Genomic DNA, 72,089 nt, shown 5'->3' on the forward strand with positions numbered 1-72,089 from the left:
AATTTAAAATACCCCCTTACCTTACCCCCAAACTTAAGTTGCACATTGTCTTCAATGTGGGAGAACAAAAGAGAGATAGAAAGATATTACCAAATAAGTAAACCAGCAAAGATAGGAAAAAATAATGAACAGGTGAGTAAAATTGAATTTTCAGCTTCTTCTCCTTCGACATAGTGGTTCCTCAAAACCAGCCAATGGTGCTTTAAGTCAAATCACCCCCAAACTTAATCTGTAGTATCTAGCAAAATTAATAAACTCCAACATACATCAGAGTATCAAGCATATGGAGTAAGAATAGAGCAATATCATAATGCACAAAAACATCAACGCAAGGCTACTATAAGCAAAAAACATGTGTATATATCTGAAATCAGTTCAATACTTTTAAATAAAAAGGCTTAGGGTAGCTATACATCATATAGAAAATAAATACAGCTAAAAAGAACTGCCTTAGTCAACAAAAATACAGAAAAGTCCTAAGAACTAATCCGTAGGTGGTGGTGGTGGTGGAACATAAGAAATAGAAGTATCAGATGGAGTGCAACGCAATAACTCCTCAAGAATACTCTATTGTGCAGCCAGCATCTACCTCAGCACTGTCTATCCATCGTACAGCTCAGCCACCCGGCCTGTAAATCTCTAATCTCAGCCTGAGAATAACTCTCAGGCTGGGCTGCAGGAACGGGTCTCTTCCTAACCTGAGGCCTAGAAACGGAGAGATACACCTCCTCATCCGTAGCGTCCTTATCATCATTGTCGACCTCATCCTCATCTGCTGCTGCCATCACCATGTCAGCAAGGTCGGTAGAAAGAATAGTAGGTAGGGGTGGATAAGGTGGAAAGTACAGCACATACTGCACACCCCTCGCCTAGGAGTCTTTACGTCGTCGATCCTCTTAGATCTCATCGTCAACACCTCACTCTAGCTTCCTCCCCCTGGCATATGCTCCAAGACGTTGTTCCACTGCGTGAAACGGTACTGGGGGAAAATAGTCACAGTAGCCTCGTTCGGGGGTATTGGAACCCCCGCCTTCTCTATCAGGCATGTGACTAGCCTGGGAAAGTGAATATGATGAATAGGAGGGTGTTTGGCCTCTCCCATCTAGTCGTATAGCCGATAGAGCTGTAGCAGAACTAACTAGGGGATAGACACCCAGTAGTCGGAGTGGAATGCGTATATCGCATCCACCAACTCAAGACATCGGACTATCTTGTGTCCGAGAGGGCGAGTGTTGGCCACTAGGACCGTGTCGAGAAACCAGAAACATCACGGAAGTTGTGACTTCCTGATCGTCTCAATGGTGGTAAACCGACGCCCCTGGCCTAAAGCACGAACCATATTCTCCCGGGCCATGCCTGGGGAAATCGGTGGAAGTCTGTCCATAAGAGCAGCTGGGCACCTGTGATGGCAACCCATAGCTGCAGCAATAGTATCACAGCTCACTATCAGCTGAACACCCTTGACAGTGGCTGTGAAGTGGTCCTCCTCATCATCCTCATCATCTCTTGCATGGAACTACAAAGAGTGGTAAAAAGCTTACACCAACCTGGAGTAGGAAATCTGTGCTAGATGGCTCAAAAACCCAGAAAGCTGGCGAGCCTACAGGGCCTCTACTACCCAGAAGGTATCCTAATGGCGCTAAAAATCCTCTATAACAAAATCTATCTCATTACAGATCTTGTTATACCACCATGAATCATCTAACGCCATCGCCGGTATCCTAACAACTATTTCCCTCAACTGTCTCGGCATTTCTATAATCCAATAAAAATATCCCAGCTAAACCTCCAACTCTGTGCTCTAATGCTTGAGCCTAAGGTACTGATGCTCGAGCTTGGTACTAGCTAATGCTCAAGCTTTATGTCCTGATGCTCGAGCATGGTACTAACTAATGCTCGAGCTTTATGTCCTAATGGTCGAGCCTGCTGCAAGCAAATGCTCGAGCCTCAATCTAGAGGCTCGAGCTTCTGGGTTTCCAACCGAAGCCAAATCACCTCAAATCCTCCCAAAAATAACTCCAAATCTTCCCCAAATGACCCTCAACCTCCTGTGTGATTGCTCACAAACCCCCAAACTTCTCAAAATTGCTCAGAACACCTCAAAACACCCCCAAAATAGTGTTCTCCAAACCTTAGTTGGATTCAAAATTTCTGCGAATTTGGGGAAAGATGATGATTAGATAAGATTTATAAAGGATCAAGGATGAGTTTGTGAAGAGATTTGGGCATGAAATCAGTTTATATATAAACTATATACATATATATACATATATATATACCTATATATAAAACGAAAAACCCGAGAGGAATGGAGAAATTCATACCTTTTTGGATGTAGATTCGAAGCCTAGAATGGTGTTGATGTTGAATATAGAGAGATTAGGGAGATTGGGAATGAATAGAGGCAAAGAGAATCAAATGCATGAGGGTGTGCATCTATGGCTCGAGGGTTTCTTTTATTTTAAAGTACAGATGTTCGAGCATCAAGTGGGATGCTCGAGTATGGCCGTTGAAAACCCTAGATCTTACAATGAGGAAAGGCTCGAGCTTAAGGTACAGATCTTCAAGCCTATAACCACTGATGCTCAAGCCGTAACTTACATGCTCGAGCATTGTTACAAATTTTTTTATTTTTAGAATTTTTCAATTTCTATTTTATTTTTCCTATTTTATTCAAACCTAACTAACCTAAAATCTAGAAAAATAAAGAAATAAATTAAAAATTAAAAATAATGAAATAGCAATCAAAATAAACTATGATACAATATACAAATGCTAAGTTTAACGTTGATAGCTCGACAGCATGCTAAGTTTAACATTGATAGCTCGATGAAAACTTGACCTCTTTAGTCCAAATAAATAGGATCGCGAAGTTCTACTGCCTCAACTATGCCTCTCTGCACACTACCCTCTATGTAAGGTTTAAGTCTCTGTCCATTGACCTTGGACAGTTGTCCAGTCTTGCAATCTTGTATTCCTATTGCACCATAAGATGTAACAGAAATAACCATGTATGGACCTTCCCAACGTGACTTTAACTTTCCAGGAAAAAGTTTCAGTCATGTATTAAACAACCAAACCTTCGTCCCAAGCTCAAAAGTGTTACGCAAGACATGCTTGTCATGAAATGCCTTAGTCTTTGCTTTGTAAACTTTAGCACTTTCATAAGCATCATTACGCAATTCCTCAAGCTCAATTAATTGAAGCTTCCTGTTAGAACCATCAGATGTCATATCAAAGTTAAGCTTTTTAATAGCCCAGAAATCTCTATGTTCTAACTCTAAAGAAAGATGGCATCATTTACCATAAACAAGACGGTAAGGTGACATACCAATTAGAGTCTTATATGTAGTCTGGTAAGCCCACAAAACATCGTTCATCCTATAAGACCAATCTTTACAATCTGGCTTAACCGTTTTCTCAAGAATTCTCTTAATTTCATGATTAGATATTTCTACTTGGCCACTTGTTTGGGGATGATAGGTAGAAGCGACTTTATGGGTGACACAGTATCTTTGCATTAAGGTACGAAAATACCTATTACAGAAATGAGCACCTCCATCACTGATGATAGCTCGTGGCATACTAAACCGACTAAAAATATTCGTTTGAATGAACTCAACCACAACTGCATGATCAGCGGTTTTGGTAGTTACTACTTCAACCCATTTAGATACATAATCAACAGCCACAATAATGTACTCATATTTATTAGACAGAACAAAAAGACCCATGAAATCAATACCCCAAACATCAAAAACCTCTATAATTGGGATTGGAGTCAAGGGCATCATGTTTCTTCTGGAGATTGATCCTAGTTGCTGACATCTAAGGTATGACTTATAGAATAAGTAAGCATCCCGAAAGAGTGAAGGCCAAAAGAAACTGCACTGAAGAATTTTAGCTATAGTTTTCTTTGCACTAAAATGACCTCCACATGCCAAACTGTGACAAAAGGTCAGAATACTATGAAACTCACTCTCAAGAACACATCTACGAATTATTTAATCAGCACAGTATTTTAATAGCTGAGGGTCTTCCCAATAATACATCCTAATTTGGGAGAAAAATCGATCATTTTCCTGCGTTGACCAAGACAAAGGAATTTTGCCTATTGCGAGGCAAATCCTTATAAGAAACCTCAAATAGTTGTTCATCGAGGAAGGAATCACAAACTAGAAGTAAAGTTGAGGTATCCTTAATCAAAATTCTAGAAAGATAGTAGCTACAACATTCTCTGACCCTTTCTTATCCCAGATTTCATAATTAAACTCTTAAAGCAAGAAGATCCATCGAATCAAATGTGGTTTCCTTTTTTGAAATAAGATGTTTCAAAGCAGAATGATCAGAATAGACTACGAATTTGGAACCTAATAGATATGATCTGAATTTTTCCAAAGCAAAGACAACTGCAAGCAACTCTTTTTCAGTAGTGGTGTAATTCAACTATGCATCTGAAAGAGTTTTTCTAGCATAGCAGATAATATGAGGAAGCTTTTCCACTCATTATCCCAAGACAACACCCATAGCATAGTCAGATGCATTACACATAATCTTAATGGAAGAGATCAATTCGGAGGATTCATAATAGGAGCTAAATAAAGAAGAGAGTGAAGCTTTAGAAAAGCTTCAAGGCATGAGTCATCAAAAACAAACGGAACATCCTTTGCAAGTAGATTACACAAAAGACGAAAAATTTTGCTAAAATCTTTAATGAAGCGTTAATAGAAGCTGGCGTACCCAAGAAATGATCGCACTTCCCTTACGAAGGTAGGAGGAGGCAATTTGGAAATCAAATCAACTTTTGCTTTATCAACTTCAATACCTCTCTCTGAAATGATATCTCCTAACACAATACCCTCTTGAACCATAAAATAGCTCTTCTCCCAACTAAGAATAAGATTCGTTTCCCTACAACACTGAAGCACTAGGGAAAGATTTTAAAAACAGTTTTCAAATGTGGACCCGAAAACAAAGAAGTCATCCATAAAGACTTCGAGAAATTTTTTAACCATGTCCGAAAACATAAACATCATACAACTCTGGAATGTTGCTGGTGCATTACATAATCCAAAAGGCATCCGTCTATATGCAAATGTACCAAATGGACAAGTGAATGTAGTTTTCTTTTGATCCTTAGGATCAATGGCCATTTGATTATAACTGGAATATCCATCTAAAAAGCTATAATAGCTCTGGCCAGCCAATCGCTCTAGAATCTGATCAATGAATGGAAGTGGAAAATGATCTTTTCTAGTAGCAGAGTTAAGTTTCCGATAACCAATACACGCACGCCATCCAGTACTGGTGTACTGTGGAACTAATTCTCCCTCAGAATTCTCAACTATTGTAATACCTGTCTTTTTAGGTACTACTTGAGTAGGACTCACCCACTTACTATCTGAGATGGGGTAGATTATTCCCGCATCTAGCAACTTCACAACTTCCTTCAACACCACCTCCTTCATATTTGGATTCAATCTTCATTGGAGTTCCCAAGATGTTCGAGAATCCTCCTCCAAATGAATCTGATGCATGCAAACTATGGGGCTAATTCCTTTCAAATCAGCCACACTCTACCCAATAGCCTCTTTATTTTGCTCAAGAACTATTAAGAGACTTCTTTCTTAGGAACTTGTAAGATTGGAAGCAATGATCACCGGAAGGGTATCATTTAAACCCAAGAAGGCACACTTGAGCTTTTCAGGTAATGGCTTAAGCTCAAGCTTAGGTGGAGACTCTAAAGAAGGAATTGGCGGAGTACTAGAAAGTAGTGGAAGCGGCTCTAACCTAGATTTCTATGGAGGAAAATCTGTGATAGCAGTAGAATCTAGCAAAGAATTCACTTCTCTATTGAAGCATCGATATCAAAATCTTCATAGTTGAAATGATTCAGACAAGCTTCTAAAAGATCCTTGGATAAAATAGTTGGGAGTGATTCCTCAACCAACTCATCAATAACATCAAGGAAGAAGCAGTCACTATCATCGTGGAGATAATGAATAGCATTGAAGATGTTTAGCTTGACTTTCATATTTCCAAAAGATAGATCCATAGCTCCAGTCCTACAGTTAATGCAAGCATTTGCTATGGCTAAAAAAAGTTGCCCAAGAATGACTGGAATATACTTTTTGAAATCATAGACCTGTTCTATATCAAGAACTAGAAAATCGACCGAAAAATAGAACTTTTCCAGTTTTATGAGTACATCTTCAACAATACCTCATGGTTGTCTAATAGAACGGTCAGCAAGTGGTGTTGATTAAGCCGCGGTTCACCCAAAGTTTGCAAAGAGATAGACTAAGATGAGTGTGGCCAAGTTTTACATTTATAATTTGCTACTACTACCTTTCACGAAAAATATAGTTAGGGCGAGTAGGGATCGTCCCAAGGGATTAGTGGGTCGTATTAGGTTGTGGAATCGAGATTAGGGTTAGTAGGTTGAGTGATCAAAAGATTGGCTGGTGATTGAATTATACTAAGTTACAATTTAAACTAAAGAAAACAATTAAATGCAATAGAGAGAAAATAATATAGAGAGAGATCTTAGGGTTTAGAGATCACCACTTAGCATAGCTTTTCTACACCCTTAATGAATGATTAATGAGGGGGAAAACATGTATTGCAACAATAGTGTTATGTGTGTGGTTGTTTCAAGAAGCATGGATGACTAATTAAGTATATATTGTCTAAGCAACATAGTGGATAGTACAATATATCAAACTAAGCCATTAATCCTTTCTTTAAGCTTACAATCCAAACACATCACAAGGTTAGAGACATATGCTAATTGTTTTCATAAGTATGGAACATTTAACAAGTAGCTTGGATTGTCCTCCCATTTAACATCTAAACTACAACTACACTACAATTAAGCTAATGATATAAAATTAAACTAATTAAACTAAGGGAGAGGCACAATCCATCAAGAAATAAGTATGAACCATTAAATAAGCCACAAGAGCATTCTATTAAGCACTATGTCTTGACAATCTCTAGATTTATAGCATCAATACACATAGACATGCATCAATAACACAAAATCTAAAGACAAACACATGAACATCTATTCTAGCATACATAGGCATATTGATAGAATGAAATAATCAATTGGAAGCATTAAACCACACAACTCATTGAATAAACAAGATCTATGTATATAAAAATGTTAAAACATATATCACAATACAAATCCCCTCAAAAATACATAAATCAAGATGTAGAAAGCATGCTTAGAGCTAACTTTAGCCCCAAGAGGATGTCTAGCCACTCATGAATGGTGTCCTCCAACCCTCAAGGGCTAACTCCATGGTAGAAATTGCTCCTCTTCTTAGTTGATGGAAGAACTCCAAGTTTGTGTCTCTAGCTTCCTCTCTTCTTTTCTTCCTCACTAAAAATATGATATGGAAATTGTGTCAAAAGTATTTTTTCAAGTATGCTGTCAAGAATGGCTCATATTCCTTATATAGGTAGGTTAAAATGTCCCCCCCAATAACCTGGGCTCGTACACCAATATTCTTTTAAGCTCTAATTTGGCTGAATTAGCTTATTTTGGGGATAAGTACCTAAAAAGGGTAATAACACGAAATTAGTTTAAAATGGGAAAGTAAGATAGATAAAGGTCCTAGAATACCTAAGCTGAAGGGGTTTAAATGCGTACTTTTCAACGCTCATCAGTAAGCTGTAAAACAACCGACGTAGGTTTTAACTCTCCCAAGCCTAACTTCTCATACACCGAGTAAGGAATAAGATTAACACTTACTCCAAGGTCAAGAAGTGCTTGCTCTATCAAATTGTTTCCAATGGTGCAAGAAATTATAAGGGAACCAGGATCTTTAACCTTTAGAGGAGTGTTATACTTAAGAATAACACTAACATGCTCAGTGAGACAAACTTTCTTAGGAATTTGGCTTTTGGATTTTCTTTTAAGAGTGCACAAGTCCTTTAGAAATTTGGAATAGGCTGGAATTTGCTATATAGCATCAAGCAGAGGAAGATTGAGTTTGACCTGTTTAAAGACCTCCATCATATCTTGAATTTTCTCCCCTTGTTTACCAAAGTGGGAGGGTTCCTTGAGATATTCAGCATAAGGCGTTTTTGGCTCATAAGCTGTCTCACGGTTAGGAGTAGATGAAGAAGTGACTCCATCTTCAACTCCTCTTATAGATTGTGGAATAGCACTTGAGGAAACATCCTTGGGATGTGGATTTTGAATGATAAGAATAAGTAGAATCTTAAGCCTTTCTTTTTCCTCCTATCCTTTCTCAACTTGGTTATCAACCACTCTACCACTCCTCAATGTAGTGATAGCCTGAACTTGCTCATAATGAATACCTGAGGAATTGGTTTCATTAATCATGTAAGTCTGCCCTTTCGGGTTGGCTATTAGCTGACTAGGCAACTTTCCATCCACTCTTCGAGAGAGTACTCGCTATTTGCCCAACTTGTGCCTCTAGCTTTGCTATGGCTTGAGAATGAGAATTCAAGAGTTATGTATTGGCTTTAATTTCACTTAGAGTATTGAGTACTTATTCCTCAAAAGTAGAATTTCTAGGAGGAGGCGGAAGATTTGAAGCTTAAGTGGATTGATTCCTAAACTGTGGTGGACGGTAAATACCAGACTAGTTGAAAGAATTATTTTGTGGCATAGGATTAGATGAATTTTGGTACTGCCCCTGAGATTGGGGAGCAGTATTTCCTTGGTTTGGATTACGCCATGACAGATTGGGATGATCTCTCCAGCCAGAATTATATGTAGCAGAATATCAATTATAAGCTGGTCTAGAGAATACAGCATTCACTTGCTCCTGTGGGATCTCAGATGATTGTCCCAACATAGGGCAAGTGTCAGCAAAATGGTTAGGATTAACACAAATTGAACAAACTTCTTTTGGCAAGGCAGTTTGTGGATTAACAACAGGAGCAAAGCCAAATGATAAAATTTGATCAAACCTACGGTTCAAGGCTTCTGTTTAAGCGACTAACTCATTAGATTTATCTACCTCAAAAACTTTTTCAAGTTTATGCATTTTAGGTGAAGACCTAGACCTAGAGGAAGAAGCATGTTGCACAGAGTTTTCACTTAGGGCCTCGAACAGTTCCCAAGCATCGGCCGGACTCTTACGCAGAAAAGCTCCATTGCTAGAAGTATCAACCATGTTTCTATATGAATCAGTAAGACCATCATAGAAAATCTGTATTAAGTGCCACTGAGCAATATCATGGTGTGGACACTTTCTCAGAAGGTCATTATATCTCTTTCATGCACCATGAAGCTGTTCTCCCAGGATTTGAGAAAATGCCATGATTTCTCTCCTCATTTGTGTGGTTTTACCCACAATATAGTATTTCTTCAAGAACTCCTGTTGCAGCATGTCCCATGTAGATATGGAATTTGTTAGAAGGGATTGCAACCAGGTTCTTGCTTTATCCTTAAGAGAAATTTGGAAAAGACGCATCCTAAATGAATCGTTGGATAGAGTTTTCAACTTGGTAGTCAAACTCAATTCCAAAAACACATCCAAGTGCTTATAAGGATCATTTATTGCATACCCATAAAAAGTAGGAAGCATTTGGATCATAGCAGGCTTGATCTCAAAATAGGTTGCCTCAGCATCCGGAAAAACAAAGCACGAAGGGGAAGTGTATGTGGTTGGTATGAAATGGTCCCACAATTATTGTTGTGGAGGAACAGGTGGAACCCATTCTCCATTACCATTACCATTATTACCAGGTGCATTATGTTGCTCAGCCTTACTTTCTGAGGAAATATCAATATTATTCAAGTGTTTTTTAAGCTTTCTTAACTGACTCAAAGTTCTCTCTATTTCAAGATCATGCACTAAAGGTTTAGACTTAGTTTGGCGAGTTAACATGCACTGGTTCCACTAAACCTAATAGTAATAAAAAGAAAATATTCCAAGTAACAAGAAAAATGATAAGAACTCATAAAAGGTTTAATAAATCGAAGGTTTTCTCCCTTAAGCGTCTTTATCCTCACTGCTAATTTGTACAAAAGGTTTAATAAACCAAAGCTTTTCTCCCTTAAGTGTTTTTATTCTCACTACTAATTTGTACCTGGAAAGAAAAATAATTAAGATGAGATATCAGAAAGTTCAAAAACTGGTAAACCAAAATAACTAATTGAAAACTAAAACAAAAACAATCTCCCCAGTAACGGCGCCAAAAATTGATGTGCCTCTCGCAATCGTACGATACCGTGTAGATATAACTCTATGCAAAGAAGATGTCGAACCCACAGGGAGAAGAGATTTGTAGTCTAGTTTTTAACTTTGTTCTATGGTTTACAAGTAACTCAATTGGGAAGTTTATTGGTTGTCATGATTTAACAAACTTAAACTATAAAATAATCAACTAAAACAAATTAAAATAAATTAAACGATCAGAGAGGGAAAGTCTTAGGGCTTTGACTTCACCACAATCATTATACTATGGTCAATTGAATCAACTCTAGGACTTTAACCAATTTTGTTTCAAATGAACTGAACTTAATAACATTCATTCAATTCGGAGTTTAAAGAAAGATGCTTTACAAAATTAGCTAACTATAACCTATCTGCGGTTAGCGTGGACTATTCGCCTACTTATTCTTCCTACTTTAACTACTTTGCGAATGAACCACCTTTCCTAAGCATAGATTATGAAAACATTCTTCTGTAAAATATGTTGGAACACTATTATATGACCTCTACTCTCGTGTCCAGCAGGGCTTCGCCGGATACCATACAACGAGTTAGGTTAAGAATATAACATAAATTATTATATCTAAAACAAAGTAATAACAATTTATATTCTACTACAGCATGAAAAACCACTTGAGTTGTCTTAAGTGCTCCTAGTCATATAATCAAGAAAACATCATATATTAAAATAAATCCAGAATCAAAAAAATCAAACCATAATATAACGTTGGGTTACATCAGTGCCCTAAGAAAGGGTTTAGCTACTCATGACAAGGTTGGATATCATCTGTGTTAAGTTCATCTCCATCGTCACAGACGACACCTCTTTTCTCAGGATCTTCACTTTCAAGGTTGTAGGAACCCTAAAAGTCACCACACCTTCAGCCTTCTAAATAACACAGTAAACGAGATTGAAATTCTGGACCTCTTCTCTCAGGGCTTACGCCTTCTTGTATAAAAGAAAATATATATATTGTTGGCTTTTAGGTTTCCTAGCCCAACTGGGATGAGATACGGCTAAAAAGATAACAATCCCGCAGCTTTTAATCTGATATGTTATGCAATCCTTGAGCTTCAGGAATGGATGCTCGAGGTTTAGGTTTCATGCTCGAGCTCAAGAACAATTGCTCAAGCTTCTCTAGATAGATGCTCGAGCATCAATGAATAGTGCTCTATCATTACATTGACACTTAGCCAATTTTCTTGAACTATTTTCCGAAGCGTCTTTTTCTTTAACACTTAGAATATTTTATGGGGCTGAACTCCTTTAACATTGCTCGATCCAAGCTTCATGGGTTCGAGCACTAGGTACCATGCTTGAGTAACAGGGGCTCAATGCTTGAGCATCAATAGATGATGCTCGATCCCCTGTGGATAGTGCTCGATCATGGATGTGATGCACGAGACCTGGGAGCGTAGCCTTCTATTAAAATCAACTCATTAATTTTCGACACCTCATGTTCGAGCTTGAGGGTCAAGTCTCGAGTACCCTTATGGTAAGGCTCGAGCATTAAGGTACTGATGTTCGAGCATTTGGGCCTTGTTGACTTTTCTTCTTTTCTTTGCTGTAATACTCGAACCGCAACTCGGGCTCTAAGGCTTCAATTGCTTCAAACTTCACCTGTTTAGCTCCCGGTTTGCTTTAAATGACCGGTAACGACTCTGTAAGCTTCGATATCATCATAAATTCCCGATTTAAACCATCTTTCTGGGAAAGTACCTACAAACACACATTAATCATAAATTAGTCTAACTATGGATAGAAGTATCACTTTAGGCCTTAACAGATATGTATTTAGGGGCTCGAATATGCATATATTCAGCGCTCATCATATATACGGGTCTAATTTAACATACATCATATGTCATGCTTAATACTTTAAAATTGAAAAATGCGAGACAATTAGCATACGCATAGAGCACATGCAAGCTACAACTAGTATGCTCTTTTACAAAATACACTTAATAATGCATGATGACCAAAATCCAACCTAATACAACCCCATTAAATGAAATGATGAATGAAATATGAAAATGCACACAAGGGCGCATAAATCATACAATATCACATAATCAATGCTTTAAACACATAAGCATTCTAAACAAGTTAGCACATAAGCACTTAAATCATATTAAGTTATGCAGGCTTTAAACACTTAAGCAAATAAGCACGTAAACATGTGAACACATCAAAGTATGTCAATAAGAAGTATGAAATGAACCTAAACCCATCGTCCTAAGGTTTTCGAACCTCAAGCTCTAATACCACTTGTGACGGTCCGAATTTCGAAGAACCTAGTGTGCAAATGAGTAACTTGAAAACTATTTCAATAATGAATCCCAAATGCGGAAGTAATGAAGAGAAGAAGTCTCTAGACACGAAGACCATCTCTAAGATGCCAAAGTGACTTCCCTAGAAGTTATGAGACTCTAAAGGAAACAAATGCAGAAGCTAAGGTTTAAAACGGTCAAAGATGCCACTTGGGGTAAAATGGTTATTTCAAATAGAAATGGATGCAACCGTGCATACCATGGATAGACAAAGAAAATCACTTGATTTGGAGTTAGAACAAAAAAGATATGAATTTCTGAAATTTTACCAAAAGGTTGCCAAAATGTGCCAAGTAAGATCGATATGTTGTGACCAGTTTTATTTTCTAAAACATGTGATTTTCAAGGCTAAAACAGGGGTTTTTTGGAAAAATTTTGTGAAGAAACCCACCTAAAAATGATCCTTCTGATCAACCATGGACCAAACCAAGAATAAAAAGTAACATAAAATGACCAAAATGCCCTCGAGTACAAGGAATGTCAAGAAGAAAAAACAATTTGCTGCGAGCAGGCATTTTCGAAAACACTTCATTTTCAGGGCTAAAACGGGGTTTTTTGTAAAAAGTTTGTGAAGAATCCCCACCTAAAAATGAGTCGTCTTATCAACCATGGTCCAAACCAAATATGAAATGAAATAAAAAAATGACCAAAATGCCCCCAAGATTAAACTACGTCAAGAGATAGAAACATGCTAAAAATTGACATACATTCCACACATCAAAAGAGTTTGGCCCTTGGCCTCATTACATATAAGCTAAAGTAACATCAAAATGAAATACTTAAGTTCATATTACACAACTAAAAGGAAGCAAATCATGCTTCTAAACAAGTTATAGATTAACAACATCAAAAGAGCAAAATCATTCCAACACTTGCACGTCAAAAATACTAAATGCTACACAGGCCAAGCTAGGGATGTTGAGCATCCAAAAAGAGAGTATCATTGCCTAAAAAAAATATATCAACTAGGGTAAGTAAACGAGTTACTCCATAGGATAATGTGTATGCGTATAACCTAAAGTTTTAACGGTTTTTGAAAGTGTAATATAAATGGATACACATGGATCATGCCACCTAATGTCTAAGTTCAATGTGGGGCTAAGGGATCATCCTAAAGCTACCTTTGAAACAATTTAAACACAATCCACAATAAGTGATACACTTAAACTACATTGGAATATCTAATATAAAACAACAAGTTACAACTACTTAATGTTATGAACTTGGAAAGAAAATGCGAAATCGAACAATATGGATATACTTGGACATCACGCCGGATGTAAACCATCGAAATTAGTTACTTTTGGGTTACTCACCTATGGATAACTTCCTTAAGTACACACTAAATTGGGGAGGACTCGTACCTCCTGCATTAGAGCCATACTCTAGCCATATCACAACAACGACACCCCAAGAATCCAAAATCTACAAATTATGGACAGCGTATACTAAGTAGACAATGCACTTAACCACCTTCCATGCACAACCAAGTTAAAAACCACATAAATCATGCCCTAAGTCCTCAACTACAATGGCATTTTCAACAACAAGTTCATAATATGATTATCATTAAGCTACTACAATATTGTCAACATATGATATCCTTTCATACAAGTACACAAAGAGTTTAAAATCCATGATTTAAACATTAATACAATGTCAAATACAAAATTAAATCATTGGCAACAATAATATAGAATTTCTATAGTTACACAAATTAAAATCTCTAGATTTCAAATCATCATCAAATGAGAGAAGATTAATACAAGTTTCCACATGACTTAAACAATATAAAGCCCTAAGTTGATTTTATGCAACATACATCTATATCCAACCCTAGAATTTGAAAAACATGCATACAATGTATATTAACCTCAAGAACACATTAAATCACTAAGGGTATAAATATAAAGCATTCTCTACCTCACTAGAGAATTGAATCTCTAGAATCCTCAAGAAATGAAAGAAAAAGGGGAAACTGAGCAAAGGTGTGGTAGAGATGGATGTGAGGAAGCTTTTGTTTTCAAGGTGGAAGACCAAAAGCTAAAGGGAAGGGGCTTGAAAGTGAGCAATGGAGGCTAGGGCTTTGATATCAACAATGGTGGTTAAGGTGAGGAAGACAACAATTCTCTAACTTTTCCACTAACCAAATGCAATTGATAGTCACATAAACTATTCCAATACTACCTCTCTCATACACACATCCACCATCCACTTGTCATGATCCTTGGCCTCCTCACAAGGTTAAATCACAACCTTATACTTGTCAAAATCCTAGGCTAACAAGTGTTCCAATGGAAAGTCAACAAATGGGCCTATGAAAGTGTGACACTTGTCACTCTTTCTCAAAATTCCCTCTTCTAAATATCTAGCAAAAATAATTACAAAATGGTCCTTAAGCAAAAATATTTCAAAAACTTAATTACACAAATAACCCCAAAAAATGAAAATGTTTCCAAAGCAACTATGCATCCATACCCCCAGAAAATAAAATTTAACAAGCTTGCTTTTCTATGAAATTAAATCATGCTTTGATAGTAAAAGATAAAATAATGCAATGCGAGTGGTGCCGGAAATCGGTTTCGGGCACGGAACCCCACCTCGGCCTCAACAAAACCCTGAGGCAACACAGAAAAAGAATAAAACAAATTAAATAAATAAAATAAAATAAAATAATAAATAATAAAAAAAATGAATGCTGGAAAACTAAAAAAGGAAAAAGAAGACTCGATTTTTACAAGTTACTGATGAGGCAATTTTATAGCATAAAAGACTTGGACATATGAATTTTAATGATTTGGTGAATTTGTCTAATAATGATCTTGTTCAAGGTTTGCCTAAATTAACAATGCCTAAGAATGAAATATGTGGTCCATGTCAATTAGGGAAACAAACTAGAGTGTCACGCAAGAGACTTATTCATAAAGCCACTTTTTAACCTTTAAAATTGATTCATATGGATTTGATGGGTCACATAACACCTAATAGCATTAGAGGAAAAAGATATTTATTGGCTATGGTTGATGATTTTTTAAATTTACTATGGTTACATTTTGCATAAAAAATCTTATCCTTTTATAAATTTTAGGTCTATTTGCCAACTTATTCAAAATGAGAAAGGATATCAAATTACTCAGATTATGAGTGACAAATGGAGGTGAATTTGAACCTAAAGAGCTTATTGAATATTATGATAAGTTTGGCATTAAACATGAATTTTTAACAGCTAAAATACCACAACAAAATGGTGTGCTAGAAAGGAAAAATAGGACAATAGCAGGTATGGCTCGTACTATGCTTCATGAGAATAAAATGGCCACTCATTTTTTGGCTTAATCAGTATGTATTGCTTGTCATATCCCAAATAGAGTTTATATTAGGCCTAAAACTAAAAGGACTTCATGTGAATTGTGGTATGATAGAAAGCCCATGGTTAATTGCTTTAGAGTCTTTGGAAGTAAATGTTATATTCTTAGAGATAGGGAACACTTGGGAAAATTTGACTCTAGAAGTGATGAAGGTGTCTTTTTGGGGTATTCACAAACAAGTCGGGCTTATAGGGTTTTAATCTAAGAACCAGAGTTGTTATGGGGTCTATTAATGTTGTGTTTGATGATACAAAATCTAAGATAACCTCTTCCGAACTTGATGAAGAAGAAATTAATTTTGAAATTACAGGAGAAAGAAAAAAACATACAATTCATGAGTAAGAAAGAGTTAAGAGTTTAGGTAGAGAAGGTGAAGCGATTGAAGAGAATGATAATGAGGAATTAGAGGTCACCACTGATGAACCTATTGGGATTCTTACCCCTTCTTTACACATTCCCACATTTAGTAGTTCTAGGATTCGATCGAGTCATCCAGTTGACAATGTGATAGATCTATGTGATAAACTAGGTACTAGGAGTATAGTCTATAATCATTTAGGACACTCATGCATAGGACATTCAGCTCAATTAGAACTAAAGAATGTTGATGAAGCTTTTTAAAGCTCTGATTGGCTTATGGTATGAAAGAATAATTGCTTCAATTTGTCAAAAATGATGTTTGAGAATTAATATTTTGACCTAGTGATGTTAATATCATAGGACCAAATGGATCTTTAAAAATAATTTTGATGAACATAGTCTTGTGAAGAGAAATAAAGGTAGGTTGGTTGCACAAGGATATACTCAAGTTGAAGGAATTGATTTTGATGAAATTTTTGCACCAGTTTCTAGACTTGAGTTTATTCGACTTCTTTTTGCTCTTACATGTCACTTTAAATTCAAATTATTTCAAATGGATGTAAAAAGTGCTTTTCTCAATGGTATTTTGCAGGAAGAAGTTTATGTAGCACAAATCAAAAGTTTTTATTGATTCACATAATCCTGAATATGTTTTTCATCTTAAAAAGGCTCTTTATAGATTAAAGCAAGCACCTAGAGCATGGTATGAGAAGTTAACTTCTTATCTATTGCATAAGGGCTTCAGAGGAGGAGCAGATAAAACATTATTTATTTTAAAGAAAGGAAAAGATTTTCTTGTTGCTTAAATATATGTGGATGATATTATTTTTGGTGCTACTTGTAATAACCTTGTTCATAATTTTGCTAAGGATATTAGTAATAATTTTAAAATGAGCATGGTTGGTAAAATGACTCTCTAGGTCTCCAAGTGAAACAACTTGATGATGGGATTTTCATATCTCAATCAAAATATACAAAGGAGCTAGCTAAGAAATTTGGTATTGAAGATTCAACGTATATGCAAACTCTTATGAGTACTTCATCCAAATTGGATAGAGACTCTAATCCTAACAAGCTTAATCCTTTCTTGTATAGGAGTATGATTGGTAGCTTGTTATATTTGGCAGCAAGTAGACCATATATTTCATTTAATGTAGATGTTTGTGCAACGTATCAAGCTGATCCTAAAGAACAATATGTTCTTGTAGTCAAGCGCATTATTTGTTATGTCAATAGTACATTGAATTATGGATTATGTTATTCTTCTTAATTTAACTCTGAGATTGTAGGCTATACTGATGTTGATTGTGCTAGTAACAAGGATGATAGAAAGAGTACTTTAGGTGGTTATTTCTATGTTGGTACTAATCTTGTTTCATGGTACAACAAAAAGCAAAATTAAATATCTTTATCATCTTATGAGGTTGAGTACATTACTGTTGGAAGTTGTTACGCACAATTGCTTTAGATAAAACAAATGCTTCTTGATTATGGAATTGATTAAGAAACTATTGCTGTCTTTTGTGATAATACTTGTACAATTAATATTTCAAATAATCCAGTTTTGCATTCTAGGACTAAGCACATTGACATTCAACATCACTTTCTTAGGGAACTTGTTGAATAAAATGTCGTGTGTTTGGAAAAAGTGCATACTGATCATAATTTGGCTTATATTCTCACTAAGCCATTAGATGCACCTAAGTTTTCACATCTTAGGAAATCTATAAGCGTTTGTTGCCTTGATTAGATGCATTGCAAAGACATGGTCTAGAAAGGATTTTCATGTATATCTTGAGTGTCTAGATTATGTCTTTTGGGAAGTTAAGTAAACCATATTGATTGAGTATGTTAAACACAAGGAGTTTAATGACACATAGATTATCTGTATAAAACATACTATGGCTATAAATTGATGAAATTGGTTTTGCTTACTTGTTTCGTACAGAAAATAGATCATTGATAATACGTTTACTTGTGTTCTATGTCATTGTTTTGGTCAAGGAAAATATTGACATGATTGATCATTGTCTTGAAATTTAAACTTGATTTATGTGTTTAAAACAAAAAGAGTGAAAATAAATAAAAGAAATTGAAAAATAGCTTGGGATAAAAAGTGTTTGAAAAAGAATGAAAAATATTTGTTGTTTTGGAGAACAAAAAAAAAAAAAAAAGGCTACATTTGGAAATTGTCCGAAGCTACCTTGACTCGAAACAAATGGGAATAAGGGAAAGTGCTGGCTGCCCATAAGCGTGAAAGCCACCAATGTGCAAAAAAAAAAAATGGAGCACAAAGAGGGGAAAAAAAAAAAAAAAGTATTTTGCAGATGTTGATTGTTTGATTTTTAAGGATACGTGACATCATTGATTTATAGTCTGGAATCTAAATAGTTTACAAATCATATGTGTTTGGAACTTGGAGGTGATTTTACTACACTTACTAAGTTTGTGAAACATCATTGAATTGATCTTGGTTATTTGTGTCAATACATATAGTCTCATGGAGTCTATTTTCTCATTGGATTCAGTTTACAAGTTCTATATGGTTGGTTGCTTCCTACTTCTAGAATATTTCTTCCTTTAGACCCTTGTTAATTTGTGACAAAAAAGAGGAGGGAGTTGAGATTGATATCATTTAGGGGGAGAGATGTTTTTGCATTGAGGGGGAGAACACTTTAATCATTGCATTAAGCATTCAGGCATTATTAGCATTGCTATTTTTTTTCTTAATTGTGGTTGTATAAAAAGAAAAGAAAAAATCTATACAGGTGCACAGAGGGCATCCCCTTAGAAAGAATAAACTCTCAAGAAAGATTGGATACAATTATCCACTCCCATAATACAAAAACATTGGATTAGTGGCATTACCATAACATAAAGAAAACAAAATAAAACAGTTACCAAGAACTGTCTGCAATATCAAAACCTCCAACAGCAAAATCAACGACCAAATCAGCCATGATAGTACCAGAAAGTTAACAGACAATATCTTGAAGATTAGCACTCTGAACTATAAGAACTTCAAACATTATTTGTCTAGCCACTGAAACAGTAGAAGTACTAACTCCAGTATGAAATCTAGTATTTCTTTCCTTCCATATAGCCCACAAAGCAGCAGCAAATAAACTTCAAAGCACCTTTGAATTCTGAAATTGATTATCACACCAGATGAAAAGATCCCAAATTGTAGAGATTTCTGTAAAAAGTGACATATTCCAATTCAAAACATCACCAATCCATTGCCAAAAATTCTTAGTAAAAGAACAGGTAATGAAAGTATGATCCATAGTGTCCAGATCATGTAAACAAAGAGCATATCTGGCAACCAATGTAATCTTTCATTTATGCAAATTCAGCATTGTAGGGAGCTTATTTTGCATGCACTACTATTAGAGACCACTGAGGCCTGGCCTTGCCCCAAACCATTTTATGCCACTGCACTTCAACTTTAGAACTTTTACAACATTCATATGCTCTCTTAAAGGAGAAATCACCCCTATCCCATAAAAATTTATCTGGTTTAGCGGAAATTGGAACTGTATGCAGAAAATTTCTAAAAGGAGTGAAAATTTCATCCTGTAATACAGTAATATTCCATCCTCCGGTCTGAATAAGAGAATGTAACAAAGCTTCTCTATGAAATGGTAACCTTCTAGCAAGTCTATGACCAAATTTTTGTGCAACTATTAATCCCTCACACCAATGGTCTTGAAACAACCTAATCACTTGACCACTCCCAATCTGAAAAGTGAGATTCTGCAACAGTACCTCTCTTGTATCCATAATAGCCTTCTAAATAACAGAGTTAGAGATTTTAGGAATTACATTCCAAAATCTTGATTAAGTTTCATGGGTAGTTGTGTTTGAAATAATGTGCAGATTATAGGTTACTACATATGCTGAAGGTTCAAGAAAATTTTCGTAGGTTATTTCCTTTAACAATAACTGTAATTTGTTGTTTCTTCTTGGGTAGATTACATGTTATTTTTAGGGTTTTGTCATGAAATTGCCAAAGGGGAGATTGTGAGATATATATTTTGTAATTGGCTAATTTTGTTGTCAAAAAAAGTCCGATCGAGTTGTAATTTTTCAATTCAGGATTTCTAGATTAAAGATCGGATGTAGATTTAAATAAGTTCAAGTGTTCAAGGTATACAACATCCCGAGATGGTGAGAGCAAAGCTTTAGGAAGGTATGTGAGTGAGTGAGAACACTTAGGAAGTTTTAGAAGGTTGAAGGAAACAAAGGATATTCTTCTGTTTGTTGGGAACCGGTAAGAAGATCCTTGTATCGGTAGCTAACTATGGTTCGAGGAGGAATTAGTCACTGTCACTTCTGAACCGATAGCTAAAGTGCATCGAAAACCATTCTGCCTTTCTTAAACCAGTAGCCACAATCTTGTACCAGTTGAAGAGTCTAAGTCAGTTTTTGGTAACTTGATTTCCTATTCTGATTTGAATCCTTTTTAGTCCAGACTTCTTTCCTTAACCTATGCATGAATTCTACTTGTTTTACAAGTGTGTTTAGGTTTTCAAAACTTTTATATAATGCCTCTTTCATTCATTATTGAGGCACGGCTTTAAGGAACATCAGTTTAATATTTTGAGAAAGCCTTTGGAGAGATATTATTCAAAAAATCAAATATGATTATTCTGAATTTTTTTTTGAGAGCACACATATATATTTATGAGTGATTTAGTAGTGTTGTTCTCTATCTCATCAGAATTTGAGCTTAATTGATGATTCAGAGATTTCGATAAGAGCAGATCTACTTCTACTTTGATTTCAGATCTTAAAGAACAGAAGTAAAAGTGATCGCACTCTGAAAGGGTTAAAGCATTTGAGAAGTGTTTTTTGATCTACCTGCAACCCTTCATAAAGATTAAGCATAAACTTGAGGTCAAGAGCTGTTGGACAGGACGTCGTAAAGCCAGAGGATTTTCAACTATTGGTATTTGGTAGAATGATAGGGTGTGAGCCAGAGTCAAAGTTCAGTGTACTTTGTTTCAAACATTGTGGATCGGTTTACTTTGGACTGCATAGTCCACGAAGTTCTTTTCCCACACAAACAACTGATCTATTTTATCAACTGAGGTTTCCTCACAAAAAATACTAGTGCAATCTCTCTAACCCTACTTGCTTTACTTTATAGTACTTATATTTGTGTTGTGGATGGTTAATTGATCAGATAATTTAATCAATCATAAATTGGGTAATTAATCTCATTTAGGTCATTAAAGGATTTAATCACAATTAAAATTAACTAAAAACTTTCGCATCTCGCATTTAAACAGTTTTCACATTTCATCCATATTTGAAGGATGAAAAGTTATGAAAAAGGAAGTATGACTCATCCATTTTATTATCATTTTTCTCCTTATCTCATCGCTACTAAATGAAAGAAGCTTGTTCCTTCCTTCTAATCTTCCCTACACCCCTTTTCCTTCTTCTCTAATGAATGAAGCATAAGTTTTCCATTCCTTCTCCATTATTTTTCCATCAAAACACAAGACTGAATGAAAGAAGTTTGTTCCTTCCTTCTAATCTTCTCTACACCCCTCTTCCTTCCTCCCTAATGAACGAAGCATAAGTTTTTCGTTCCTTCTCCATTATTTTTCCATCAAAACACAACACTGGTTAAATTTAAAGAAAAATGCAATAGATTTGGGTTTGTTTGGTAACTACTTTTGCTTTTTATATTTATTTTCAAATTGATAGAAAAACACAAACAAATATGAAAAACATATTTGATAACATTTGTTTTATTTTGTCCCTAGTTTCCAACCTAATTTAACTTTTGGACAAGCTTTTTGGTTAGAACATCAATTAATCAGTAGAACTAGAAGCAACACGATTCAACCACATGCCTATTTGAAGCGAAAAACATCAAATTTCTTAAATCGTGTCGATCAAATCTAACTTCACTAAATACAAACCATAGTAATAGACCTGCTTCAGAAAAAGAGTTAAATGTTTAAGTAAGAAAATATATTTTTGCTTATTATTGCTATTATAGTTGAACAATTAGAAATTGATCCTTGTTAAAAAAAAACCCAATATAATGTAAAGTCGATCTTTTTTTACAATCATCCATACAATTTTATTGGTTTTTTTTCCTCATTTACTTTAAAACATTGTGCAATAAATTTAACCAAATAATTTTATATTTTGGATAAATTATAACATAATAGAAACATTGCTTCTGCTTTTGTATGAAATCAAAAATGGGAAGAAAAAAAAAAAAAAAAAAAAACAACTATTAAACTGTTACAAGCTAAATGTTTCTTAACTACAAGCCACATTGTTAGGAGATGTCTTTTGTCTTTTTGAATACATTAGTATTATGTTCATATTATCATTAAACCCATTTAGCCAGTGCACGACTAATCATTGACGAGTAATGCTCTCTAGTGTGGTTTCCTCTTTGACAATTGATCTTTGTTCATTTGTTTTATTTTTCCCTTCTTTGTTCTTTCCCCACAAAACGATGTAGAGGCCTCCAATTAGCAATATAATCCCACCAACACTGTTACCAATATAATAATAATTTTCATCAATGTTAAAGAATGTAAGTATGCACACACACACACACACACACACAAACACATATATAATAGCATAAGAGAAAGCATTTAAACCTTCCCCAATGAAGGATCTCATTCCACAAGAATGCTGAAAAGATGGCTATTATGATAAATGCTAATGGAGTGAACATAGCAACAAAAACAGGGCCTTGCTTGCCTATGATCCAAACTCGCAACCAGAATCCAACTCCAGTGACAATTATCCCCTGACATTCAATAAATTTTGAGTTTTAGATATTCATATATATATATATATATATATGAAAGTAGCGGTGGAAATAATATGCAAGTAAGCATGCATGCTGCACTTCTCTATGCTGATGCTATAACAACTTTTACAATCTACCTTTAGCAAGTATTAACTATGCAATATAACAATCAATCATGATCATAACAATAAGAATAACAATATATAAATGTCATCCATGGATATGACTCGAGTTATTCATGAACATTATTATTTTGGACTTAGCTTTTCTAAAACTTGAATATTGTTTGTTCATCATGTGAGATAGTCGAATTTGAGTATTAAGTATTAATTATGAACTTGAGGTTGAACAATGGTAAGTTAAACTCATTAGGTTAATATGAAAGCTCATTAGGTTAATATGAAAATTCCTAATAGTTTTTCTTTTTGTTATTTTAAAAGTTACATACTCGTTATTGTTGATGAAAGAAGAATTACTATAAAATTAATATTTTTCATAAGCAAATATGTTAAGCCAAACCACAAGCTTGAACTAAGCCCACAAAGAAATAAGTTTAAGAACTTATAGATTAGATTAACTCCGTTTATTTGCCTTACTATCCAAAACAACTAGTTACTAATAGAATAATTTTAATAAAAGAACATGGGAATTGTTTTATATTTACTGTTTTAGTCTTTAGGTTTATTACTACTAAATTTAATTCATAAATTACTATTAGACAACCAACGATCTTGTAGCCTAGTGGTATCTCATCTACCTCCCAAAGTGGATGGTGAGGGTTTAAGTCCCCATAGGGGTAAATGTCGCCTAGTGGTATCTCATCTATCTCCCAAAGTGGATGGTGAGGGTTCAAGTCCCCATAGGAGTAAATGGGTGCGTGCTTCTTGCCAAGGGAAACAAATTACTGTCAAGGAACGAGAATAGAGACAAAAGAAGAAGGTTTGGGTTTTGGCTTACTCAAACCAAGAGCCAAGATCTATATTTATATACAAGAATAAGGTACAAAGAAAGGAAACCAAATCAAAGAAAGATGGGGATTTTATGTACAGGATCCCATTATTATGGGGGTCTTATCTACGTGATTCCATGATTATAGGAATCTTACATAAAATACCTAATAAAAGGCTAAAAATAGCTAATAAAAATAAAAATAAAAATAAAAAAGGTATTTTAACACTCCCCTTCTAGATGGAATGAAGATATCAATCAAGCCCAGCTTGGTAATCGAGGAATGAAACAAAGATGGACCAACAGATTTGGTGAACACATTGGCCGACTGATTAGAGGAACAAACAAAGCACGGCTTGATAATTCCTGAACGAACTTTCTCTCTGATAAAATGAATGTCCACCTCGATATGTTTAGTCCTCTCATGAAGAATAGAATCTGAAGCAAGCATGATGGCTAACTTATTATCACAAAACAAGTCTGAGGACAGTTTATTGTGTTGCCCTAGTTCCTCTAAGAAAGATCGAAGCTAGAGAATCTCACAATAACCTTAAGCCATGGCACGATACTCAGCCTCTGTTGTAAATCTCGAAACTACAAGTTATTTTTTATGTTTCCAGGATATAAGATGGTCTCCATAAAAAGTATAGAAACCAGATGTGGAACGTCTGTCAGTCTTGGACAGCATAGTCTGTATCACTAAAATAGGATAGCCCAACTTGTTTGCTAGAAGAATAGAATAATCTAAGTCCAAGACATGACTTAAGATATCGAAGAATATGATTTACCGCATCCATATGAGCTGTACGAGGAGCATGCATAAACTGGCTCACAACACTAACCACAAAAGCCAAATCAGGACGGGTGTTGGTAAGATAAATCAATCTTTCTAGCAAGCGCTGATACTGCGAGGGGTCAGAAAGGAAATCTCCAAACTCAGCCGAGATCTTCAGATTAGGATCCAAAGGAGTGGAAGCAGTTTTATACCCAAGCATGCCCGTGTCTCGAAAAAGATTGAAGACATACTTCCTTTGTGATAAAGAGATACCCTACTCAGATCTAGCAACCTTAATTCCCAAGAAATATCTTAGCTGCTCATGGTCTTTCACATCAAATTTTTTAGCCAATTCAAGCTTTACTTTAGCAATCCCAGGGATGTCATTGCCAGTAATGATGATATCATCAACATAAACAAATAGAATAATACATCGACCAGTAGAGGAACGGTAGATAAACCATGTCTGGTTAGAATGGCATCTAACAAACTCTATAGATATAATTACATCACTGAAGCAGCTGAACCAATCTCTGGGAAATTGTTTTAATCCCTACAAAGACTTCTGCAATCGACAAACCTTTCAACCATACTCCCCTCAGCCCAAAAACCCAATGGAGGATCCATGTATATAGTCTTAAGAAGATCACTTAAGGAAAGTATTCTTCACATCAAGCTGATGAAGAGGTCAATTATGGGAGGCAACTAGGGAGATAAGCAAACGAACTGAGGTCAATTTAACCATTAGAGCAAAGGTATCATTAAAGTCTTTACTAGGAATTTGAGTAAACCCTTTGCCCACCAAATGGGCTTTATACTGATCAAGAAAGCCATTAGCCAGATATTTAACACTGAATAGCCATTTGAAACCAATAGTTTTTTCACTAGGAGAGAGAGATACAAGTTCCCATGTTTCACTATGTTGCGAAACATCTATTTCTACCTTCGTAGCAGACATCCAATTCGGATTTCGGAAAGCCTTAGACAACTTTTTAGGAATAAAAATGGAATCAAGTTTTCCTAGAAAGGCTCGGTAAGACCCTGAAAGACCATCATAAGAGATATACTGCAAAATAGGATGATCAGTACTACAAGCGAATCCAAATCGAGCAGAAAGTTTGCGGTCCAGAGTAGGATATTGAGACTTAGGAACAGGAACAAGGTCAGGGTAATGTAAATAAGAGAGAAATCTATCTGAACTTAAATCTAAGGAGGATGAAGGCAGTGGAGGTAAAGCACAAGGGCAGCATGAGTAGGCCTGCAAAGGGGGTAAGGAAACCAAAAGAGAAGACTCTTCTTGAAAATAGGAAGAGGATGAGTCAGAGGAGAAGCCTCTTGATTGATAGTAGAAGTCTCCTAAAAGATAGTGTTAGAACCATAAAAGGGGTTATGCATATGAAAGGTGACATCAAGAGAGTGATATATGTGTTTGTGTACTGATGAGCACTACAAAGTGCGCATTTAAACCCCTTAAGCTTCAGCATTCTAGGACTTTTATGTATCTTATTTTTTACCTTAGACTAATTTCGTGTTATTGCCCTTTTCAGGCACTTATCCAAAAAATAAGTTAATTCAGCCAAATAAGAACTTTAAAGAAGCTATCTCAAGCTGAATGGAAGAAAGGAGCAAAGTGGAAGCAAAGTGTGGAGAAATAGCAAGTTCGATCGATCTCAACATTCCTTCAATCGATCAGAGCAAGATTGATCTAGCCTCATCAAGATGGATCCAAGCAATTGTCCTTATCCAAAAGATCTCACCATCTTCGATCGATCCAACCTTTCTCAAATCGATCAAAATTATTCAATCTTATCCACACCTACTATCCCACCTACCACTCTTGTCTTTTTCCCAAAATATCCCAAAATATCTCAGAGATTTGTCTTTATTCAAAAAGGTGCCACCAATGATGATCGATCTCTGCAGCATTTGATGGATCTCATCTAAGTTCGATCGATTTCACAACAGTTTGATCGATTGAACCTCCTCAAGTCTGAATTAAAACAAATTCCAGCTCATTAAAAGTTGGCTCGTGGTGCAATCATTGCAAGGGCCCTAGTGCATGAATCCAGACCATTGGGTATGACACTTGAGCCTCCTATATAAGGATTTTGAGCCATTTTAAGAAAAACATTCATCATAACTTACACATCTCATATCTTGAAGAGGAGGCTAGAGACTAGAAAGCTTTACACATCTTTGGGAGTTCTTCCATTCTTCTAGGGTTTCCATCCAGAAGGAGGTCATTCCTACCATGGAGATAGCCCTTAAGGGTTAGATGACTACTTTAATTAGTGGCTAGACATCTACTTGGGGCTAGAGTAGCCCCTAAGTTTGCTTCCTAGACCTAGTGCTTTGTATATTTTTGGGGATTTGCTTGTAATAAATGTTTTGATCTTGGATTTATATATATATCTTGTGGTTTCTACTTGATGTGTATGGATTAATGCTTTCAATTGATTATCTATTTCTAACCATACGTCTATGTATGCTAGAATGAATGATTCATGTGTTTTTCTCTAGATTTAGTGGAGTTTATGCATGTCTGTGTATGGATGAAGTTAATCTAGAGATGGTCAAAACATAGTGCTTAATCAAACACTCTTATAATTTATTTGATGGTTCACACTTGTTTCTTAATGGATTGTACCACACCTTTAGCATACTTAGTTTAATTTCCATGTCTTTAGTGTAGATGTAGTGTAGTTCCTTTAGATTCATAGATAGGTGGACAATCTATTCTTGTTCCTTGGTGTTCCATACTTATGAATGCAAAAGGTGTATGTGTCTAGATAGTTGTGTGTGCATAAATTGTGGTTTCATTGAATGGATTTTGCTCTCATTTGATAGGTTGTGCTTTTCATTTGAATTGGCTAGACAATTTATACTTATTCACCATCCATGCCTAGTTTCAATTAATGTCACACACACACAAAATTTATAATTCAATTTCCCCATTGATATACAATTGCTAGTGTCTAGTGAAGTCAAGCTTAGGGGTGAGCTCTAGTACCCCAAGTCCTCTCCTCTATATCTTTTCCCCTACTTTCTAAATTGTTACCTTTTACTTGCTTTAATTTCAATTGCATTGTAGCTTAATCAACCAAACAAACCATCTTTTGATCACTCGACCTACTAACCCTATATATTATTTCCATTGCAAACACACCCACAATCCATTGGGACGATCCCTACTCACCCTAGCTATATTTTTAGTTAGATGGAGTAGTGGCTTTTATAAATTTAAAACTTGGCCACATTGCACACTCACATTTTTAGCACATTTTTAGGCTTTGGTCCTGCGACACACCAAGTTTTTGGTGCCGTTACCGGGGATTGAATTGGCAACGCCGTATTTCTTTGGAAACAAATAGGAATTAGTACCCTTTTGATCGTGTTTTTACTTTACTTTACTTTATTTTTGTTACTTATTGTGTTTCTTCTTATTTGGCTAGGTGAATTGAGCAAGGAAGTTGAGCAAAGAAAAATTGAAAGCAAGGAGCTAAGCTAAGCACAAAAAGGGGATAAAGTCTAAAAATTTGCAAAGCATAGTAAGGCTTGAAAATTGAAAATGAATTAAAGTTGCTTAAGGATCCTTTGTGAGATCATTCTAATTCAATCTCTAGATAAATCGTCAGCCCACGTGGAGGCAATTTACTTTTCTTTGCATGTTGTTTAAAGCATGGGAGTATGGGATCAATGTATGTGAAGAATGTTTGTTGATTGTTTGTTGTGGGGGCAAAGTGTTTGCTTAGTTAATTTCATTATTGCGTTACTTGATCTTTGTGCGGTCATAATCAACCCTTCATCATTCTAATGGAAAATCTAGAGGGTCATCTTGGTTATTTAGACCCAAATTTCATGGAACATCCGCCTTTCAACCAATTTCCTCCCAGAATTCAAGCTCCAATTCCTCTAATGATCCTTCGTTATCATTACAATCTTCATGAATATCATTCACCATCTTGCATCTTGCTTCCTAATTTTGAGGCAAATCATTATGAAATCAAGCCCGAGACAATTCAATTGTGTCCATTTTTCTATGGCTTAAATGATGAGGAACTTTACAAACATCTTGATGAATTTCTTGAGATATGCTCCACTGTGAAATACATGAATGTCCTGGAGGAAGTTCTTAGGTTACTTCTCTTGCCTTTCACTCTAAAAAATAAGGCTAAACATTGGTTCAACAACTTAGGGGCAAATTCAATAACTTCTTGGGTACAAATACAAAATGAATTTTTAAAGAAATTTTACCCCGTGAGTTTAACCAATGTTATGCGAACTTTTATTCGTGAATTTTCTCAAGGGGAAGGAGAACTTTTACATGATGCTTGGGAAAGATTGAATGACTTGCTAAGGAAATGTCCACACTATGGCATTCCTAAATGGCAAGTGGTTCAATATTTCTATGAAAGTCAATCCGACATTCATAATGACATTGTTGATACATCATTTGGAGGTTCATATTTCGGAAAACATGAAGATGATGTTTGGCACCTTTTTAAGAAAATAAGTGAAAATTCATTACATAAGTCTCACTTCTCGGTTGAGTCCTGATTCTAATAACAAAAAGAGAAATGTGAAAGTATGTCAAATTGAGAGTCCAATGGAGATTGTTGCCAAGGTCAAAACTCTCACTTAGAAACTTGATCAATTTTTGTTGAGTCAAAAATCGGTAAACCAATCATCTCCTCTTCTTAATCATCATATTCATCATTCTTGTGAGCCATACATGACTTGTTCAAGTGTACTGTATACTACTTCCAATTGTCCCCATGGACATATGCTTGATGAGGACTATGAACAAGTCAATACCGCATTTGTTCATCCTCTTCAAAATGCTTATGTACTAGTGTGGAATGAACATTAAAATCCTTTTCAAGCTAAAATTTTTTAAAACTGATATATTCCTCCTCATCAAAGAAATAGAGGTTCAAAAGGGTTTGTTACATCTTTTTCTTCTTATCATCAAAGAATGAATCATTTCTCTCATCCTCAAGCTTATAATTCTCAAAGTAGCTCTAATCTCTTTATGCACTCTCTAGGAACTCCACATTTGAAGATAAGGTCTGAATGGCTTTGGGTAGTTTGGAAATTGTTGCATTCTCATTCTTAATCGATATCAAAGCTTGAATCCCAAATAGGGATAATAGCTAATGCATTGAATGCGAGAGAAATGGGTAAATTGCCTAGCCAACCTAAAAAGAACCCAGAAGCCCAACATTTTGTGGAAACAAACTCTACATCGGGGTGTCCTGCCCAAGAACAAGTGTAAGCCATTACTACTTTGAAAAGTGGTAGGCAAGTTGACAATAGAGTTGAACAACCAAGTAAAGTTAGTGAACCGGTGCCACCAAAATTTGACACCCGTCCAGTACCCAATTCTATTCCTACTTCCTTAGATGAAAATGTCACCATTAAGAACTCACAAACCTCTTCATCATCTCCCCAAGTTGCAAGGTTTTATAAGCCAAAAGCTCTATTTCCATATGCATTGAGAGAAACTTTACCTTTTGGGAGGCAAGAAGGAAAAATCCATGATATGATGGAAGTCTTCAAACAAGTCAACATAAATCTTCCTCTCTTGGATGCAATTAGGCAAATTCCACCTTATGCAAAAAATTTGAAAGATCTTTGCACACAAAAGAGAAAAAGCAAAGGACAAAGCCCTAAAAAAGTGTTCCTAACGGAGCAAGTGAGCTCCATCATTCAACATAACACTCCACAGAAGTTCAAAGATCCCAGTGCTCCGTCCATCTCATGTGTAATTGGAACCCATGAAGTTCGTAAAGCTCTTCTTGACTTAGGGGCAAGTGTCAATTTGATTCCTTACTCCGTGTATGTCCAACTAGGTTTGAATGAGTTAAAGCCAACCTCAATGGTGCTTCAATTGGCCGATAGATCCATAAAAACTCCTAGGGGCATGGTTAAGAACATTCTTATCAAGGTTGACAAGTTTTACCTCTTGGTTGATTTTGTGGCCCTTAATACCAAACTGGTTGTTAATCCTACCAACCACACTCCAATCATCTTAGGAAGGCCATTTCTTGCTACCGCAAATGCTAACATTAATTGTAGATCTGGGGTTATGGACCTTTCATTTGGTAACATGATGGTTAAGCTTAATGTTTTCAATGCAAGTTGATATCCCATAGATGAAGACGAGTGTTGTCTCATAGATGTCTTAGATGAGATTGTGGAGGAGTCCATCCCTTCCATGGTTATAAAAAAAACCAATCAAGGACAATCTTTCATCTCTTTTAACTGAGGATCCTCTTGTATCTTGTCTTCTTGAAATGTATGAAAATTGTGGATTTGATAATGAAGGGTCAATGAGTGAGATTAATGAATTAATGGAATCCGGTGCAAGCTTGGATTTTCCACCTTGGAAAGCTCCAAAAGAGCCTCTTCCTCCACTCTCTAGCACTCCACCGGTCCCATCTTTAGTCTCTTCACTCACTCTTGAGCTTAAAACTTTTCCTCCTGATCTTAAGTACGCCTTTCTAGGCCCAAAAAAGACTCTTCTGGTCATCATCTCTTCAAATCTTGAAAAAGATCAAGAAAATGCTCTTTTAAATGTGCTTAAAGAAAATAAGGAAGCTATTGGATGGAGTATGGCGGATCTAAAGGGAATTGACCCTTCTATTTGCATGCATTGCATTCTTATGGAAGAGGATGCAAAACCTTTTAGAGACACCCAAAGGAGATTGAATCCCAACATGAAAGAAGTGGTTAAAAAGGAAGTTGTTAAACTTTTAGATGCCGGTATAATTTATCCAATATCTGATAGCAAATAGGTGAGTCCAACTCAAGTAGTTCCCAAGAAATCGGGGATTATGGTGGTTGAAAATTCAAAAGGAGAGGTAATTTTTAAGCGTACCACCAATTCATGGCGTGTATGCATTGATTACCACAAATTAAATGCCGCCACTAGAAAATATCATTTCCCTTTGCCATTCATTGATCAAATTCTAGAGAGATTAGCCGGGCAACAATATTATTGTTTCCTTGATGGCTATTCGGGCTATAATCAAGTAGCCCTAAACCTTTTGGACCAAGAGAAAACCACATTTACTTGTCCTTTTGGAACATTTGCTTATAGACGGATGCCCTTTGGTTTGTGCAATGCTCCCGCAACGTTCCAAAGGTGTATGATGTCAATTTTCTCGGACATGGTGGAAGAGTATCTAGAGGTCTTTATGGATGATTTTTCTGTCTTTGGGTCTTCATTTGATGCATGCCTAAAAAATCTAAATTTGGTGCTTAAAAGATGTCGTGAAACAAACCTTATTCTTAGTTGGGAAAAGAGCCATTTCATGGTTCAAGAAGTTATTGTTTTGGGTCATGTCATCTCAAAAAGGGGAATTGAGGTTGATAAAGCAAAAATTAAGCTTATTTCTGAATTGCCTCCACCTTCTACGGCACGAGAGGTTCGCTCCTTTTTAGGTCATGCTGGCTTCTACCGCCATTTCATCAAAGACTTTAGCAAAATTGCTAAACCCTTGTGTAATCTTCTTGCCAAGGAAACTCTATTTGTCTTTGATCAAGCATGCCTTAATGCTTTTCATAAGTTACGCGACTTATTGTCATCTGCTCCTATTATGCAACCTCCCAATTGGTCCTTAGCATTTGAAATCATGTGTGATGCCTCTAACTATGCCATGGGAGCAGTTTTGGGGCAAAGGGTAGGAAAACTTCCGTGCGCTATATACTATGCAAGCAAGACCCTCTCGGGAGCTCAATTGAATTACTCCACTACCGAGAAGGAATTACTTGCCGTAGTATATGCTCTTGATAAATTTTGGTCTTACCTCTTAGGGTTAAAAGTCATTGTCTATTCTGATCATGCTGCTTTGAGGCACCTTTTGACAAAGAAAGAAACAAAGCCTTGTTTGATAAGATGGATTTTGCTTCTTCAGGAATTTGATTTTAAAATCAAAGATAAGAAAGGCACCGAAAATGTGGTTGCCGATCATCTTTCAAGATTAGTGGTAGAATCTTCCTCGAGCCCACCAATTCATTATTCATTTCTGGATGAACAACTATTCCAAGTTTCTAATGGACAAATGCCTTGGTTTGCTGACATTGTGAATTTTCTGGCAATTGGCAAACTTCCGCCCAATTGGTCAAAGTAAGCGAAGAAGCATTTCTTTGCTAACATCCGGAATTACTATTGGGAAGATCCTGTCGTGTTTTGATATTGTCCAGATCAAATTATGAGAAGATGTATTCTAAAGAGTGAAATTCCAAGTGTTCTTGTGTTTTACCATACCCTTGCATGTGGTAGGCATTTTAGTGTGAAAAAGACCGCTTTAAAGGTGTTTCAAAGTGGGTTATTTTGGCCCACCATCCATAGAGATGCCTACAATTTTTTCAAGGAGTGTGAGAGATGTCAAAAAATGGGTTCAATGTCGAGAAGAGATATGATGCCCTTGACAAATATTCTTGTTGTTGAAATCTTTGATATTTGGGGCATTGATTTCATAGGTCATTTCCCTATTTCTTATGGATATCAATACATTTTGCTTGGCGTTAACTATGTTTCTAAGTGGGTGGAGGCTTGTGCTACCAAAACCAATGACCACTCCGTGGTTATCCAATTCATTAAATCAAACATCTTCACTCATTTTGGTATGCCAAGAGCAATAATTAGTTATAGAGGAAAGCATTTTTGCAATCACTTCTTAAGGAAATTATTTCTTAAGTACTTCGTTACTCATAAATTCGCCACTCCCTACCATCCTCAAACAAGTAGGCAAGTAGAAGTGTCAAACCAGGAAATTGAACATTTTCTTGAGAAACGGTTAACACAACCCGAAAGGATTGGTTACGCAAATTGAATGACGCTTTATGGGCTTACCAAATGGCATATAAGACTCCCATTGGCATGTCTCCTTATAGACTTATGTATGAAAAGCCTTAACATCTCCCGGTTGAGCTAGAATACAAAGCTATGTGGGCAATTAAAAAGCTCAATCTTGACATTGACAAAGCCGCAGAGAACCGATTACTCTAATTGAATGAGTTAGAAGAGTTGAGACACAATACCTATGATAATGCCAAACTCTACAAAGAGAAAACTAAAGCTTTTCATAACAAACACATTGTGAAGAAATTTTTTGAGCCGAGTCAAAAAGCTTGGCTTTTCAACTCTAGGTTAAAAATCTTTCCCGGAAAGTTGCGAACCAAATAAGAAGGTCCGTATGAGATCATCTCTGTTGCGCTGCATAGGGTGGTTGAAATCCAAAGTTTAAAGAATGGCAACATATTCAAGGTAAATGGGCAAAGGTTGAAACCCTACATTGAGGGACAGGTTTTTCAAAGGCATATGGAAGCTGCCCTTTTGGTAGATCTGATCTATGAAGAGATATAGTGATGCGCTAAAAGTTTTTAATGAGATATTCAAATTCTTACTTATTCGATCGATCTCGGAATAGGCTCGATCGATCGAACATCATCTCTGCATCCAATCATCTCTCAGTTCCATTGAGCAAGAATTCTCTGCATATTTCAGCTCTCTGTGTATTGAGCGAACTTCAGTTCAGATTGATCTGAGTGTTCGAAGATCGATCGAGATTTCCTCAGATCGATCTTCATTCCATACTTAGAAAAATTTTGGATCTCTGCATATTTCATCTCTCTGTGTATCGAGTGAACTTGTCTGCAGGATTTCACCTGTTCGATCGATCGAGATTTGATCGATCTGATGCTTCATGATTAAAAAAAATATATATATATCAATCTTTCAAAGTAGTATTCCGTCTAGCTAAAGACGTTAAACGTAACAATCATTGTCCATATTTTTCTTACATATTTGTTTCGTTGTACATCCTTCTATAAAAATAAAAAAATAAAAAAAAACAAGGGTTTTCATGCTTTCATGTTTGGTGTAGGGCTTACTCTTTTATCTTTACCATCTTATACCATATTGCCTTAGAATGCATAATTTGATTAATCTTATCCCATTTGACATTTGATGTGCGTTTACTAGTGTGGTTATCCAAGTAGGTTGTTGATTTTAAGTTTGGGGGAGACGTCTTTCAAATTGGATCATTGTCGAGCTTCATATCTTTTCCACCACGGTATATTCTTTTCATCTTTTCCATTGTTCTCATTGCGCATTGAGGACAATGTGCGGTTTAAGTTTGGGGGTAAGGTGTCTTGTTGCATTTTACTTAAAGTTGAACTTTAAATGCATGATTGAGTTTAGAAATCCATGTTAGCTATGATTTTGATTTTTTGAGGACTATATTGCTTAAAATTTAAAAATTGCTTAACTTAAGAGTCCAATACTCCTTGTATGCCTTGTGGATGCCATTTAAGAGTAAATTTTTTGAAAGATTGATATCTTGCTTGCATTTGTGGTCCACATCATCCTAATTTTGTGATTGTTTTGAGATTCACTCTAGGATTCTACACTAGCACAAGCGCCCACTAGCATTCATTTGTGGGGTACATGCTTTGTTAATTATTGAAATGGTTATATCCCAATTGAGCTAGTAGTGCATTGAAAGCTTTCATTCTTGACAAAAATGGATAACAAACCCTTTTTCATTGAATAGCCGGGATTCTAGCCTCATCAAGTATTGAATTTCATGCGCCGAAAGGTGGAGGGCCCAAACTCTAGGTTAATAATTGAACTTGAAAAAAAAAAATAAATAAATAAAAAATAAAGTTACAAAAGCAATAAAAAGTTAGAACTTCTCCCAAAAGGTGAGAAGTGGGAAATGATTAGATGGAGGTTGTCTTGATTTGTAGCTTAGTTGATTTGAGCTTGTAAGTCCTTAGGGGTGTTTTAACACCTAATGCCCTAAAGCCGTCCGGTTTGGGAGTCATTGACCTAACGCTCGACCTCATGGACACTGCACTATGCTTCCATCTTTGATCATTTAGGATGGTAAAAAAAAAAAAAAAAATGAGTGAAAAGAATAAGTGCACCTAGATCAATAAAGCTTTAATAAAAGGTCCACTCTTTATCTTGATGATCGGTACTAGATTTGTCTGCTAGTTTGAGGGTAAGGATGTGATCATTTCTTTAGTTGGCTTAGATAGCAACATATTTGATGCCGGTCCACTCAAAAAGGATTCTAGAGTTGTTTTGATTTGCATGATCATTTTATTGATGTGTGGAAGACTATACTTGCTTGCTTGATGTTGAGATTTTGGGAGATTGCTTGGAAAGGGTTGAAAAATTGCATACTTGAGGTAGTTCTCTCCCAATGCTTGTTTGCAATATTGGTGCCTCTTTGTGATAATGAGCTTAATGTTTATGGGTATCATTTCTGAAAACCCTCACAAGACTTTACTCGTCCACTAGGGGTAACCTAGGGGTTTAAAAGGCTTGTTGCATGTGCTAAATGCAATCGTGTTCCCTACAAAAGTGGCGTTATCCTTTCACTGCTTTCTAGTTGTAGTTGTTTAGTTGTTCATTTCATTCCTTTACTTTATAGTTCATTGCTAGGGACTAGCAACACTTAAGTTTGGGGGTGTGAAGAGTGCTGAAAAGTGCGCATTTAAACCCTTTAAGCTTGAGCATTCTAGGACTTTTATCTATCTTATTTTTCCGTCTTAGACTAATTTCCTATCATTGCCCTTTTCAGGCACTTATCCCAAAAATAAGTTAATTTAGCCAAATAAGAGCTTTAAAGAAGCTATCTCTAGCTAAATGGAAGAAAGGAGCAAAGTGGAAGCAAAGTGTGGAAAAACAGCAAGTTCGATCGATCTCAACATTCCTTCGATCGATCAGAGCAAGATTGATCTAGCCTCATCAAGATGGATCCAAGCAATTGTCCTTATCTAAAAGATCTCACCATCTTCGATCGATCCAACCATTCTCAAATTGATCAAAATTATTCGATCTTATCCACACCTATCACCCCATCTACCACTCTTGTCTTTTTCCCAAAATATCCCAAAATATCTCAGAGATTTGTCTTTATTCAAAAAGGCGCCACCAAGGATGATCGATCTCTGTTGTATTCGATGGATCTCACCTAAGTTCAATCGATCTCACAAAAGTTCGATCGATCGAACCTCCTCAAGTCCGAATTAAAACAAATTCCAGCTCATTAAAAGTTGGCTCGTGGTGCAATCATTGCAAGGGCCCTAGTGCATGAATCTAGACCATTAGATGTGACACTTGAACCTCTTATATAAGGATTTAGAGCCATTTTAAGAAAAACATTCATCATAACTTACACATCTCATATCTTGGAGAGGAGGCTAGAGACTAGAAAGCTTTACACATCTTTGGGAGTTCTTCCATTCTTTTAGGGTTTCCATCAAGAAGGAGGTCATCCCTACCATGGAGATAGCCTTTGAGGGTTGGATGACTACTTCAATGAGTGGCTAGACATCTGCTTAGGGTTAGAGTAGCCCCTAAGTTTGCTTCCTAGACCTAGTGCTTTGTAAATTTTTGGGGATTTGCTTGTAATAAATATTTTGATCTTGGATTTATATATATATCTTGTGGTTTCTACTAGATGTGTATGGATTAATGCTTTCAATTGATTATTTATTTCTAACCATATGTCTATGTATGCTAGAGTGGATGATTCATGTGTTTTTCTCTAGATTTAGAGGAGTTTATGTATGTCTATGTGTATGGATGAAGTTAATCTAGAGATGGTCAAAACATAGTGCTTAATTGAACACTCTTGTAATTTATTTGATGGTTCACACTTGTTTCTTGATGGATTGTGCCACACCTTTAGCTTACTTAGTTTAATTTCCACGTCTTTAGTGTAAATGTAGTGTAGTTGCTTTAGATTCATAGATAGGTGGACAATCTATTCTTGTTCCTTGGTGTTCCATACTTATAAATGCAAAGGGTGTATGATTCTAGGTAGTTGTGTGTGCATAAATTGTGGTCTCCTCAACTATCTCCTCTTAATCTTCCTTAGAAGTCACTCCAAACACCTCAAATCAAGGCTTGAATTAATATAGACATATATGTGATGTATAGATATGGAACATAAAGAAAGGAAAGTGAAAGACAAAGAGGAGGAAGAGGGATGCCCGAAAATGAAAGAGAAAGGGGAAAAAGGTTGGTCTTGCATTGGTCAAGTAGTCCCAATAGTGCCACTTGTCAAGCATAGGATGGTTTCTACTTTTGGTGAAGTTTCAATCTTACCCTTGCTCATTTAATTTAATGCATCCTCTATCCTCCAAAATATCATCCCAAAAATATAGATATATGCATATGAATATATGAGTGAAATGTCCATAATGCCCCTCTCTTAAAATGAGAAAATCGGGAGAAGTTCCCGAACCCAAAAATCGTTCTGACCCTCGAAATTTTTTAAGAATGACACCACCACCTCTAAATGAATTAAAATGATTTTTAAAAAAATATCACTAGAACCCTCGGCTCGAGAAAATGACTAAAATGCCCCTCGGCGCCTGCATGACACGTAAAACGAGGTAGGGGGATACTGACATTTGGTGGAGGTTTATGACCAACACTCACGATGTGGAGATGATAACTTAGGGAAAGTTCAGGGATTTGTTCTTCGAGCACTTCTTTCCTCAGGCTATGAGGCAAGATATGAGGATTCAGTTCATGGGTCTCTATTAGGGCACAATGAGTGTCATTGAGTACGAGACACGCTTCACTTCTCTTTCTCACTATGCCCCGGAGATTGTAGCGATAGAGGAGATCAAGGCCACGAAGTTTTAGGATGGCTTGCATGTTGACATCAGGCCGAGGGTTTCATTGCTTAATTTGTGGACTTATGAGGAGGTAGTTCAGAGATCTACGTTGGTTGAGGCAGAAGACAGAGATCAACTTAGGATCAAGGGTTCACTTAAACAGTCTTGTAGAGAGGCTTCTTCATCTACTGGGTGTCAGTGGAAGAAGGCTAAAGCCGGGGACAGTGATCATTCCCTGGGACCGCGGCAGCAAACTTGTTCTACACCCATGGTTCCTCTATCTTCTGAAGAAGCCAAGGGATTGGTTTGTCATCACTGCCAGTAGTCGGGGCATATTAGGCCTCACTATCCTCAGCTTTAGCCTCAGCACAGTCAGTCTTCAGCTTCCACAAAGGGAGTTCCAAGGGATTACCACTACTGTAAGAAGTTAGGCCACATCAGGAGAGAGTGTCCACGGCTTCAAAATAGGCATAGAGTGGCACAGGTTCACAGGCCACACCGGCATAGTCTATAGTTGTTCAGTCAGGTTTTAGGGTTCCTCAGGCACCACAGCCAGTGGCGCCAGTTGATTCTTATCTGGGCAAAGGCTCTATGCTTACTACTTCAGGACACCAGATGGGTTAGCAAGGCAGTTTTTAGCATTCTGGAGCTCAAAGACGGGTTTATGCGTAGCTGCAGGCAGGCGTTTCCGTAGGGACTTCGACTGATCGAGGTACCTTTTTCTATTCAGTCTTTTTGTTTGAGTTTTTCCTTTTCCCACATGCTTTCCATTCTCTATTTCATCATTTTCTGCTCATTTATTGGGTTTTGAGGTCACATTTAGTGATAGTTCCTTTTGTGTTGACACACCAGTTGAGGTCCAGTCTTTTAAACGGGTTTGTCTACGTTCTGTTTTTGAGGTAATTGGTGTTGCTTATATTGAGGATTGGGACCATAAACGTAAAGGGGCCTATAACATTATTATCAGAGTTTGAGATTGGCTGAGATGGTCTAGCCATATGTCTTTGGACTATATCCCAACTCTCACAGAAAGTCTAGTTACTGTAGTACTTTTGGCAATGGTTATTGTGACGTTCGAGAAATTTCGTGGGTAGACCTGGTGGGGGGCATGTTATAAATTAGTGTCTTGTGCTATCATGCTACCGTGTAAAGTTGTGTGTCATGGGCGAGTACTAGTTGTTATCGAAGCTACTTTACTAATGAGTAAGTGTGGGTGGGCGTTATATGCTGTTGAGGGTACCACACATTTAAGTACGTTGTAGGCAGTTTCTAATCACTATTCATACTGCCATGTTGCTTCTAGTAAGGTAGCTTGTTTTGATGTGTGGTTATCTTAGATTCTTTTGGTGATTGGCATTGCGTTGTATGTTGACTCATTGGAGAGGTGTCTCACGATTCGTAATTTCATGTTTTTTCGCTTGATCTTAAGGCTTTTAGAGTTGTCATTTAGCGTTTTATGATCTGTTCCTTGGTATGACCTTACGTCTGGTCCTAGTTTGGTCCTCCTTGGGATATTCCTAATTTCAGGGACGAAATCTCTTTAAAGATGGTAGGTTGTAATGATCGATTCTTTTTCCTTTTTTTATGGAAATTTTTTTTTTTTTTTCCATTGATGTTTCTTTTCTGAGTTTGGGTTTTGTACCTTCAGGTCATCTTGAGTGCCTGGGAATAGTTCCCGACACTCTTTCATTTAAAGATTGATATTGTCTTTGTGAGGACCGTGTCATCTTTCTTTCTTTTTTCTTTTTCTTTTTTTATTTTTTTTTATTTTTGCGTAATTTTAGGGTTTTAAGACCCGAGGTGAGTTTTTGAGTTGGTTTCGAGTTCGGATTTGATTTTCGGCTTCACATGCATGCATTCCATTTGATTCCCTTGAAATGCGTAGTCTTACTTTTGTAGAAAAGCATGCTACTTGTTTACCTTTTTTATAGGGGTATGGATGCATAGTTTCTTTGAAAATATTTTCGTTTTACGTGGTGTTTTTGGTAATTAAATTATTTTCGGATATTTGTCCTAGGTACCATTCTATAATTTATTTTGTGAGATATTTTGGGGAGGGACCTTTTTGCAATTTCTGAAAAAGTGTGACAAGTGTCATACTCTCATTGGTCCACTTGTAGGGGTTGTAGTGGTGACACTTGGATGCCTTGGATGATTAAATGTGGAGGGTGAGGATTCACCCACTTGGTGACCTAAGATTGGTCTACTTGTTAGCTTAAGATGTGGACAAGTGTAAGGCCTAGATTGAGCCTTGTGAGGAGGTTTAGGATGTTGACAAGTGTGGGGCTTGGATTAGGCCTTGGGAGGAGACCTAAGATGGTGACAAGTGTGGGCCTTGTATTAGGTCTTACCTTTGTGTCATAGAGAGGTAGTGTAGGTGTGTGTGTGTTTAGCTATCAAATATTTTAGTTAGTGAAATTTCTAAAGAAATTCCACTAAGTCTTCTATTACCTTTCACCTTGCCTCCATTGATGTTCTTGAAACCCTAGACCTTAATCCTTGATTTCAAGCCCTTTCCCCTCACCTTTTGGCTTAACCCTTAGAAGATAAAAACTTCCCCTCATCCTCCTATAAAACACCCTTGCTCGTTTTCTCATTTTACCTTTAGTTGCCTTGGACTTTAGAGATTCTATTCTCTAGTGAGGTAGTGAGTTGTTGTATGTTTATATTTTAAGTGTTTTAGTGTTTTTGGGGTTTAATATATGTTGATTACATGCTTATGAATTTTTGAATTGCATATTAATTGAGATTACATATGCTTGACTTAAGGTTTTATGATTTAAAGCATGTATAGTTTATATATCTTGTTTAGAGATGTTAATTAATTTAGTAGATTACTAAATTCTAGATTGTCATGTTGTTGTAATGTGGAAATTCTTTTGGATTACTATTATTGTTTACCTTGCAAGCTTATTACTATCTTGTTGTTAATTTAGTATTTAAACTACTTTGGTAAATTGATTTAGTTGTGTGTGATATTATTGTAGGTGTAATGAATCATACATTGAAGATTCGATATTTATGTACCTTGTATGTGTAACGAATCGCACATTGAAGATTCGATATTTTGAATGCCATGGTAGTTGGAGACTATAGTTCATGACTTGTGTGAATCTATATATGGTTGTGCATGGAAGGTGTTTAAATGCATTTTTATTAAAGTGTTTAAGTTATGCATTTCTTGGTTATTTTAGAAACTTGGGGCGTCGACCTTGAATTGGCTAGAGCACGGCTCTAGTGCAGAACATACGAGTTCTTCCCATATAGTGCGCACTTAGGTGGTTCCTAGCGGGTTAGTACCCAAAATAGCTGCATTACATGGTTTGATCCATGAAGGTGTCCAAGTATTCCATTGTTTGATTTCATTTTCGTTTACAAGTTGACATTACTTTTGAAGTTGTAGCTTGTCGTGTTCACTTGTAGTGAATGGTTTATATTTTGCTTCAAACGTTTAGTATACTTGTGCCTTGTATGCTTGTGCATTGTATTTTATCATTCAATTGCTTGTGTAGCTTGAGATGATCCCTTATTTCACCTTGTAATATAGATGTTAGGTGGAATGATCCCTTGTATTGACTTATATTGGACTTGGATGACACTTGAAACTTTAAGGTATATGTATGCACTACTTCCTACGAGTAATTTGTTTACTCACCCTAATTGTTTGGGATATTTTTCAGGAAAGGAGACCTTGTTTTGGGATGCACAACATCCCTAGGTTTGCTTAGTTGATTGGAGTATTTTTGATGTATTTTGCTTACAAGCATGTGTTAACATGTTTTGCCTTCTTTTGGTTTAATATGTCAAAACTTGTATCTTTCATTTGGGGCATGTAAAGTGCACTTAAATACGCTAGCTAAGACTTATTTGGTATATATGTAATGAGGCCAAGGGCCAAAAACATTTTATGCTTGCAATGTATGATTTCTATTTCAAGCATTTTAATGTCTTTTTTACAAAGTTTGTGCATAAGGGCATTATGGGAATTTTCTTTCAGAAATAAGATTTGGCTTTGACATGGTCATATAGAAAATCACATTTTAAGGGGATTTTCTTCACAACTTTTTTTTCAAAAAAGGTCTATTTTGGTGCCAAAAAATTCTCGCAGATCTGGAAAATCTTGTGCATTTCTGCAGATGGCGATCGACCGATCGCCGATTTTTGGCGATGGATCGATTGCCCTAGGAGCGTTAATTTTCTATTTTTATTTAAAAACTTCGAGGTTCCATATCTCCTTCATCCGCTCTCTGACGCGATTCTTGAATCTAATTTTATTAATTTTTCATTGTCTTTCTAATGGTGTGCACGGTGGCACCAACTTCTAATTTAAAAAGACCATTTGACTCATAAGGTTGTACTTGCCCGTTTTAAAAACTTCACTTTCGCATATTGTTTTCTTTTGGGTTCCGTGGTTTTATGGGAAGTGACTTAGGCATCTTAGGAATGACGTACATCTCTAGAGACCTTGTTTCTTTTTCACTTTTTTATTCTGGATCCGTTATCGGGTCAACTTACAAGTCATCATTGATGCACCAGGCTTGTAAAACGTGGGCCGTTATAGCAATGCAAAATGGGAATCCATTGATCATTTGTTTTTCAAGTGCGAATACACTTCTCACATTTGGAGGTTTATTCAAGTTGTGGTAGGATTTTACATTATGCCAAACTACTAGAATGATTTGATTCACTGGTATTTTTCACATTGGAGTTCATCAGAGTTCTTAGTTCACAAACTTTTATGGGTTGTAGCAGTGTACTTCATTTGGATTGAAAGGAATACTAGAGCCTTTAGAAACCAATCATCTTCTGGTAACAGCATCATTGCCCAAATCAAGAATTGTGTTAGCGCAAGACTTGTAACCATCAAACTTAGGAACTATTCAGACTTGAGAAAGATCACATCATTATAACAATTGCAAAACCTCTTCCATCAAGGTTGTTCCACTACATTTGGACACAACTAACTTCTATCATGAGTAACTATATGGCTGGGGATCTCAAGACTGCTGTGGACTTACTTGCTGCTGCTAAGGGAGGTCGAATTGCGACTTACATTTTGTTTAACTGTTGTTTAACCTCTGGGAGAGTCTTTTCTAGAATTTAATGCTTATTCCTACCATTTTGTTGTTGTAGTTTGGAATTTGGATGAAGCATGCTATTGGCTGTTCTTTTTTGTTTCCCCTCATTTAATTGGGGGTCTCATTGTACATTCTTCTTCTTATATATACAAGTTTATCCCTTTAACAAATAAAAAAATAGTGTAGTTTAATGGAGAAGCTCAATAAGGACTTCAAATCACAATCCAAATATAACTCAGGAAGGAAATTAAATTGCCAACTTCATTGGTAGCGCACAATATAAAACGCTTCAAAAGGCAGTCGCTTATTCCCGATTATTTATGATTGTGGTACGGAAAAGCGTATCTAAGCTTCATGGACATATATACATTGTTAGGTATCAGATTTGGACGGCATGTTGGTGCACGTGATGACAAGGAAAGGGTCCTGAGGGATGACTAAATTGAGATAGAGAGAGAGAGCGAGAGAGATAGGGAGAGAAGGGCAATGACGTGTGTGAAATGTTACTGAAGTTAGGGCTAGGAATGTGTATATAAATAAATAAATAAATATATATATATATATATATATATATTATATTTTTATAACATATAAATATAACGGTTTAGTTCGGCTCGGTCGGGTCTAGTTCCAAAGGACTCCATGCCACACACACCAAACTATTAGAAAACTGGGTTGAACTGACTGATCTGGTATGGTTCAATTTGCTTTTTCGGTTCCACTAATTTTTTGTGCAGCTCTATTACACATGTTATACAAGGAAATCTTAACTATAGATTTCTAACAAATTAACATTAAATACCAAAGCAAATAATTCTTTTACTATAAATTTATAGGAGTATAAACGAAATTATTATTACATATTCATGTTCCTAAAATTAAAAAACCATATTAACAAGAAAAGTTCGTGCCAAATTACAAAATAAATAAAAATGAAAAGAAAAGTTTATAGAAGTATAGTTATGAGTTGCACAATGCGGAATAGGTTGTGTAATTTAGTTTAAGAACACTTAAAGGGGGGTGAATAAGTGTAACTTGCTCGTTTACCCAAGGCAAAAATAAATGCAAGTAAAGTAAAGTAAAGTTAGAGTGACACTGAGTTTTTAGTGAGGAATCCTAGTGGGAGAAAATCATCCAACAATCATAAAAATCTCGGAGACTGTCACACGGTTTTGAGCAAAACAATCCACTATATATGAAGCAAAATACAATGGACTTCAACTTAGTTTCACACTCCTTATCTCTACCAAGAACCAACTTGTTGAATGCCTCTAGCTTTGCAACTTCCCCATCCAAACGCTCTCGACTTACTCCCTTGATCCCTGTAGAAGGATTGTTGGTAATTTAACAACACTCCGTGAATCCTTTTACCCCTTCAAAGTGTGATTCTCCCTCCTTTTCTTCAAATCTTAATTGATGAAGATAAATAGAAGCTCTGCTTTTATAAACAGTATCAATGGATCTTCAATAATTCAGACTACGACCAGATAGAGAACAACATCCTAAATAACCTGTGTGTATAGTATCTATGCTTTCAATATGAAAAATAAACTCTTAGAAAAATCTCACAAATTAACTCTCTAAGATTGCTGAAAATTGTATTCAATAGCCGTAGAAAACCCTAGGTGAGAAAAGGTACTTATATAGATTTTTAGAGACCTAAAATAAGTTGGAAAACAAGTTTAATTCGTGCACAATTGTCCCACAAAAATCTGATTGAAAAGGAAAGCAAGTTGGAGTTGGAAAGCAATTTCCATTATGGTTCCAGGGAACTTGGACTGGTCAGGGAAAATGCGACTGGTCCATTTTGGCAGTTTTAAACCTTTCAAAATGGATTTTAAAAATCTTGTACATGCACGACAGTGCATTTTGTGAAAAAAATATTTTTGCAAACACTCTCATAAGTGTCTAACCTTAAAAACTTACCAAAGATGAACAATAGGTGTCCTCACATACTTACCTTGTCTAATATGTTGTTCTCATCGAAACCAGAGTATGTTGACATGTTCCCTGATACTTCAATTCCGCTTCCGTACTCGAGACTCAAAGTTAAACAAGAAAATTACAACTCGATTGGACTTATTTTGACACTGAAATATGCCAACATAAAAATTTTTTATCTCATAATATTAAGTGTTGCTCATGAAAAAAACTATGGGGTATGGTATAGAATCACTTTAATTTTATGAACTCGGTGTTAATTATTATATAAAGTCAATTTGTATGATAATTAAGAATTATGCTTATGTTGCATTTAGAAACACTGAATTCATATTTTGAAATTAAAATTGGAGTATATTAGTTTGTTTAAAATTGTAATAACTTCTATGCAAAGGCAACATTAACAAATTTTGTAGTTTAGAAAAAAAAAAAATTCAAATACTAAAGTGCACTATCTAGAGATGTGATTTGTTGCAATAAAGGATGGAAAAACTTACACAATAAACCACGGAGATAAGATTCACATCCCATCCAAGCTTCCAAGATGATATGTTTGTTTTCAAATGTGTCCCTAAAAGCAAAAATAAAAACTATGTTGAAAACTTGCATCAATCTATTTTATATTATTATGACAAACACTGACAAATCACATACATGATCAACTAGCCATGTCAAATCTATGTAAACCATACAACATATAATACAAATAGATTTACATAGTTCATAATATGTACCACTTCTATGATAAAAACGGACCAAATTAAAGATGTGGTACGGTGGTATATCTTTTATTTTTTATTGTGGGAGGTGAGGGTTCGAGTCCGATTAGGGGCAACTGTCCTAATAGTGTTACGAGTCCTATTGTGTACTATGATAGTATGGTGATTTCTTGTCAATGAGAAATAATAATAATGAAGATATGTAAGAAGTTTTCACTTTGCAAAGAAAATTGGAGATTAAAAGTTCTCAAACCCCAATCCTTCGTCTTTCTCTTTCTCGGGCTTTCTATGATTCCGTGTACCCACGCTACAAACACAGACACAAATCCTCTAATGTGATTATCCCTGCAGTCCCCTACTGTCCACTGACTTGAGGCCTTGGTTTGGCCACATTTTGCTTCAATTAATAGACACTAAGACAGTGTTTGGTAATTACACCACCATTTATAAATAACATTTCACCACCATTTATAAGTAACATCAGAGGAGTCTAAAAAATAACATCACAGTTGTCTAAAAAGTAACATCATCATTTATAAGAGGGTAATATCATCACTTAAAAAGTAAAGGTTTTTAACAGCCAAATACCACATAATCCCCTTTAAAATCCCCTTTAAATTAACATGTACCTATATTTTTAGATGCTCTATTTTTCATGAAAAAATTTAATTTAAAAAATATATAAATAATATGTTGAATTGAGTTAGATTTATGTGTGACTATTAGTTTTTCAGTACTATGTGAATACCTTTTTGACGGTGAAGGTGGTGAGTGTGGCAATTAATATTAAATTTAACCAAATTTTTTCTTTTGATGATGAAGGTCGTGAGTGTGGTAATTAATATTATACTTTGCCAAATTTTTTTCAAAGATATGTTAAATAATTTATACCTAAGTATATGTTTTTTTTAATATTTGGAAGAAAAAAATAAATAAATAAAAGATGTGGCTATCTTTTCATTATTTTTTGAAACAACAAGTGTTTTGTTTGTTGTCTAAAGTTAATACAAATGATTTTAATTTTGGTTTAAATTCTTTAAATTAACATGTTAAAGTATTTTTTAAAATACTTTAATTTCAAATTATAACATAAATGATATGTTGAATTGAGTTACGTTTGTATGTGACATTACTTAGTCTGCATTATGTGTATACCTTATTTTGAGGGTAAAGATACTTATAAATGGTGGTGTAATTGTCAAACAGAGTCTTAGTATCTATTAATTGAAGTAAAACGTGGCCAAATATAGACCACTTAACACTCACTGCAGGACACAGCATGGGAATCACACTACAGATGACTTGTGCCCAACATACTAACATACGGGCGCAAATCCTCTACTGTGCGATTTCTATAATGTCTCCTATTATGAGCATTAAGTGGTATTGGTTTAGCCACCTTTTACTCCACTTAATAGACACTAAGACTGTATTTGGCAATTACACCACTATTTATAAGTAACATTTCACCACCATTTATAAGTAACATCACAGAAGTCTAAAACATAATATCACAGGAGTTTAAAAAGTAACATCACCATTTGTAAGAGGGTAACATCAACACTTAAAAAGTAAAGATTGCTGACAGTCAAATACCTCATGATCCCCTTCAAAATCCTCTTTAAATTAATATGTGACTATTTTTTTGGATATTCTATTTTTAAGATAAAATTTAACTTAAAAAATATATAAATAATATGTTGAATTGAGTTAGATTTATGTGTGACTATTAGTTTTTCAGCACCATGTGAATACATTTTTTTGATGGTGAAGGTGGTGAGTGTGACAATTAATATTAAACTTTGCTAAAAAAAATTCAAAGATATGTTAAATAATTTAAAACTAACTGCATGTTTTTTTAATATTTTGAAGAAAAAAAAATATATATATATGTGGCTCTTTTCGTTATTTTTGGAAACAACGAGTGTTTTGTTTGTTGTCTAAAGTTAATCCAAGGGATTTTAATTTTGGTTTAAATTCTTTAAATTAACATGTTAAACTGCTTTTAAAATACTTGAATTTCAAATTGTAACATAAATGATATGTTGAATTGAGTTACGTTTGTATGTGACATTACTTAATTTGCATTATGTGCATATCTTATTTTGAGGTTGAAGATACTTATAAATTGTGGTGAAATGTTACTTATAAATTGTGGTAAAATGAGTTATGTATGTATGTGACATTACTTAGTCTGCATTATTTGCATACCTTATTTTGAGGGTAAAGATACTTATAAATGGTGGTGAAATGTTATTAATAAATGGTTATGGTGTATATTAAGTAGAGTAAAACGTGGTCAAACCATGACTACTTAACGCGCACGGCAAGAGATAGTATGGAAATCGCACAATAGAGGATTTGCACCCCTAACATACGGGGTTATAAAAGAGATTAGATTCCAAACCCATGACCGAGACAAAAAAAATTGGGGAAATCGGGATGCGAGTGGACCAAAACAAAATTTAGGTGACAACTTCACGTGCACGGAAATGCACAAACGCATATATATATAGAAATATGAAAGAGGGAGAAGAGATAAACCTGCATAATAAGCGACATAGACGACATGATGTTGTTTGAGAGCATGATTAGAGCACCTTTTATCCAATCTGCTCTGGAAATATGGTTTATTGATGCGATTGGAGCTCCCTTTTGGGTGCCTGAATAAAGAGGTGGTCCCTTATAAAGTATTAACACTATAGCCCCAGAAAGAACCATCATAGTACCCAACACTTTGGCTCTTCCATGGCATTGCCTTACAGAAACGATTTCCATCCTGAAATATTCAAATCTTGCAGACTTTAAGTTGTAACTTAAATAAATAAAAAGCTGATTTTTTTTCCTTAATATTTGATGATTGATATGTTATTTTTCACTCCTATATATATATATATATATATATATATATATTTATTTTATTTATTTTATTTTTTGGCCTTTACCTTAAGAAAACAGCCAAGATAAATGTAATGGCTGGAACTGTGTTTCTGCTGGCAGAAGCGTATGTTGCAGTGGTGTATCTTAAAGCGAGAGCAAAGAGATTAAAAGAGAGGGTGAATCTGAAATTGTGAAAATAATCGTTGTTGTATTAGCACACTAAACAATCATTAAAGTAGCCCCAATGTAAATCATGAGATGGAAATGAAAGGGAGTTGCATACCCAACTAAAGCAGCAAAGAAAATTTGAGAGAGTAAGTTGTATGATAGAGGGGCTGAGTTGTTACTGCGCATTAGGAAGAAAAAAACAAGCAGTTAACGAAATATATCATAAATAACATACACACAGTAGAGTTTATTAGAATTGTTTGTGCAACCTTTCAAGGAAAAAAGCGAATGGCGCTAACACAATCGTGGCTATAACTTGCCGGTAAACAACAAACACATAAGAATTCATTCCTTTATCAATTGCAGCCTTGGGGAACAAGGCCATGCCTGCATACATACATTGTGAAAGGATAATTCCAATATAAGCCTTATTTCTCTCTACAAAACTTGGAAAGCCAAGTGAACAATTCATGTTGCTCTATCTTAATTAATTTGGCTTCCTTAACAAGAAGTAGGGAAGCTACGTAGCTAGCTAGCACTTAAAATTAAACAATCAGATATGCCATTTTTTTCAATCTTCAGATGTCAAAGTGGGTTTTGACATGGATTCTCTTACCCAGAAGTTGAACTAATAAGATTTTTTTCTTTTAAAAAAATGGCCAAGTTATGTATCATTTCTCTCCCCACTAAGCATATACTCCGTACTATATATCATGAGCTGTAAGACAATTTTCATAATGTCAGAATCCACTAATTGAAGTGATTGCTGTTTGTCGAATATATAAGAGGACTGGTTAGCATTTTTTATTGGATGACAAACTAGAAATCACCTTTTTTTGGATTCCTCATTATACATATATTTCGAACATATAAGTCCCTGAAGGAGAGTTTATTTATTTATTTATTTATTTTTAATATATATATTATACTATTATCCTATCATCAATTTGATTATGTTAGAAAAGCACTTAGATTGTTTTTTTTAGTTAAAATGTAAGCATAAAGCATTAAGATTGTTGAGTAGATATCAACTGATAAAGTTAGGCCTGGGATACATCTTATGATTATTTTTCTTGATCTTATTAAGCTTATTGACATCTATCTTATGGTGCAATTAATGAGATAATGTCGTTGGGTACTTCTTGTTAAAGTTATACTACAAGAAAAACAGTTTTTTAGCACGGTGAAAAACGCTTTCGGTTTTGAACTATAGTGGTAGTGGCCGTGGTAGTAAATTAATGACTTTCTATCATGGTTCTACACTGTGAAAGAAAGTGAGTTTTCTACCACTATGTTGGACTGTGGTAGAAAAAAAAAAAAAAAAAAAAAACTATTTACAACGGTGCTGGCATCCCCTATCTAATTAGGGAGGCTTTTTTTTTATTTTTTATTTTTATGTTTTTTTAATACTACTACTACAATATAGCCTTGCAAGGACCTAACAAAAGTAAACTGTAAATAAATAAAAAATAGCATTATAATCAAAATAACTTACAATGGCCAATAACATTATATATATAACCAATTCCAAATCATGGTTTTATACAAAAATTAATCATATACAAATTTCAAAGAAATACATGATCCACACCTTATTTCTTTACTTAACCAAAATAAAACAAAAAATCGTCATATCTTCTTGCTCTGTTTTAGTCTCTCTCTTCCATGCAAATTCTTCATGACCCATATACAGTGGTAAGATATGTGACGGCCCTGGTTTTTCAAGCTAGTGCGTCATGTGATGAACCGAAGATTGACCCGATAACGGATCCGAATGCGGAAGTGAAAACTAAAAATAAGCCTCTAAGAAGTCAAAGTGACCTTCCATGAGGTCGTAGAACTCAATGAGAACTGACGCGGAAACAAAAGATCACAAAAAAATAACAATTAAGGCCCCTAGGGGCAAAATAGTCATTTTAGAAACTATTGATTCGGGTGCCACCAAGCACACCGCTGGAAAGACAATGAAAAACTAATCAAGATGGACTCAAGAATCGCATGGTTCGGAATTCGGACAAAGGAGAAACGGCAAAACAAAGAAAAATGAACATACAAAGCAAAAAGGGTAAACTAGTAATTATCTAGGAATATCTGGGTGCAACCGAGCACACCGTTGGAAAGACAACAAAAAAATAGTCAAGTTGAACAATTTTTTTACTCAATTTGGAGTCCGGACGAGGGAGAAAGGTTAAAAACAAAAAGAGGGTCATGATAGCTACAATGCTGTCGACCCACTACTGCTGGAACTGAGAGTAAAAATGGGCATCTAAACAGACTTTTTTGGAAAAACTCAAAGTAGAAACCACTCCTAAAATCAAGTTTTCTGCCGGCAGCGTGGACGGAAACAAAAAATATATATATATATTGTAAAATGCCCAAAATGCCCCCAAGAAAATCAGGTCAAGAGGGTAAAAATCCTTCCAAGCTGCTGCCCAAGGAAAGGACATGGGGCTTTGGGAGGTTTTTAAATTGCCTAAATTGAAAATACAATCTTAAAATACACCCACAAGACCCCCGGAAGTTTTAGATCGGTCGTCACACTTTTCAAAAAAAAGTCGATGAATAGTACCAAGTATACTTGTATTAAAAAACAGTAAAAACTTGGCAGCAAGGATTTTTTAGAAAAAAAAGGGTTTTTGAGAATCAAGATGACATTTTCTGGAAAAACACAAAGAAGAAATCCCCTCTGAAATCGAGTTTTCTACCTGACAACGCAAGCTAAAATGAAAAAAACACATTGTGAAATATCCGAAATGCCCCTGGAACAGAATAGGGATAAAACTCAAAAAAATGCAACCTTAAGTTTTTGTTTCATCAAGAAGGGTATTGTGTGCCAAAGTGAACATGCAAGCATACGTAATATAATAAAGTAGATGTACTACAATGGCCTATGGCCTCATGGTATGTTGTATGTAAAATATGACCCTTCAATGCATGAAATCTCCTAACTTCCATAAGCAACAATGAAGTTAAAAATTTGCATACATATCACATAAGTGTCTTTGGCCCTTGGCCTTATTACATACAAGTCAAATACATTACATAGAGTATACTTATGTACACATTACGTAAATGGAATCAAATACACACATTTTGACAAATAAGGCTATTAGTGGCATTTCAAACCAACATTTACAAGAATTAAAACCTTCAAGTCTACAATCATCCAAGCAATGATGAACATCACGAACCAAGTCTTCGTACCTGAACAAAACCCCCAGTAACTTCGAGGTGAGTAAACAAGTTTAGTCGTAAGGAATGAGCATGCATAAACTCGATTTCTTCACAGATTTTTACATTTACTTTGAAACAATTCAAAAGGATCATGCCACCAAACGTCTATGTTAAAGTGAGACTGAGGGAGCATCCTAAGCTACCTTAAATCATTCCTAGCATAAATCATGTCATATATACAATTCAAACAACGTAGAAGCATGTTAAACGAAACAACAAGATATAGATTCTCAAAGCCATCAACTTGAAATCTAAAATACAAAAAAACAACAAAAGTGGGTTCATAGCACCTAACGCCTAGGTTCCAAATGAGTCTAAGGAATCGTCCTAGGCTACATTAGAACAATGAAGCACGAATCACAATATCAATGCAATTTAACCAACATTGGAACTTCTAATACAATGCATGAAGCATGATTTCTCAAAGTAAACATCTTGAAACTTAAAATAGGAAATCAAATAAGGAATAACAAGCTACAATATCATCTAGTTATCAACTTGAAATGAAGAACGAAATCAAACAAAGTGGATACTTGAACGTCATGTCGGATCAGACCGACACCATAGTTACTTTAGGGTTACTAGCCCACAGGTAACCTCCCTATGTGCGGACTAGACTTGTAGAGGGACAATCCCTCGTACTAGAACCATGTCCTAGCCTTAGTCAAATAACGATATTCCCAAGTTTCCAAAATCAACAAGTTGTGCAACAACATATATATCAACACGTATATACAAGATAATCAACTATTTACTACGCACAACCAAATTTGAAAACACATACAATACATTCTCTAAGTCCACAACTACTATAGCATGAAAGATGTCAAATACAAAATGTGCAACTCATTACACAAGACAATAATATATTCAATAAGGAAAACATATTCTCATGAATATAAATATAACAACTATGTTATCAAATGCTCAAAATGTAACCAAGTGAATATACAACAAGTCCAAGTTCATGATTTAAACGTAGAAACAACTTCCAAAACACAATTAAATCCATGGAGCAATTAAATAGAATTTAATTAAATAAAAATAATTAAATTCTCTAGATTTCAACATTCATCCAAATATTCCAAATTTAATATATGTTAAACAACATGTCAAGATAATCACTAATATCAACTCAAAAATTTAATTATATCATTGGAATAGTTGAATAGAATTTAATTAAATAAAAATAATCAAATTTCTAGATTTCAAGACATCTTCAAATCCTTCCAATTTAATATATAACAAAGATTCAATCATGATAATCACAAATATCAAGTCAAAACTTAATTACATCAACGGAGTAATTAAATAGAATTTAATTACATAAAATTTAAATAAATCTCTAGATTTCAAAACAACTCCAAAATTTCTCAAATTAATATATTACATAGATTAAGACAAGGCCTAATCAAATATCAAGTCCTTAATTAATTCTTCATCATATACAACCATGTGAATTAATTTTTAACAAATGAATAATTAAATTAAATCTTAGATTTCATACAAAACATGGTATACATATCAAAAATAATAATAATAAATCATTCCCTACCTCACTAGATAAGTGTCTCTCTAGAATCCAAGGCAAATCAACACAAAATGGCAAACCTTTCAAGGGTTATGTAGAGGAGGATGAGGAGAACAAAAAGTATTCCAAACTTTATGGTCTAAGGTGAGTGGAAGAGCCTCAAAAATCACTTTCAAAGCCTAAGCATCAAGCTTCTCTAATAGTGGCTAGGTTTTGTGGTGAGGAAGATGATGATACAATATGATAAAGTGTGAGTGGAGGAAATAGAAATCCTTCACTCACTATTTGATCCTACACCATAGTCAACACACACAAGTCTTGGTCAATTGCACAAAAACTCTTCTTTAAAACCATAATCCCAAAGTGGCCCAAAAATAATTGCAAGACTTAATTTGGAGCATACACTTGTCACTCATCCAAGCTAACAAGTGGTCCAATCCTAGGCCAACAAATGGGTGAATTTCCACCCTCCATGTGTTAAGAGATTAAGCTTCCAAGTAGTTCCACCAAAATGTCAACAAGTGGCACCATGAGAATGTGACACTTGTCACATTTTTCGTAAATTGCAAAAAGTTCCTTTTTGAAAATATCCTCCAAATTAAATTACAAAATAGTCCCTTAGACGAAAAATAATTACCTTGCATAATTACACTAAAACCCCAAAAGTTTAAGAAAATTACCAAAAGTTATGCATCCATACCCTTTACAAGAAAAGTAAACATTTAGCATGCTTTTATACAAAAGTAAAAATGTAGATATCATAGAAATTAAATATCATGTATGCATGTAAAGCCGGAGTCAAATCCGAGGGCAAAAAGTGAAGTTATGCAATGAAAAAGGAAACCGGGAAAAGACAAAAAGTGAATATTGACAAAAAATGAAAAATGTGAAAATGACTCGGTCCTTAAAGGAAGTTGTCAATCCCAAGAAAAGAGTCTCAGAAACTATTTCCGAGCACTCGATATGACACTAAGTGACGGGAAACCAAACATAGAAGAGAAAAAACAACAGAAAAAATTTATCCATAAAATTTGAGCAAAACGAAAAGGAATAAAAATGACCGTGTCATTACAAGATAATATATAGCAGAAACAAAAAAAGTAACGGCAACCGCAATACCAAATAACCATCCTGGCTATAACCGACAATGATGTAATAGTTGAAGTAAGAGAATGTAAAGTAAGTTGTAAAATTGCCAAAATGAAACCAAGATAGGAGCCTCAGTATAGTCCACTTGAATATATATGGTAGTTCTAAAAATTTATTAAAGTAACTTGATATTTTGATGTAAGGAAAGTGTAAGTTTAATTGTTGCAAACTTACTAATTAAGAGATTCATCCTAAAAAAAAAAAAAAAAATTGCTTAAATTTTTATTAACATATCTTTTTTCTCTCCCCCACTCATACCATGTTTATTAGAAGCATAAAATTCACCACATAATCCACTCCTATCATGTTGTTAAACTTCCCCTCTTTTCGCATCAGCCTTGAGTACTCCAAAGGATGGCGACCTTTGGTTGATGGTTGAAGTTTGGTGGGTTCCCATAAGAGGTTTTGCAGGACTTTAGGTTTAATTTGGAAGAGGTAGAGTCAGCTACTCAGTACTTTGCACAAAAATAAAATTTGTTGGGAAAGGGCAACTTTTCAAGCATGTTATTGTTTGAATACATCAAGTTCCTCCATGAACAAGTCAGTGTAAGTTCCATATATATATATATATATATATATATATATATATATATATAATGACCTATCTATTATAATACTTTCTTCTGAAATAATATTTCTCATTTAGTCAATGTGGGACCAAACTCCAACCATAATGATAAGTACTCAAATGTGATGCATTTTAGCACCTAAGTTAGGGTATTTTAGTCCATTCATCTATCTTACTTTCCCGTTTTAGTTCTAATTTGTGTTTTTGTTGATTTCAGGTCAATAAGGTTCAAACAGGCTAAAAAGAGCCTATTAGCTCAATTTTGGAGTTATGAAGAAAATCCAAAAAAGTCAGAAAAACTGCACTAATCAAGCTTCAATGGATCGACGGATGTCCTAATCGATAGGGGATTTTTATAATCGATCGAGATAAAGGCGGTGCCAGCTCAGTGGATAAGGTTGCCAGTTGTCAAAATATTTGTGCCACGTCATCTTCGAACAATCGAAGTAAGTTCTGATCGATCGAAGCCCCTGTTGGTAGTGAGCTGTTTTATTCCCGAGCGCGTATGAACTCCACCAACTTTTGTAGCTATGAGATTACACCAATCAAAGGCCTATTTTCTGACTTATTGCCTAATCAAAGAGGCGTGTATTTAAATCAAATGAACCAATTTGTATAGAGTTCCAATTTTTGTTCCTCCACTTGTTATAATTTTAGACATAGCTATTAGATATTTTCTTCTCTCTAGAACTCAGGTTTTTGGAGCAAAGCAAAGAGGAAGAAGATGGTGCCTATATTGAAGATAGCCTTTGAGGGTTGGATGACACCTACCATGAATGGCTAAATCCCTCTCTTGGGGCTAGAGATAGCCCCTAAGCTTGCTTTCTAAACTTAATATTTGGTAGTTTTTTAGGGATTTATGTTGTAAATAATGTTTTGACCATGCTTATATATAGATCTTGAGTTTTTTACATGATTTGCGTTAATGAATTCTTCCAATTGATCTTTTATTTCTATTCATATGTCTACGTATGTTGGAATGAAAGGCCATGTGCTTACACTAGATTTTATGAGTTTGATGCATGTCTATGTGTGTTGGAATTGAAAATATAATGATAGTTAAAGCATGGTGCTTAATTTATTGCTCTTGTGGTTTGTTTGATGAATTATGCTTATTTCTTAATGGATTGTGCTACCTGCTTAGCTTAATGTCATACCCCTCGATTCTAGAGCCACGGGTGATCAAGTCCAAGCACGGATCCGAAGGATACCAAGCAGTTAAGTATATAAACAAGCATAGAATACAAGAAAAATTTAAAGAAATAAGATTAAATAAACTGAAAGAAATCTAAATAATAAATCCTCAAAGTATTAATAAAATAATCTCATAATTCCGAAACCTTCAATATTCTTACAACTCGAGAATCCATCTAGTGGACCTCTAATCAAATCCCAACTAGAAAAATAAATAACAGAACCAAAAAGGAAAACCAAAACTAAAACATAAATAATAGTCCTACGTAGTCGGAGGAGTGAGTGACTGTCTCTGCTCAGCACGAACAAAGCTCTTAGCCTAGAACTGTTGAACACCTGAAAAATGATAGTGGGTCAGGCCTACGAGCAAGTTCTACTCTATTACAATCCAAACAGAGACCCGATACGCATGTACTTCCTAAACAACTCAACAATAACTATATAGTTCATAAATATATATATCCACACTAAGGGACTCCCATTGGACTACAAGGCAGTCTCAACCTGACTAGTAGGCAACATAGAAAATGCACCTGAAGTAGGCATGAGTACCTAGACTTAACAGGGTACACCTCTAACCATCATAGCCAGCTATGTATCCTACCGTCGATCCTGAGACTCAAGCTTATATTGAGGTATCATAATTATATATATAAAAATCCATCCAAAACCAAAGTAATGTCATTCAACTATTCGTTGACCTGACATAAATATAAATAGGACTTAACTTTTGTAGTTAATCCATTCCCTTATTCCAGAGTAGGTAGGACTTAGTGTTTTGAACTAATCCATTCCTAATATGCCACCATCCCATACCGGTACATATAATTCACAAACCAATCCAATAATTGATAAAACAGAAATAAGTAGTTCATCAATTAAAATCCAAAGATTAATATAATGAAAATCAGATAGATAACTGAGCACATTATATTGAAATATACAAGAGTATAATCATACTAGTCTATTTAACTTGTTAGATTTACTACAAGCAATTAAATCTTTCATAATCCTCGACAGCATGCAAATCAGTATTTAAATTTCATGATGTCAAATATCTTAGCATAATAGCATAGATTAATAAATTCCTGGGATTTTAACATGTTTATTTATGATGAGCGCTGAAAAGTGCGTATTTAAACCCCTTAAACTTGACCATTCTAGCACCTTTATCTATCTTACTTTACCGTTTTAGATTGATTTCGTATTATTTCCATTTTCAGGCTCTTATCCTAAAAATAAGCTAACTCAGCCAAATAAGAGCAGAAATGAAGCAATTCTAGGATAAATCAAAGAAAGGAGCCAAGTGGAAGCACAAAGAAGAAAAAGGTGGAAATCAACATCTTCGATCAATCTCAAATCAAGGTTCGATCGATCCAACATGATCGATCTCAGTACTTCAAGATGGATCAGAGCCATGATGACATTTTCAGAGATCTCAAAAGTTTGATCGATCCAACATCATTCTTCGATCGATCAAACTGCTTTGTCGTTATCCAAATGATTGATCTTATCCAGTTGTACCACCTTACCAACCACTTTTGTCCTTTTCCCAAAAATATCTTCAAAATATCTTAGATTTGTCTTTATCTAAAAAGCGCCACCATTGAGGATCGATCCAACTTCAGTTCGATAGATCTCAGCCATGTTCGATCGATCCAAGTCCAAGGTTCGATCGATCGAACTTCCTCCAGTGCGAAAAAGTTAAATTCTAGCTCATTGAAAGTTATCCTTTATTCAATCATTGGGGAATATTTTGTGCACGACCCCAGCTCATTTTGGGTGTCATTTGACCTACCTATATAAGGAAAAGGATTACTTTTTATACCATAGGATACCATATCACATCATATCAACTCTTGGAGAGAAAGCTTAGAGGAGGAGGAGACTAGAGACACCATTGGAGACTCTTCATCAACCAAGGAGAAAATCTTTACCGTGGAGTTAGCCCTTGAGGGTTGGAGAAGCACTACCATAAGTGGCTAGACATCCTCTTGGGGCTAGAGTTAGCCCCAAGCATGCTTTCTACATCTTGATTTTGCGTATTATTGAGTGAGGGATTAGTGTTGTAATACATGTTTTGGCACTTTTATATATATATATCTTGTTTATTCAATGATTTATGTGGTTTAATGCTTCCAAATGATCATTTCATTCTATCCATGTGTCTATGTATGCTAGAATAGATGTTCATGTGTTTGCCTCTATTTCTTGTGTTATTGATGCATGTCTATGTGTATTAATGCCATAGATCTAGAGATTGTCAAAACATTATGCTTAATGGAATGATCTTGTAATTTTCTAGATGGTTCATGCTCATTTCTTGATGGATTGTGCCTCTCCCTTAGCTTAATTAGTTTAATTTCATGTCATTAGCTTAATTGTAGTGTAGTGGTAGCATAGTTGTTAGATGGGAGGACAATCCATACTTGTTGTTTGATGTTCCATACTTTTGAATGCAAGTAGCATATGTTTCTAACCTTGTGGTGTATTTGGCTTGTGAGCTTAATGAAAGGATTAATGACTTGCTAGATATATTATGCTTTTCACATACTATTTAGACAATATATACTTAATTGTTAGATATATTATGCTTTTCACATGTTGATTAGATAATGTATGCTTAATTGGTCACCCTTGCTAATTGAATCAACCAAACACGCACACACATCAATATTCATTTCCCTCATTAGTCACTTGTTAAGGGTGTAGAAATGCATTGCTTGGTGGTGATCTCTAAACCCCAAGATCTCTCTCTCTCTTACTTACTCTTTATTACATTCAATTATTTAGTTTAATTTGTTCTCTAGTTTAATCAACCAACCAACTATTTGTTTTATCACTCGACCTACTAACCCTAATTGTGATTCCACAAGCTAGTACGACTCCTATCCCTTAGGACGATCCCTACTCGCCCTAACTATATTTTTAGTGAAAGTAGTAGTGGCTTCTATAAATGTAAAACTTGGCCCTCGCCTTAATGCACACTCTTAAGCTTTTGGTGTAGGACGACGTAGACACCCACCAAGTTTTTAGCGCCGTTGCCGGGGATTAGGCAACGTCGTATTTGTGGAATCAATTAGGAATTAGTACTCTTTTGATCGTGTCTTTATTTTGTTTTTATTTTTCTTTTGATTACTTATTGTGTTTGTTTATCTTTGACAAGGAGCATTGAGCTAGGAGGTAAGCAAAGCAGCCAGCAAGCAAAGGAGCTAAGCAAGCAAGGAAAATGCTAAAAGTTTTAAAATTGCTAAGCTAAGCTACAAATTTGGAGTTGAAGTGCTATAGGACCTTTGTGAGTTTTTTTTTACTCAATCCCTTAGTTAAATCGTCGGCCCGCGTGGAGGCTTGTTTTTAATTTCTTAGATAAATCGTGAGCCCACGTGGAGGCATTTTTAATTGTTCTTTGCATCATTGTTGTTAAAGCATAAGAGTATGGGTTAAGTGTTTGTGGAGGAAGATTCATTGAATTGTTGTGAAGTTGAAATGTTTGTTCATTCATTGTGTTTATGTGTTTTTACATTGTGCATGCATGGTCGTAGATCACTAAGACCAACTCTTGTCGCTCTTGATTTGCATCTTGAATCCGTAGTTAGAAATCCTAGGGGAAGAGGAAGTTCTAGTTCTACCCGATCCATTACATCAACGGAAGGCCATAATGAAGAGCATGTAGAGGACCTTGGTCACATAGACCAACAAGATATCCCTCATCCAAATGTGCATTATGAGAACATGCAAGCACTATTAGACATGCCTAGGCCATTCTTTCACCAACTACAACAACAACAAGGCCAAGTTCCATTTGGAATGCCAAGGCCAATGTATGCTCCACAACCTCCTATCATTCAAGGAAATCAAAATCAAGTTGCCCACGTTGCACCTCAAATTGCTAATCCTCCACTTGCTTTAAGAGATCACTATGTGCCTAATGAATACAATGTACCCACATACATTCAATTGCCACCATTTAGAGCACATCACTATGAAATTAAGCCACAAACCATTCAAATGCTTCTGAACTATCATGGACTTCCAAGTGAAGAACCTTACAAGCATTTGGATGAGTTTCTAGAAATATGTTCCACCGTAAAATATACGGGCATGCCGGAAGAGGTCTTAAGACTCAAAAATTTTCCATTCACCTTAAAAGACAAGGCAAAGTATTGGTTTAACAATCTTAGGCCTTTTTCAATCACTTCTTGGGCAGAAATGCAACAAGAGTTCTTGAAGAAGTACTATCCGGTTTCTAAGACCAATACCATGAGAACCTCAATTCGAGAATTTTCACATGGGGATGGAGAAACATTTTATGAGGCATGGGAACACTTTAATGAATTGCTTAGGAAGTGTCTACATCATGACATGCCCAAATGGAAATTAGTTTAATATTTCTTTGAGAGCTTATCGGACAATTACAAAGGCATAGTTAATGCTTCCATGGGTGGCTCATACATTGATAGGCATGAGGATGACGTGTGGCGTCTTTATGAGAGCGTGAGTGAAAATTCTTTGCATAGAACATTATCATCCAAGAATGGTAAAAATTCACAAGGTAGGAAGAGTGTTGGCTTACATCAAGTCGACCATTCAAATGAAATAGCCGCCGAAATGAAGTCTTTATCTCAAAGGTTCAATCAATTTTTGATTAACCAAAACTCGGCGAACCAAGTATCTTCCTTCCCTAACCATTCTCATCGTGCATCAAATGAAACATGTATAACTTATTCTAGTGTTCTTCATTCTACTTCTCATTGTCCTCATGGACAAGTGCAAAATGAATCTAATGAACAAGTCAATGCAGCTTTTGTGAACCAAGGGAACAATCCTTATGGCACTCATTATAATCCAAGTTGGAGAGATCATCCGAATTTCTCTTGGAAAAACCAAGGAGAGGGCTCAAACCCTTCCTAAGGCGGTTTTCAAGGGAAGTACATTCCACCTCTACTTCAAAACCAAGGACCTCAAGGTTATAAACCTTATCAATCACAAGGGAATCAATTTGCAAACTCTCATTTTCCCAACCAATCTAATTCCCAAGGAAATGCTAGAAGTCCCGCCTTTGAAGAAAAAGTTTTGAATGCTTTGGCCACTTTTGAAGCTAACACTCAATTGCTTCATTCTCACTCTCAATCCATTGCGAAGCTAGAAACCCAAGTAGGGCAAATAGCAAGCACTCTTAATGCTAGAGGGAAGGGAAATATGCCTATGAATGCCCCACTTAAGCAACAATGTGTTGTGGAAACCCATTCCTTATCGGAAGGCCACACCATTGAACATGTTAATGCGGTGACTACCTTGCGGAGTGGTAGGATTGTGGACAATCAAGTTGAAATGTCCAATGAAGAGAGTGAACCGGTGCAACCTCAAGTTGTCACCTATCCCGTTTCACATCCCATTCCTCATTCATTGCATATACATGATCTTGTGAATGAGAAAGTTTCAAAATGTGATTTGAAGAGTGATTTTGAAAATGATTTGAAGAAAGATTTGCCGAAAAATGAGTTTGAACAAATTTTGTTGAAAAATGATTTAAAACAAAGTGATTTAAAAACTTCTTGTGTTGAAGAGACTTCAAAAGAAAATGCTGAAAAAGTGTTTGAACCAAAAGTTCCATTTTCGGATGCCTTAAAATGATCCATTTCAAAAGACAAGCAAAAGGCAAAAACCAATGAAATCATGGAAATATTTAGGCAAGTAAAAGTCAATCTTCCACTTTTGGATGCAATCAAGCAAATTCTGGCTTATGCTAAATTCTTGAAAGACTTGTGCACGCAAAAGCGGAAGAACAAGAGCCAAGCACCAAGAAAAGTGGTTTTGACCGAGGAAGTAAGCTTAATTTTTCAACATAACACTTTACCAAAGTTTAAGGACCCCGGTTCGCCTACTACTTCATGCATTATTGGTGATCATATCATTAATCGGGCGCTTCTTGACTTAGGAGCAAGTGTTAACCTTCTTCCATACTCGGTTTATGTCAAATTGGGCCTAGGTGAATTGAAACTGACGTCGGTAGTTTTACAACTTGCCGACCGATCCATTAAGAAGCCTATGGGTATAATTAAGGATGTATTGATTAAGATTAACAAATTCTTCTTCCCCGTTGATTTTGTTGTCATTGATACGGAACTGGTCCCCAATCCTAAAAGCCAAATTCCCGTTATCCTTGGTCATCCTTTCTTGGCAACCGCTAATGCCAACATCAATTGTAAGATGGGGATAATGAAGATCTCATTTGGCCACATGAAGGTGAAGTTAAATATCTTCAACCCCACACCAAATTCATTTGAAAAATATGAAGGAGAGGTTAATGTTGTAGACAAATGTTATGATCTTCAATGTCAAGGAAGTGAGCTTTTGTGTAAGACCAAAACTTCAAAGGGACCATCTTCAACCTTGTATTCTCAAAATCTTATTTCAAATTCTTGCTTTGAAAGGGCATGGAAGCCTAAAGGTTGTGACTGCATTGACAAGGGATTAAAAGTGTCTTTTGAGCTTAATCTAACAAGTTCTTCAAAGAACTATTTGTTGGGTGGAGTTCAAAGCATCTATCACCCCAACAAGGAGGGGATGCATTACAAGATCTTTGATCCGAGCTAAAAGAGCCCAATATCTTGCTAGAGACGTTAAAGACTAGCAAAACATTTCGTAGGGTGTCAAAACCCTATTCCTCCTTCATTTCTATCTTGAATTTCATTTCTTGCGAAGTCTAGATACTTGTTTTTGGTTTATATGCATTACTAGGAACTGTGATTAGGAGTGCATGAAATTTTGTGTTGTGATTGAGCATTTTGTATAAGTTTGATCGATCTCAAATGAGAGTTCGATCAATCGAACTTCCATCTGCATCCAACACTTAGAAAAAATTTTGACCTACATCCACCTGCATCCAAATCACCTCTCTGTCCCATCGTTCGAACTTATTCTCAGATCGATCAGGAGACCTTAGATTGATCCAACTTCAAAGTTCGATCGATCTTGAGATCCAACACTTAGAAAAATTTTGAGCCTGCATAAACCTGCATATTACAGCTCTCTGTCTCATCGATCGAAAACATTTTAAGATCAATCTGAAGATCTTCGATCGATCCAACTACAAAGTTCGATCGATCTGCAAGTTCCAACACTTAACCAAATTTTTGAACCAAAAACCTGCATATTTTTGCTCTCTATCTGATCGATCGAACATTTTGTTTAGATCGATCTCAGTTCTTCAAATCTCTATTTTGACTTTGGTTTGACTTCATTCGACTTTTTAATTTTCAAAAAATCCAAAAATATTTTTATTTTATTTTATTTTCCAAAAAAATAAAAAATTAAAATATATATATATAAAAAAAAAAGATTTTATTTTATTCTTATTTTTTAAAAATCCAAAAAAATATTTTCTATTTTTAATTTTTAATTTTTAATTTTTAATTTTTAATTTTAGTTTTTGATTTTCAAAAATTCCAAAAAACACTTTGAAGAGAGATCATCAAAGTTCAATCGATTTGAAATCTCAGTTCGATCGATCGAACTAATCTCTCAAGATCGATTCATTAGATCGATCCAACCCTCCATACCCTTGTCCCTCATTCCCATCACCACTGCACTCACCCACCTTCATCATCTTCTCCGGCGAACCTCCGGCGAGATCCAAACTTTGATTCTCTCTCTTTCCTCTTGGATTCTCATCTCCATCCTCTTCTCATCTTCTCTTACGACATTGGGTAAGATCTGAGCCACACCTTGTCATTTCAAGCTTTAACTTGACAATGCATGTTGCCTACATACTAGATCTAGGATGTATTATTGATGAAATCCACCATTGATGAGCTTGAAGCATGTTTGTATATATGTGTATATATATGTATATATGGTTATATATTTTTGAGTTTTGATTCGATTTGTAGGAGTATGGGCTATGCTATGTGACTAGGAATGAGGATTTGTTGTGTTGATGGGCCCACGACCTTGTTCGTGTGGCCCCCGTGCTTCCAAAGTCACAGATCTGTGACCTTTCAGTTTTCACCTTCGCATAGTTCGATCGATCGAACTTCTATCTCAGATCGATCTTGAGAGATCGATCGAACTCAGTTTTTCAAATTTCTCAGATCGATCGAAGTTTTAAGATCGATCTCAAACCTTTTTGTGATCGATCGAACTTCACAGATCTCATATATACACTTCATTCATCATGTATTATGTTCATGCTATCTCATATATGCCCAATGCCTGTGACATTCCACATTGGATGCATTTCATACTTACATTGTTTAGCAGGCTTCATATCCTATCACTTGCATAGATTCATGTCATCTATATGATTTGTTTATCTTATTTGACATACATGTTTCTATTTTGTGCTTTCAATTCTTTATTCTGGCACTGACTTCTCTTGCAAGTTTTTAAATTATTTTTGAGGCCATAACTAAGCACAAGACTGTTGCCAAAAGGCAACACGGGCCTAAGAGACATATCAGACCGAGGATAGAGGAGCCAACAGAGCCCTCTCATGCATAAGAGGAGCCATTGCAGCCTACTCCACCTCAGTCACCTGCTCATGAGGCTGAGGATGATCATATTCCATCTACTTCTGCGGCTCAGCCTGTGTTTACACCATCACCATCTCCATCACATGCTGGAGCTGAGCATTCACCTTTACCATCTCCACCACACTAGCTAGCTCAGCCAGCTCGAGAGCGTGATAGGCCCGCGCCTAGATATGCACACATGACTGTGGACCATGAGTTAGCTTTCGACACAGATTTCTTCTCTAGATCGGTGCTGACCCGATCAGCTTATCATGATATTATCCAGAGGGGCCTTGCAGCTATTCTTGCCCCAGTTACTGAGCCAGTCTACCCGTGGCTGGTATGGATGTTCTTCCAGAACCTCCGACCGTCCCCGCGTACCACAACAGAGCTGGTCACTACTATAGATGGCCATCAAATTACTATTACTGTGGACTCGCTAGCCCGATCATGCCATTGTCCACACCGATGCCCTCCGGAGCTACAGAAGCTATATCCGCGGCTATACAGGCCTTCTTATGCCGACATGATAGTATTTTTTATAGGTCACCATGCCGATGGCTAGACTTTCGCCACCCGCACTTTTCTTTTAGATGACCTATAGATCTTTGATTCCATTCTCTTTCGGAATATATATATGGTTGGGCACGAGATTTAGCGACGAGGAGACTATCTAACAGCCCTTTACGCATTTTATACAGGCCATTGGGTATCTATCCCCACGCTCATCTGGAGCATGATGAGGAAGCTTTTCGACGAGTATATCAGCAAAGAAAAGCCCGGAAGGGCTAAGTCTCTTCTATTCGGCCACCTCATCACCCAGATATTGATCGACCAGTGCTACCCTTTTCATCCTCGGGAGCACCCTGAGAGAGGTTCCTGCCACTTCTTGAAAAAGGACTGGGACAAGAGCTACAATGCTATCATCACTAGACTACATGACCACGCAGTAGTGGCTGCAGAGGAGCTCGAGGCTAAGGAGGCAGAGGCAGCAACTGAAGCAGCAACAGCAGATCTCGCAGCAGACGATGTACCAGTAGGTCTAGCTGCCGAGCACATAGACATTGATTTAGAGTGACCTGCAGATGATGCAGAGCAGCACTCTCTAGCTGGGTCGCCCGTACATAAGGAGGAGCAGACTCAGGATCTTTCTTCTGATTCATCCATACTTGAGGCTCCTAGTCAGACCCCCGGCTTTGGAGAGCGTCTTCAGGCTCTTGAGGATGCAATGGTTGCTATCAGAGCTGATACTGCTACCATTCGAGCCGATGCTATAGCCCACCGAGTTGATTTTGCTACATTTCGCACAGATGTCATGACTGTACTCCGAGACTTATCTTGCGATATCCGCGAAGCTCGCCCTGCCAGTCCTACCTCGTCCACCTGAGATTTCTAGTTTCTTCTATCTTTTTATACTACACCTCTGTGCTCTATACTTCATTTTTATAACTGTATATTATTTACAGCCGGTCTATTGGCTTTGATCTTCTGATGTATCCAGTACTCTATTTTCCTTATATATGCTTTTGTTATGGATGTCATGTGTTATATTCCTATCTCTATATGTTTGACTCCATCAGGTACATCACAGTGACTTCAGTGAGAGAGTGCTACCAGATTTTTAGGACCACCCTTATATCCCTCTCACTACTTTATTTCATTTACACATACATGTTCACTGTGCACTGATTATCCATTTTTGTTATCTGATAAGTTTATCCCAGTGCCAAATTTTAGGACCACAGTTAATCCTAAGTTTGGGGGGGCCATGCCACCCACTTTGGATACTTCAGTCCCAGCCATTCTTTGCCTTAATTGCACCGATATACTCTTTCCTTTTATTCTCTTTGCACATTGAGGACATTGTGCCGTTTAAGTTTGGGGGTAACGGTGTAGGTTACAATATTTACTTTTAAATTCAAAATTTGAGCATGACTTATGTATTTGAGAGATTTTCTATGATTGGTCCATATCTAGCTATGATTTTGATCTTTTAAGGACTATATTGCTTAAAATTTAAAAATTGCTTGACTTGAGAGTCCAATACTCCTTGTATGCCTTATGGATGCCATTTAAGAGTAAATTTTTCAAAAGATTGATATCTTGCTTGCATTTGTGGTCCACATCATCCTAATTTTGTGATTATTTTGAGATTCACTTTAGAATTCTACACTAGCACAGGCGCACACTAGCATTCACTTATGGGGTACATGCTTTGTTGATTATTGAATTGGCTATATCCCAATTGAGCTAGTAGTGCATTGAAAGCTTTCATTCTTGATAAAGGTGGATAACAACCCCTTTTCACTAAGTAGCCGGGATTCTAGCCTCATCAAGCACTGAACTTCTCACGCCGAAAGGTGGAAGGCCTAAACTCTAGGTTAATAATTGAACTTGCTTACAAAAAAACAAAAAAAAAAAAAAAAAAAAAAAAAAAAAAGTGATGACTTCTCCTAAAAGATGAGAAGTGGGAAATGATTAGATGGAGGTTGTCTTTATTTGTAGCCTAGTTGATTTGAGCTTGTAAGTCCTTAGGGGTGTTTGAACACCTAATGCCCTAAAGCTGTCTGGTTTGGGAGTCATTGACCTAACGCTCGACCTTATGGATCACTAGAAATCTTAATAGATCAACACATTGCACCATGCTTCCATCTTTGATCCTATAAAAAATAAAAAATCGAGTGAAAAGAATAAGCGCACCTAGAACAATAAAGCTTTAATAAAAGGTCTACTTTTTGTCTTGATGATCGGTACCAGATTTGTGTGCTAGTGTAAGGGTAAGGATGTGATTAATTCTTTAGTTGGCTTAGATAGCAACATATTTGATGCCGGTCCACTCAAAAAGGATTCTAGAGTTGTTTTGATTTGCATAATCATTTTCTTGATGTGTGGAGGACCATACTTGCTTGCTTGATGTTGAGATTTTGGGAAACTGCTTAGAAATGTTTGAAACATTGCATACTTGAGGTAGTTTCCTCCCAATACTTGTTTGCAATATTGGTGTCTCTTTTGTGAGAATGAGCTTAATGTTTGTGGGTATCATTTCTAGAAACCCTCACGAGACTTTACTCGTCCACTAGGGGTAACCTAAGGATTTAAAAGGCTTGTTGCATGTGCTAAGTGCAATCGTGTTCCCTACGAAAGTGGCGTTATCCATTTATTGTTCTCTAGTTCATAGTTGTATAGTTGTTCATTTCTTTCCTTTACTTTCTATTTCATTGCTAGGGACTAGCAATATTTAAGTTTGGGGGTGTGATGAGCGTTGAAAAGTGCGTATTTAAACCCTTTAAGCTTAAGCATTCTAGTACCTTTATCTATCTTACTTTATCGTTTTAAATTGATTTTGTATTATTTCCATTTTCAGGCACTTATCCCGAAAATAAGCTAAGTCAGCCAAATAAGAGCAGAAATGAAGCAATTGTGGGATAAATCAAAGAACTGAGCCAAGTGGAAGCAAAAGGAAGAAAAAGGTGGAAATCAACATCTTCAATCGATCTCAGATCAAGGTTCGATCGATCCAACATGATCGATCTCAGCACTTCAAGATGGATCAGAGCCATGATGACATTTTTAGAGATTCTCGCGTCGAAAGGTGGAGGGCCCAAACTCTAGGTTAATAAATTGAACTTGAAAAAAAAAAAAAAGTTGCAAAAGTAATAAAAAAGTGAGGACTTCTCCCAAAAGGTGAGAATTGGGAAATGATTAGATGGAGGTTGTTTTGATTTGTAGCCTAGTTGATTTGAGCTTGTAAGTCCTTAGGGGTATTTAAACACCTAATGCCCTAAAGTCGTCTGGTTTGGGAGTCATTGACCTAACGCTCGACCTCATGGATCGCTAGAAAGCTTAATAGATCAACACATTGCACTATGCTTCCATCTTTGATCCTTAGGATTAAAAAAATTAATAATAATAAAAATAAAAATGAGAGAAAAGAATAAGCGCACCTAGATCAATAAAGCTTTAATAAAAGGTCTACTCTTTGTCTTAATGATTGGTACTAGATTTGTGTGCTAGTTTGAGGGTAAGGATGTGATCATTTCTTTAGTTGGCTTAGATAGCAACATACTTGATACCGATCCACTCAAAAAGGATTCTAGAGTTGTTTTGATTTGCATAATCATTTTCTTGATGTGTAGAGGACCATACTTGCTTGCTTGATGTTGAGATTTTGGGAGATTGCTTAGAAATGGTTGAAAAATTTCATACTTAAGTTAGTTTTCTCCCAATGCTTGTTTGCAATATTGGTGCCTCTTTATTGAGAATGAGCTTAATGTTTGTGGGTATCATTTCTGAAAACCCTCACGAGACTTCACTCGTCCACTAGGAGTACCTAGGGGTTTAAAAGGCTTTTTGCATATGCTAAATGCAATCGTGTTTCCTACGAAAGTGGCGTTATCCATTTGTTGCTTTCTAGTTCGTAGTTGTATAGTTGTTCATTCCATTCTTTTACTTTGTAGTTCATTGCTAGGGACTAACAATATTTAAGTTTGGAGGTGTGATGAGTGTTGAAAAGTGTGCATTTAAACCCCTTAAGCTTAGGTATTCTATGTCTTAGACTAATTTCGTGTTATTGCCCTTTTCAGCCACTTATCCCAAAAATAAGTTAATTCAACCAAATACGAGCATCAAAAGAAGCAATCTCAAGCTGAATGGAAGAAAGGAGCAAGGTGGAAGCAAAGTGTGGAAAAACAGCAAGTTCGATCGATCTCAACAATTCTTCGATCGATCTGGAGGTGATCGATCTAGACATTTCAAGATGGATCCAAGACTTTGTCATTATCCAAAAGATTCCACCACCGTCGATTGATCCAACTTTCCTCAGATCGATCGAAATTATTTGATCTTATCCACACCTACCACCCCACCTACCACTTTTGTCTTTTTCCAAAAATATCTCAAAATATTTCAGAGATTTGTCTTATTCAAAAAGGCGCTGCCAAGGATGATCGATCTCTGTAGCATTTGATAGATCTCACCTAAGTTCGATCAATCTCACCACAGTTTGATCGATCGAACCTCCTTAAGTCCGAATTAAAACAAATTCTAGCTCACTAAAAGTTGGCTCGTGGTGCAATCATTGCAAGGGCCCTAGTGCACGAATCCAGACCATTGGGTATGACACTTGACCCTCCTATATAAGGATTTGGAGCCATTTTAAAAGCAATATTCAACATTCAATATACTTACTCATCTCATATCTTGGAGAGGAGGCTAGAGACTAGAGAGAGCTTTACACATTTTGGGAGTTCTTCCATTCTTCTAGGGTTTCTATCAAGAAGGAGGTCATTCCTACTATAGAGATAGCCCTTAAAGGTTGGATGACTACTTCAATGAATGGCTAGACATCTACTTGGGGCTAGAGTAGCCCCTAAGTTTGCTTCCTAGACCTAGTGCTTTGTATATTTTTGGGGATTTACTTGTAATAAATGTTTTGATCTTGGATTTATATATATATATATATATATATATATATATATATCTTATGGTTTTTACTTGATGTGTATGGATTAATGTATTCAATTGATTATCTATTTCTAATCATATGTCTATGTATGCTAGAATGGATGATTCATGTATTTTTCTCTAGATTTAATGGCATTTATGCATGTGTATGTGTATGGATAAAGTTAATCTAGTGATGATCAAAACATAGTGCTTAATTGAACACTCTTACAATTTATTTGATGGTTCACACTTGTTTCTTAATGGATTGTGCCACACCTTTACCTTACTTAGTTTAATTTCAATGTCTTTAGTGTAGATGTAGTGTAGTTGCTTTAGATTCATAGATACGTGGACAATCAATTCTTGTTCCTTGGTGTTCCATACTTATGAATGCAAATGGTGTATATTTCTAAATAGTTGTGGGTGCATAAATTGTGGTTTCATTGAATGGATTTTGGTCTCATTTGATAAGTTATGCTTTCCATTTGAATTGGGTAGACAATCTATACTTATTTGCCATCTATGCCTAATTTCAATTAATGTCACACACACACACAAGTTACAATTCAATTTCCCCATTAATATACAATTGCTAGCATCTAGTGAAGTCAAGCTTAGTGGTGAGCTCTAGTTACCCAAGTCTTCTCCTCTATATCTTTTTCCTACTTTCTAAATTGTTACATTTTACTTGTTTTAATTTCAATTGCATTGTAGTTTAATCAACCAAACAAACCATCTTTCGATCACTCGACCTACTAACCCTATATATTGTATCCATTGCAAACACGCCCACAATCCCTTGGGACAATCCCTACTCACCCTAGCTATATTTTTAGTTAGAGGTAGTAGTGGCATTTATAAATTTAAAACTTGGCCACATTGCACATTCACATTGTGTACAACCCTGGTTTTTCAAGCCAGTGCGTCCTGTGATGAATCGAAGATTGACCCGATAACGGATCCAAATGCAGAAGCGAAAATAGAAAACAAGACCATGGAGATGCAATGCATCTCTAAGAAGCTAGAGTGACCTTCCATGAGGCCACGGATCTCAACGAGAACAATGCAGAAACGAATTATCAGAAAAAGACCGAACAGGCCCCCAAGGGCAAAATAGTCTTTTCACATGGAAGCAATGTCCTTGGGAATGTACATCATTCCTAAGACACATCCATGACTTCCCATGAGATAACAGAACTCAAAAGAAAGTAGCGGAAACAAATTAAAAGAAAAATCGGACAA

At 35.9% G+C, this 72,089-nt stretch overlaps 1 protein-coding gene across 1 annotated transcript; it reads right to left on the reverse strand.

Annotated features, from left to right (window-relative positions):
* Positions 1-22,648: 22,648 nt before the first annotated feature.
* Positions 22,649-49,708, reverse strand: LOC132272561 (WAT1-related protein At1g43650-like). Its single transcript, XM_059773685.1, has 7 exons — positions 49,483-49,708; positions 49,329-49,391; positions 49,111-49,227; positions 48,664-48,944; positions 45,944-46,017; positions 22,900-23,051; positions 22,649-22,787 (listed from the first exon to the last, which is right to left on the reverse strand). Exons 1-7 carry the CDS (start codon positions 49,683-49,685, stop codon positions 22,649-22,651), a joined length of 1,029 nt encoding a protein of 342 aa, XP_059629668.1. The 5' UTR covers positions 49,686-49,708.
* Between the last annotated feature and the right edge of the window lie 22,381 nt (positions 49,709-72,089).

The sequence above is a fragment of the Cornus florida genome, unplaced genomic scaffold (assembly GCF_030987335.1).
Source record: "Cornus florida cultivar Cherokee Brave unplaced genomic scaffold, ASM3098733v1 CherokeeBrave_3.0.0_Hap2_Chr09, whole genome shotgun sequence".
NCBI lineage: Eukaryota > Viridiplantae > Streptophyta > Magnoliopsida > Cornales > Cornaceae > Cornus > Cornus florida.

Excerpts from the sequence above, each read along its gene's own strand:
- LOC132272561 (XM_059773685.1), bottom strand. The coding sequence starts at position 49,685 with ATGAATTGTTCACTTGGCTTTCCAAGTTTTGTAGAGAGAAATAAGGCT. Across the intron at positions 49,228-49,328 it reads TTCTTTGCTGCTTTAGTTGG|ATTCACCCTCTCTTTTAATC; the intron begins GTATGCAACTCC and ends TCACAATTTCAG. Across the intron at positions 46,018-48,663 it reads TTCTATATATATATGCGTTT|GGACACATTTGAAAACAAAC; the intron begins GTGCATTTCCGT and ends TTTTGCTTTTAG.